Source organism: Panthera onca, chromosome A1 (genome assembly GCF_046562875.1).
Source record: "Panthera onca isolate mPanOnc1 chromosome A1, mPanOnc1 haplotype 2, whole genome shotgun sequence".
NCBI classification, from domain to species: domain Eukaryota; kingdom Metazoa; phylum Chordata; class Mammalia; order Carnivora; family Felidae; genus Panthera; species Panthera onca.
Genome location: NC_138339.1, coordinates 22831977 through 22904065, shown reverse-complemented (window position 1 = coordinate 22904065; position 72089 = coordinate 22831977). Strand labels below are relative to the sequence as shown.

At 34.8% G+C, this 72089-nt stretch overlaps 1 long non-coding RNA gene across 1 annotated transcript; it reads left to right on the top strand.

Moving 5' to 3' along the window:
• Window positions 1-24206: 24206 nt before the first annotated feature.
• LOC144614707 (uncharacterized) lies at window positions 24207-58732 on the top strand. Its single transcript, XR_013552722.2, has 3 exons — window positions 24207-24388; window positions 27484-27612; window positions 58573-58732. It is a non-coding gene; the product is annotated as an uncharacterized LOC144614707 (long non-coding RNA).
• The last annotated feature ends 13357 nt before the right edge of the window (window positions 58733-72089 follow it).

The following is a 72089-nucleotide window of genomic DNA, read 5'->3' as shown; positions in this document are numbered from 1 at the left end:
TTTAAAAACCATCAAATAATGTATAAAATAATGATCTTTATCTTATCCTTATAGTCCTGGAGGAACATAAATTTTAGCATGGTGTCATGAAATAATAATAATAAAAAAGTCCTGTTTTAGCCATCTCGGTAATGAATTATCTAAATGTTTGTAATCAATAGTGGAAGAGGTACTCAACAAAGAGATATCCATACTGGGGGATACTATACACTGTTAAAAGTGATAAAATTAATCTTTGTATTAGTGTATCAGGACTACTAAGACAAGGTACCCAGATTGAGTTGCTTTGAAAACAGAAAACTATTCTCTCACAGTTCTTGGGCCTGGAAGTCAGAGATCAAGGTGTTAGCAGGATCAGTTTCTTCTGAAGCTTCTCTCCTTGGTTTACAGCAGCTGACTTTTCCTTGTGTTTTCGCATGGTCTTCCTTCTCTGTGTGGCTGGGTGCCTTTTTTATAAGGGCCCCAGTCATATTAGATCAGGTTCCACTCCAACGACCTCATTGTAACTTAATGGTCTCTTTAAAGATGCTATTTCCAAATATAGCCACACTCTGCAGGATTGGGGGTTAAGACTTCAACATACTAATTTTGGAGAGATACAACTCAGCCCCAAATAATATGTTAACATGCAATAACCTCTATTAGATAAAGTGTGGAAAATCAAGTTAGTAAAACCTTGCTCAGGGGACACTTGGGTGTCTCAGTAGGTTAAGCATCCAACTCTTGATTTCAGTTCAGGTCATGATCTCAAGGTCATGGGACTGAGCTCCACACCAGTCTCCACACTGAGTGTTGAGCCTGCTTAAGATTTTCCCTCTCCTGCTGCCCCTTTCCTGCTCACGTGCTTCTCTCTCTCTTGTGCACGTGCTCTCTCTCTCTCCTTCTCCAAAAACCAAACAAAAAACAAAAAAACAAAACTACATAGTTATATTCTAAATATATTTAAAAATACTCATTTTAAGTGATAACCAAAGGGATTTTAGTGATTAACATTTTAATTTTATGACTTTTATGTATTTTATGTGAAATTAAAAATCATAAAAATCTACAGATCATATCTTCTGAAATTATTAAAATTTAAAAATATCCTAAGAGAATTAAAAATTGATAACAGAAGAGAGAACAAGAATAAACTCTAGTGAAAATACTGTTAGTATCAAATATAGATTATTCAAAGGCAAATTGTTAAGAATTAAAATTGATAACTATTCTAAATATAAACAAAAATATGGAATGACCATACTCTTCTATGCCTGTTACTTTAAATGGTGTGATGATGAATTGAGTCTATAAACAAATGGTCCCAGAAAAATCCATTTTTAAGTAATAATTTATTCAAATTAAATTCCCTTCTCAACTCTTGTGCTGTAGGAATAGTAATAAACTCAGAATCTTTGCAGTGATAGATTGAATAAGGGCCCCAAAGATATCAATGTGCTAATCTTTGGAATCTATGAATATGCTAATTCACATGGCAAATGAGACTTTGCAAATGTGAACAAACTAGTTGATACACTTATAAACATGATTCCAGACTTCAGGCTTATTCTGAGGATTCCATAGACACAAATCTATAGGAAGGATACAAGAGCTATACATCATCTCATCCTGAATTCTTTGCTCTTCATATTTGTATGTTTAAGAGTCATGGCCTGGACAATGCTTGTTATGCATTGCATCAAGAGTACTTTAAATAAAATAAATTATCTTAAAGTTTGAACTGCTAAAGTTCTCTTCTCTTGTGATCTCATACAGTTATTGAGCCAGGATCCTAGATATCATAACTAGTTGAATTGGGGTGGACACTGAGTCATTGAGGGTTAATATTCGGCACTTCTTAGTTTAGAATTCTTCAACCTTAAATCATGTAGCCAAGCATAGTGCAGTTATGACATTTCAACGATATTTAAGAAATGAGTTTATTGTATTATTGGTGTTGCCTAGCTGGTAAAACAATTTCAGCATCTTCTTGAAATAATAATTTGAAAATGTCTTTCTAATAAATCAATCTAAAACATATCAACATTTTGAGAAACTTTATATTTGTATATTTTTCATCAAAGTAGCCTCTTTAATGAGATGAATGATGGACTGAGCAACCAATTTTATTGTTAATCTTTCATTCTGGCATCCCATTCTATTTATTTCAATTATGATACTTCATGGATATTATGAATTCTTCATATGATATATTAGCTTATGAATTTTTAACAAGATAAATTGTGCTGAAAAGGGGACACTATTATGATGAAAATTCCCTAAGCAAAGGGCAGAAATTCTGACATAAATATAACTTTTTCAAAGGAAATCACTGATATTTTATATTGGTTGGTCATTCTTAAGACAATGTTTTAACTAGCTTTTAAAATAGTAAAACATAATTCAAGGACTCTCAATGCAATTAAATAAAACAGTCCAATATTTATAGAATGTGTTTATCTTTCACAATGACATGAAATTTACCAAGTATTGAAAAAGAATCAAACACCAGTTATTAAAATTACAAGCATTTAAATAAGATAGTAAAAAAAAAAAAAAAAAAACTAATAACATTTTCTCATATAAGTGTCTTTTCTGCCTTGTAGTTACTTCCATTTTCTCAATTTCACCGTTTCATGCATGGAAAATATAAATTCAAAATGAATCAATGCTTTTAAAATGAAAATATTTCCATTAAAGAAACTTGATTGCTTCAAATATGATGCATATTTGTGCATTTAATTAAGTCATTAATTTTTTTTCTGATCCTATTACTTAACATTGTCTCTTTAAGACAAATGGATTAAGAGAATAAAAGTAAATATGAGGTCATTCCAGTAGGAAGTATATAGAAGTATTATTATTTATGAAGGCCATCCTTACTTACACAAGAACAACAGCAAAAAACAAACAGAAGACTCTATCAGAAATTGATTAAAATTACAAAGCAAGTTTATGACAAATCTATTAAAACTGCAAAGCAAATTTGTAATTGCGGTCCATGGCAAAAAGGACCATAATTCCCATCCTGTCTGCATGCCCTTTACAAGGTGACTTTGCAGCTCTCCCCATTGGTAGGTTAGGCCTACATTTTTTGCCTCTTGAGTCATGGTTTGGTCAGATGCTAGATTGGATCAATGAGTTCAGAGCAAATGTGATACATGCAGAGACTTGAAAAGCAGTTGAACATTAAAATAGCTCTTTCTTGCTGCTCTTGGGCTAGCCTGCGGGATGGGGAGAGGTACATGGACAAGCTATACCTATTGCTTGAACTGATATCAAGCCAGCCAACAGAAATATAACTAAGGGTAGGATTGGGTGGCTCAGGCAGTTGAACGTCCGACTTCCGCTGAGGTCATGAGTTTGCGTTCATGTTCACAGGATGGAGCCCCGCATAGGGCTCTGTGCTGACAGCTCAGAGCCTGGAACCTGCTTTGGATTCCATGTCTCCCTCTCTCTCTGCCCCTCCCCTGCTTGCTCTCTGTCTCTGTCTCTCCAAAAATAAATAAAATGGTTAAACATGTAAAAGCAAAAGAAATATAAATAAGGTTATCCTAAAAATAGTCAGCCCTATGAGCTGAACTTGGACGCCAGACAATTTGGACTCCACAAGCACCTTTTGTTGTAACTATTCTGGATTTTGGTCATTCTAGACAGGCTTGTGGTGATATCTCATCACTTCAATTTACACTTCCCTAATGACATGTGGAACATGTTTTCCTATGTTTATATGCCATCTGTGTATCTTTGCTGAGGTGTCTGCTCAGGTCTTTTGCCCGTCTCACAATTTGATAAATTGTGTTTTCATTTTTATTTAGTTCAAAATATTTTTAGTTTTAAAGATTTTTTTTTCTTCGAGTCATGTGTTATTTAGAAGTGTGTTTAACCTCCAAGTTTTTTGGGAGTATTCCAGCTTTTTTTCTGTTATTGATTTCCAGCTTAATTCCACTGTGGTCTGAAAGCATCGATTGTATAATTTCTATACTTGTACATTTGTTAAGGTGTATCTTATAGGCCAGAGGGCAGTCTATTTTGGTGTACATTTCATGTAAACTTGAGAAAAATGTGCATTCTGTTGTTGGATGAAATATTCTTAGATGACAAATATATTAATTTGCTTAAGGGTGTTCTTGAGTTCTGCTATGTCCTTACTAATTTTATGCATTTTTTTAATGTTTATTTTTGAGAGAGAGAGAGAGACAGAGTCAGAGTATGAGCGGGGAAGGGGCATAAAGAAAGGAGACAGAGAATTGGAAGCAGGCTCCAGGCTCTGAGCGGTCAGCACAGAGCCCAATGCAGGGCTCGAACTCACAACCTGTGAGATCATGACCTGAGCCGAAGTCAGATGCCCAACTGACTGAGCCACCCAGGAGCCCCAAATTTTCTGCATTTTTGATAAAGGGGTGTTGAAGATTCCAACTATAAAAGTGTTTTCATCTATTTCCCCTTGTAGTTCTCAGTTTTTGCCTCATGTATTTTGATGTTCTGTGGTTAGGCACATACAGATTAAGAATTCTTAAGGCTTCTTGGGGAATTGACCTCTTTATCATTATGCAATTCCCCTTGTTAATATTGGTATTTTTTCTTGTTTTTATATATGCTCTGTCTATAATTAATATTGCTACTTCCGGGGGGCACCTGGGTGGCTCAGTCAGTTAGGCATCTGAGTCATGATCTCGCGGTTCATGAGTTTGAGCCCCGTGTCGGGCTCTGTGCTGACAGCTCAGCTCCTTGGAGCCTGCTTCATATTCTATGTCTCCCTCTCTCTCTCTACCCCTCCCCCCTTCTCAAAAATAAATACAAACATTAAAAAAATTAAAAGAATATTGCTACATGAAGCTTACTTCTGATTATTGTTAACATGGTATATCTTTCTTCATTCCTTTATCTTGAAAATATATGTCTCTTTATATTTAAGGTGAGTTTTTTATAAATCTCATATAGTGGGGTCTTATTTTTTTATTAACTCTGAGAATCTGTCTCTTTTAATTGGGAGCATTTAGACCATTGATACCTAAAGTGATTATTTATATGGTTGCCTTAATATCTATATATTTGTTACTGTTGTCTATTTTTCCCTTTGTTCTTTTTCCTATTTTTATCTTCCACTTGTTTTCTGACATTTATATACCTATTTGAATATTTTATATAATTCCACTTTCTCTTATTTTTCAGCTTCTCAAATACATATATATATATTTATATACATATATATATGTGTTTATATATATGTATATAAATATATATATATATTTACTTTAGTATTTCCATAGATTTTTCAAAATACTTATATAATTAATTCAAGCACACTTTCAAATAACACTATACTATTTTATGGGTAGTACAAGTAGTTTATAATAAATATTCCTAATTCCTTCTTCCTATCGCTTGTATCATTGTGTGATACATTTTTACTATTATTGTGAATGATTATCTGTTAGATCAATTGCAAATAAAAAAGCTTTTGTTTACCTTCACCTTCCTTCTCTAGTACTTTTCCTTTTTAAAATGTAGATCCAAGTTTCTGATCCATGTCTGGTAACAAACTTGTGCAATTTTTGTCTCAAAAAGTCTTTATCTCTCTTTTAGTTCTGAAGGATAATTTCTCAGGATACAGAGTTCTATATGATGGTTTTATTTTCTCAACACTTTAAGTATTTCACTCTACTCTCATTGCTTGAATGGTTCCTGAGAAGCCCACTGTAATTCTTATCTTTGCTCCTGTATAGGTAAAGTTTGCTTCTCTTCCAAGGTTTTTTCTTTATCTTTGTTTTTCTGAAGTTTGATGATGGATGCATAGGTGTGGGCATTTTTGCTTCCTGGTGTTCTTAGAGATCCCTAGATCTGTGGGTTTGTGCCAAGACATCAATTTGAGAAATTCTGGGTCATTGTTTCAAGTATTATTTCTGTTCTTCTCTCTTACATGTGCTTCTGGAATTCCATTATGTGCAAGTGGTATTTTGTACATGTCCCATGGAGTTTGGATATCTTGCCTCTCTCTCTTTTTTTTTCCTCAGTCTTTTTTCTCTTTGCTCTTCGTTTTTGATGTTTCTATTGAAATCACTTTCAAGTGCAGAGATGCTTTCTGCACTCTAGTCACGTCTAGTCATGTCAGTCTAGTCTAGTCACTTCAGTCACGTCTAGTCACCTAAGGAGCCTATCAAAGTATTGTTTACAGTGAGTCCAGAGTTTTTGATCTCTAGCAGTTCTTTTCTATTTTTTCTTACAATTTTTTTCTCTCTCCTCACATTGTCCATATATTCTTGTATTCTATCTACAGCACTGATTAGAGCCTTAATGTATTATTCATAGTTGTTTTAAATTCCCAGTCTGATAATTACAACATCTCTGCCATATTGGAGTCTGGTTATGATGCTTGCTCTATCCCTTCAAAATGCTTGTTTTGCCTCTTGGTGTGAGTTTTTGAATCAGTAGACTGAGTAAATATTACCCTTGCCAGTGTGGGAGGGCACCATCCACTCTATTGAAGACCTGAATAAAACAAAATGGGGATGGTAGGGTCAACTTTCTCCCTGTGTTTGAGCCATCTATTTTCTCTTGCATTAAGACAATGCCACTCGTGGATCTTGGGCTTTGGACACAGATTGGGAGATTAACACCACTCGCCTTCATTTTCAACTTGATATAGACAACTTTTACGCGAGTCAGTCATAATCTACCTTGACAGACATCTCTCATAAATTCATCTAATAGACAAGCTTCACAGAGAAGTTGCTTTTTGTATGCTTTTATCAATAGAGGTTTCTGAGAATATTATAAATCAATAATTTTGATCTGATGCATAGCTCCTGGCTGGGGCATATAAAATACAGTTGAGAAACCATTCTGTGTGCACAACTACTATTTCTGTTTATTAATGTTTTTATGAAACTGACTGATTTACAGAATAACATAATCAACACTTCAAGTTCACAATTCTCTTTTTAGTGTTATATGTGTGATCAATTACCATATGTTAAAACAGAGTGATTCACAATTAAAAGTGATACAATTGTTTTATATTTTTAAATAGTGGTCCCATGTTTAATCTGAGTGAGGAGGGCTGAGTCAGTGAGAGTGAAATCAGCTGTCATCTTAATCATCACCCTTGGAGTTGATCAATGACTGGCTAGAAATTTGAAGATTATCAGTCACTGAGGACACACTGTACCCTTTGATCACTCTCCCATTTCCAAAAATAGCATCCTGAGTGATTCTCTCCTAGATAGAAGGGTCCATACTTTCATTTTAATAGTATAACATTTATTACATTGTCTCCCCATTGAGAACCTTAAGTACTTCTGCTGTTTTTATGAGTGCCCAAACTAAACATGGGATGATAATGGAAGTGACCATGGGGTAACAAATTTGGATTCATTGGAATTTACTCTCTCAACTCAAATAGAAAACACACACACACACACACACACACACACACAAAGATACACATCACTGAAGTCATTTGTTACTATACTCATATGCATATATTTTATGTTCATGTGAAAGAATAGTTCAGTCAAATATACAGGTCTTATCTTTTTCTCTGTTCCCAGAAATCTTACTTAAAGCTTGTTTTAAAGAGATCTATTGATTGACTGATTGAGTGATATAGAATTCTATCATCAATATTTAGAGAAGGCATGTGTGGTAAAGTAATGACCCCACCACAAAATTTTCACATCCTGATCACGGAACCTTTAAACCGTAGACGTATTACCTTGCATGGTCAAAAAAATTGCGGAGGTGATTAAATTAAAATATTGAGATGTGGAGATTATCTTTGACTATCAGTTGAAGAGTTGACTACCAGGTGAAGATTATCTTTGACTACCATGTGAAGAGAAAGTGAGAGTTGCCATATGAGAAGGGGACAGAAGTAGATGTCAGAGTAAGAGACAGATTTAAAGATGCCAGGGCTAGAGTTGAATATGGAAAAGGGGCAATGAGTCAAGGAATACAGGTGGTCTCCAGAACTGGAAAAGGCAAAGAAACAAATTCTTACCTAAAACCTCCAGAAAAGGACAGTTTTACCAACAGCCTGACATCAGCCCACTGAGACCGATTTTGTACTTTGACTTCCAAAACTGTAAGATAATACTGTATATGTATATTGTTTTAAGGTATTACTAAGTTAGTGGAAATTTGTTTAAAAAAGTAACAGTGAACTACTATAAACATGAAATACAAAATTTTCTGAATCATACATGCTTGACCCATTTAATGTCATAGAACAAATATCGAAGTTCAAAGAAATTGCAACTAAAAATAGATAATTAGCTTGGAAATCAATAATGAAAAGGATAAATAAGTATAATGCTTTGGAAATTTGAAAGCACTCTACTAAATAATTCATGGATCGAAGGAGAAGTAAAATGTATATGTAAAAAAATTAAAACAAAATGTAGTGAAAATAAGTAGAAGGAAATACATAGTCTTAAATTATATACAAAAATATTTTTAAAAACTTTGAAAATATCAAGTTAAGTCTTCAGATTAAGAATTTAGAGAAAGAAGAAAAAAATTTAAAAAATTAAAATAAGTGGAGAATATGCTGAAGATACATTTAAAAAATCAAATAAGAAAGAAAACTATACTAATAAAGGATTTTTTTCCTGGGCAACAAGAAACCTTGTGGAAACTGGATTCAATGAAAGGTGGCAAGAAAAAAAGAATGAAAATATATATATAATACTTTTTTCCCCACTTAACATCACTTCTTGGTCGCTGTCCTAAAGATCTTCCCTTTGCTTTACCTTCACCCAGTTCATGTTCTTTCCCTGGTCATCAGTTTAGCAAAATGAATTTTAGCTAAACATGTTCTAGATTCATGATGGGTCATGCTTAAATGTAAGTGTATCTGGGCAAAACATACCTTCTCCTTCTTTCTCTTTGTTTTCTTTCCTTTTTCCCCTACCTGGAAAACTTCCTCTAAGGAAAATCTTAGTCTTGGTGTACTGAGACCGTGCCAAAAAGGGCATGAATTAATTAACCTTTTTAGCTTAGATTGTCCTCCTCCTATTTAAAGCTCCTAATAGGGCTCAGCCTGTTACCAAGGAAGATGTCTACTGTTACCAAGGAAGATGGCTTGGCCTTTGTAGATCTTGCACATGCCTACAACACTGAACTGTTTCCAAAGTTGGAAAAAAAAATGAAGAAGAAAAGAAGGAAAGAAGGAGGAAAGGAAAGAAGGAAGGGTAGAAGGAAAGAAGGGAAAGAAAACAAAATAAAGGTATAAAAACAATGTCCAAAGTGTTCACGGATAGAAAAAATTGGGAGAAAGTACATATAAACAATATTGTACATGAAAAATATGTCAGGTTGCCAGACAATTATATAAATGTAATAAACCCTGTATTAGGAGAAAAGTCAAGGTGCTGGGGTGTGTTTAGTTTGAAAAAGTATTAAATAATTTAGATAGCATTTAATATACCATGAAACACTATGCTGCTGTTGATCAAAAAAACAGAAATAAATTAAGCCCTTTGTTTTTATCATTCTTTAAGGATTATTCCTACAAATGGAATGCATATAAATATTGGCTAATAAACTTGCAAAACTGCAGACAAACATTTGCTATCAGATATATTAGTTCGTAAAATACCATTTTTCAGGTAATTATAGATGTAGCTGAATAGTAGTCACCTCAAAAGCACATAGGTATTTTAAAACATCTACTTTAAAGATTTGATGCTTTGATACAAATCTGATACTTAGGCATATGCTATGAACCTATAGACATTTTGCAATTCCTCCTTTTTCTTCAAATTATAATTATATCATACAACAGCATATAATAAATAATAAAAAGTAAATACCTACTTTAAGTACTTATTTTCCTTAAAGTTCACTACTTACTTTACTTAAATTTTGTATATAACATGGAATGAAACATATTTCTAAATACAGAATTTAGTGTTCATTCTATAAAATACTGCTATCTACAGTTGTGATCATTTATTCATTTCTTATACTTTTTCATTTTTTCTAATTTTGGGATAGATATATTTGTTCATTTGCACAGCTTATTGTGTTGGAAAAATTAATCACAAGCTATTTCTCTAAGAAAAATACATGCCGCATTTATTCATTTGAAATCTATTTGCTTCTTATTGGTTGTATAAAATCTCAGGGATCTGGAGCTGTGCTCTAACACATTATTTCATACATTTTAATACTTCAGATAGGTCCAAAGTGTAAAGAAGGTGTATATGTACATTTATTCTTTGCACTCCCACTTAAGTCTCCAGACGTCCAGCGAAATATATAGTTAGTGTAAGTAGTATCTTATTTATCTTGAAGTACATCAGTTTGTTGACAGTATAAATGTCTATGTCATATTTAAAAATGCTAAAAATCACAACCCACTTTTGAAATAACTTTTTACCCATGAATGCAGTCATTATTTTATTAAATTCTTGTTTACTCAAAAGCAAGATATTACATAAATCTCACAAACATTATACTTTGTTTGGAATTTGACACTATCAAATGGCCTCTGCAATTTGATCATATCATGGCATCAGGGAAATAAAGCAGGACTTGTACCTGAGAGATGGAGAGAGGGAGAGAGAGAGAGAGAGAGAGAGAGAGAGAGAGGGGCTATCTTATCTCAGTTGCTTCCACTTCAGCTTTTCTGATTTTTATAAGCCTAATTTTTCTCTTTTGCATATTTAGAAAATAAGATTGTTTTTTCTCTTATTTCACTTACAAAAGAAAACAAAAATTAATTAGAGTTTTCCGATTTCTATTATTCACATTGAGTAGTTAACCTCATTCCAAGAGAAACTGCCCATGGTTCACCTACACAGGCTCTATGCAGGTTTTCAAGCTGTGTCTATCCTTCAACAGACAATTGACTAGCGGCTTTAAAGTGACTGTGGATTTGTCATCCGCCAATAGCCACCCATTCATTTTAAATAAAAGAAGCGTCTCTTTGGTCTGCATTGTGATTCTTCTTCCACAGAGATGGCATTTTCAACATACTAGATAGATTGCTCAAGTTGTATCAAAGAGAAACAATTCATCTGTGACAAACCAAGAGCCATAAAAGAGTTAAGACTCACACTACCTGCCTCTAATCCAATAAGAAAGGTTGGGTTTATCTTTCACGGATGAGAACAAAGAAATTAACTGACCCATGAAATGAGAAATGTAACTGAATAACTTCTGGATGTGAAAGGAGAAAAGTTGTTGATGGAGTATCACACAATTTTGAACCCAGAATAATATGGTGCAGGGAGGGAGGTGGGATATCCAAAATGGTTGAGTTGGTCAAGAAAATGTGATATAAGTTTTATATAAGGTAAATATAATTAAAATGTCACTAAGCTTTGGTAAAAATAACCCTCTTTCCAGGACGTATTTTAATTTCCACCCAACTTGCATCTATCTATCTATCTATCTATCTATCTATCCGTCTATCTAATCTATCTATCATCTCTATCATCTATCCCTGAACAAATATATGTGTCTATATGTAGCATTGTGAATATGAAAATGATCATCTTTCAGGATTAAAAAAAATTAATGTTTATTTATATTTGAGGGAGAGAGAGAGCAAACCCATGAGATCATGACCTGAGCTGAAGTTGGAGGCTTAACCACCTGAGCTACCCAGAGTCCCTCGTGGTTTTAAATATGTAAATGTGTCCATGTAAATGTAAATATGTAAATATTCATCTGAATTAAAAGAATAACATTGATAATAACACTAATAGTGTAAACACATCCAATACTTTTAAAGTAGGTAGGCATACCTGTAGTGATTTTACTCATAAAATTTGTTTAGTCTTCAAAAAAGATTTATTCAGTAGAAGCCAGTTTATCCATATGTTACAGTTGAGAAAACTGAGGAATAGAAGGTTTAAATAACTTTTCCCAGGTCACTGAACCAGTAAGCTGGGAAAGAGTTTTTAAACCTTACAAGTCTGAATTCAGAGCATTTGAATTTAACTACTGTGATATATCACACTTCAGTTTGGCTACCATCGATTCTTGAGTTAAAGTGAATAATGGAAACTATTATTTAATCTGCATCTGTTCCAATGGGGGTAAAAATTCAGTCTACAGGATATTCCTGGAAAAATAAATAGCACCAACAAATTCTGAGTAATTGTTGAGGGAAAACAAAACAAAACAAAATGGATAATTGGATAAATAATTCTTAACAATGAAAATCAGTCCTATTTTCAATAAATTTGATGAGTGTGGGATTCATGAATCCAAGTGCTATTCCAATAAACCTGGACACCTCTGATAGTTAGAATTAAATTTCTTATCTTGGAAAGGATCTGGCACCTATAATTTAACTCAGTGATCATAATTTTAACCTCTATTTTTTGTACAAGCTTTCCCTACCAGTTCAAGAACAGTAAGTCTTAGTTTCCGTTCTGAATTTTTGTAGATGCCTCATTCTGTTTGTAAGACTATTATGAAATATTTGTACAGTATAAAGCTATTTTAATTTATAAAATATATTAATGATCTGATGTGTAGTCATGCATCTATCTATATAGCTTTAAAATTTGATTACATTTTATATGTAATGTTTAATTGTATGATATATTGAAATTTTCCATATCATGAAATAGATATTACCAACAAACCTCCCTGTGTAATATTTTAGTCATTAGCATAGCCCCAAAAGCCACTATTTCAATTCTAACACCATAGATTAGGTTTTGGGGGTTTATTTATTTATTTATTTATTTTTCTGCCTATATCACTAGTTTGCATCTTTTCATTAGCTAAATATTCTTTTATAAGATTCAACTTTGTTGTTATGTTGTTTCAGGTAGAAATAATTATATTTTATTGCTGTGTAGTATTCTATTTTATAAATGCATCAACATTTTTAATCATTTTGGTGTTTCTGGGCATTTGAATTGCTTGTCATATTGGGAGTAATACAAATGGTTCTACAACCATTTTTGTCATTTTTTGCTTAACATGTGAACGCATTTTGGAGATTTGTCATATATATATTCAAAGAAGTTAAATTTCTGGGGGCACCTGGGTGGCTCAGTTGGTTAGGTGTCTGACTTCAGCTCAGGTCATGATCTCAGGTTGTGAATTCGAGCCCTGTGTCAGGTTCCAGGCTGACAGCTCAGAGCATGGAATCTGCTTCAGATTCTGTGTCTCCCTCTCTCTCTCTCTCTGCCCCTCCCCCACTCACACTCTCTGTCTCTCAAAAATGAATAAATGTGAAAACTTTTTTTTTTTTAAGTTAAATACACAGTGCTGTATATGTTTAGCTTATAGTAGATACTGGCAAAAAAGATTTCCACACTGGCTGTAAAAATTTATACTCCCAACAGCAGAGTATTAGAATTACAGCTATTGCAAATTCTTACTAGCGCATAGTATTATTGTCTGATTTTTTTCATTAACAGAACATGGATTATCGTAGGTGCCACAATGAAGTTTTAATTACTTTTTTTAGTGACTAATGAAGTTGATTACCTTTTTACGTGTCTATTGATCATTTTGAAATCCTCTTCTTTAGAATGGCATTCTAAGCCTTTTGCCAATTTAGAGTTTGCTCTATTTTGCTACTTGATTTGTAAAAGTTCTTTGTATACCTTATAAAAGGACACTTTATCATATGCATGTACAATCTTCTTTTAGTCTTTTAATAGTGTCATTTAATGAAAAGCAACTCACTTTTATTGTACATATTTAATGTGCACAATTTTTTTTTAACGTTTATTTATTTTTCAGACAGAAACACAGCATGAACGGGGGAGGGGCAGAGAGAGAGGGAAACACAGAATCGGAAGCAGGCTCCAGGCTGTGAGCCATCAGCCCACAGCCCGATGTGGGGCTCGAACCCGCGGACCGCGAGATCGTGACCTGAGCTGAAGTCGGACGCTTAACCGACTGAGCCACCCAGGCGCCCCCACAATTTTTTTATTGTACCTATTTAAGGTGTACAATTTGGTAGGTTAGTACACATATACTTCAAGAAATAATCACTACAATCAAGCTAATTAACATGTTAGTCGCTTTACATGGTTAACCTTTGTTCGTTTATTTTCTGCTGAGAATACTTAGGATCTATTCTCTTAGCAATATGCTCAGGTCATGATCTCACAGTTCGTGGGTTCCAGCCCTGTGTCAGGGTCTCTGCTAACAGTTCAGAGCCTGAAGCCTGCTTCATATTCCATCTCCCTCGTTTTCTGCCCCTCCCCCGCTCACACTCTCTCTCTCTCCCTCAAAAATAAATAAACCTCAAAAAAAAAGAAGAAATAACACTTATTTGTGTTCTATTAAAAATGTTTGCCCAGTCCACTTTAATTTATCAAAGGCAATACTTATGACCCCATGTAGCTATAAAATTTTTATTATGCATTACACAATTTTAGTAGCAGAAAGCAATTTGGTTGTGATATCAAAGTTCTCTAAAAAACATTCATTCATTCCAGAACTAATCTTTTCCCACTCTCAAATTCTTGGTTTTGAGCTAAACATTGTGATATACACTTTACCTTTAAAAAGTTTGAGAAAATATTTCTTCCTCTTGATACAGCATTTTAAATTTATTAAATTTAAGTTTTATTAATTTGCAATATTGCAATAAAAAGTGAAGAAAGCACTCAGATGGAAATTACAAGCAAGATGTTTTCTTTCTATTTTATTTCATTGCTTTAATTTTTTTTAATATTTATTTATTTTTGACAGAGAGAGAGACAGAGCATGAGCAGGGGAGGGGCAGAGAGAGAGGGAGACACAGACCCCGAAGCAGGCTCCAGGCTCTGAGCTGTCAGCACAGAGCCCATCACGGGCTTGAACTCACAGACCACGAGATCACGACCTGAGCCGAAGTCGGACGCTCAACCGACTGAGCCACCCAGGTGCCCCTTCTTTCTATTTTACTTCTTTCATTTTACAGAATGACTGTTTCTACCTTCCATCAGCAACTAAAGTTAGCAAGTTATTTTGATCTACTTCTAAACAAGTTTGAGTGGATGGCTAGTTAGTATATATCAAGGTCCTATGTCCTTTATAGTATACAGTAGTTTACTGATTCTTGAGCAATGCAATTAGAAGCCTGTGTAGTGGGTTTGAAAATGTCCCACAATGATACCGTTTTTAAATCAGAGGGGAATATTCCAAAATCATGTGCTTATAAAATCATATATATAGCCCAATAACACAATATGGCCCCTTAATCTTCTGTTCCTTGCAAGTTTGACTTTAGAGAATCAGTCATTTTTATGAAAACTTGTGTATTTAAATGAATATGTATGCAAGTATATTTATTCTTCAAAAAGTGTCCATAAATATCATCCAATTTTGAGAGTGTATGATTCACCCCATAGAGATTAAGAGCAACTGTCCTTGAATAATCTTCCTTATGAAAATAATGTAAAAAATCATAGCAAGTAAATAAGGCATGCCGCTGGTTGCTGCCTGCCTGTTTATGATCACTGTCCTGCTGGGCTTACTTTATATCCTTCCATTTATACTCTAGGAGTGAGCCATTTTTGAACAGTGATAAATAGAGATACAGAACGGCACTTCTTAATTCTTCCACATTTTAACATTTAAAGTTTGTAAGTTTCTTGTAACTAAAAGCCACTATCCTTGTCCAACGGTAACTGTCATTAAATCCTTTGGAATACATTCAGTCTTAAACAAATTATGAAAACGGAAAATGTTGAATATCCACTAATGTTGGTCAAATGGACATTATTTTCTTTCTTTTACGTATAGTTTCTGATGAATAAGCCTGAGATATGTGGAGACCCAGCAAATGAAGGGAGTGGCTGACTTTATTTATATTCCAAATCTATATAACTAGTTTCCAAATGTTAACACTGAGCAAGTGCATCACAATAGAATAAAATATTGACACTGGAGAAGCTAAGTGAAGATTTATAGACATATTTGCCATTTTAAAAAGTTTTTAAATCTAAAAATATATCAAACTTTAAAAAATACAAATAAAAGAAACACTGTCATTAAATACAATCTTTTGTGAAAAGCCATTGTGCAAAATTAAGATTGTATGACCGAAAATGTGCAAGGGTACAAGAAGGGAAAGGGTTGGGAGTGTTATCAGAACACATTATGAAATTATACCCAAGCAACTTATATGGTCCTTTTCAACTTTCAAGTTAAAGTAGTCTATAGGTGGAAGGAATGTTAAAAGAAAAACAAATAGACAATTTTTCCATGAATGGTGATCATTAGCTTTTGATGACACCTGTAGTATATTTATGGTTTATTTTCATAGCCTTATAAATGTGTGTTAATCCCTACTGAGTATTTTGTGCAAGACAGTCAATAGTGAAATATACCAAACCCATCCCTGCCCAAAGGAGTCTTAGACTAGTGAGAAACCCAGCAAACCATAAAATAAGCAAATAACTAAATGTAAATTTGCATCTATGATAGGTGCTGTAAGAAAGTGTTCATGGATATAAAAGTGTATAAGCAGTTTAGAAGGGATGGAGATTTTCCTGTGATGGAAACTCATAAATTGTCCTTTGAAGAAAATTAATAATGATCTACTGTGTATCTGCAGATAGCTTGCTGATTTGAGCTGGAAATGGATTTTCAAGGTGTCTTGGTCCGCCAAGGACTGGCAGAGAAAGAGAGTAAACAAGAAAATATGCCCATTAAGCAGAACGTTGAGCACTTGATTTCACTGACCCTTTTTCCCCAAGGATAGATGGTCTGAAATAAGATATAAAATGATAATATTTTGGCAATAATTTACAAAAATAGTCTGGGACTAAATAAGAACATATGCAGATAGGCTCTAAGAAGATGTATGTAGATGATGTTCTTGAAAGTGTTTCAGTCTTGAAGTATGTGTGTTTCATTGTCAAGTGAGTGACATGTGTTACAACCTCCAGAGGAAAAGTCTCACTTCTTCAAGGGCAACGGTCCCTCACATCAGCCCACTCACACAGCACTGGATGAAAAGACACTTGACTCACATGGAGGAGAGATAGAGCAAAATCAGGTTCAGCAGTGGATTTGGTCTTTAATGGCCAAGGTCCCATGGCCAAGGCACCTCTGTCATGCTGCAAGCAAAGGACCCTATTCCCTCTTTGCTCGGAATACATGTAGCACTGGCAAGGTGTCATAGAGCGATAAGTCCAGCACAGGCTGTGAGCGCTTTATGTCTCTGTTAGAAAGTGTTACAAACTCAGGGTCCATTCTCACATGGCTGAGCAGATGTCAAAACACTACCTGAGACTGCCTTTCCTGTGACCCATGTAAATGCTTTCCAAATGCCCTACTGCAGAAGAGATTCTTAATAATCTGTCCTATGATATCAATCAACTTTTTCTTTCATGATACAAGGATTTGATTAATGGCCCCATGAACAGTGTGGGAAGAATTCCAGAAAGATCGTATGTGTTCAATATTATGAACTTCCTTTCATAAAGTCTGTTCTAAGTGCCCATCATGGAAACACTCTAAGATACCATAACCTAAAGGAGACAATCACTTCCTTTATAATGGTAATGCTACTAAGTAGATTCCATTATAGGTTACAGAAGTAGGAGATGAGAGGATGAACTATTATCTACTCTGTTGAATAGCATATGTATATCAGCTCTCAGTTTCCCACTTTCAGTAGTTCCTACTTGTAGTCTCACAATCTGTGGTATCCCACATATGAACACAAGGTGGAATTCATAAGAAAAATGTAAAGCAATGTGTCAGTTCCCATTGATTAAGTGGTCACTATTTTAAGTTATACATCGGAAGAACCTGGAACTATACAATGGAACATGGTCTCTTGAAGACTTGATCATAGTACCCCTTGGGAGAAAATGCACCTGGGAGTCTGGGGTATTGTCCTAAAGGGATTTTTATATAATCCTAAGTTAATATTTGTTTCATTTCTTTCATCACCAAAATACACAGATCCTGAAACCGAGGGGAGAACACTACTTATAATTAAATTTAATGATCTACACGTGAATTTTGGCATCTTCCTCATGACTGTGAGCCCTGCTGAGTTAGTAATTTTTAATGCCCAAATTGGAATCTATCAGGTACATCAGAAATTGCTAATTGTACTTGCTGGGTTTTTAAAAATTATTTTTTAATTGTTTTATATTTATTTGTGCCATAGAAGTTCTTCGTGCCAAGAAGATATCATTTAAAAATAGAATATAAAAATGGTTACCCTATGCCTCAAAAATCTAGAAAGTTCACCAGATACACTCTGATAAAATTAAATGAAAGGAACCCATAGTAGGAAATCTCTATTTCTGCATGCAAACCATATCATCATAATGTTTCTCAAAAAATTAAAAATCTCTGTGAACTAAGCTTTAAATCTCAGCTAAAGGAAGTTAAGCTAGGCTGAACTGGACTTGTGTAGGAATACTTATATTTATCAGGGAAAAGAAAAAAATGACATATTCTTCATGATTTTAAGATATTTCACTAAAACTAGGTAAAATGTGATTTCATAATAAGCTAATATGCTAGAAAAAATATGTATAGGCTAGCAAACCTAGAAGTCTTATCAATCTGACAATGATTCTTGTATAGAAAAACAAATTAGTGGTGTGAGAGACTATAGCCAATTCCGCTGTAGAGAAACCTCAAATATCCCTAATGGTATAGCATTGAATATTGTGGGCAGTGGATAGATTGCTTGCAAAACATACTGCGAACTTGCACACTTGTTTAAATAATGCCATTTAAGTGTCATGTACAGTATAATATATTGAAAATTTATGAACCCAGAAGCCAGACAGTATGTATGCATGGAGAAGTTTCAGCGGAATCCTTTTCAGTAATGATATACAGCCTTAATAGCCCCATTGCAGCTCAATGGACTTCAATGATGTCTCAACTGAGGCATTTCCAAACTTGGCCTGAACTGGTACACATGGATTTGGCATGTGAGCGATCTTGCTGGCAGTTTCAGACGATGGTAGAAAAGACTGAGAGAGGGAAAGTCCCCGTGACAGGCAATTGAAAAGTGATGCTGACAGTGAGTGAGTGGAAATAGAAATAATGGTTTGGGTAGCTTTTCTATACAAAGCTTTTCATGAAGACGTGCATGTCAACACACTGTTCTGCCGATTAGTCACTAGAGCTCAACAGGTCCCTGGTGGTAAGAAAGAAGACCATATTCCTCCATAAATAAAGGCTACAGAGCATAATAAAGAAAGAGGTTTGTGCTAATGGCATAGCGCATTAAGACAATTTCAAGACAGCACAAAATGAAATCACTGGTGCCTCCAACTACTTGGATCATGTGAATTTGGGAGGATGAGAATGAGCTAGTAGACATCTCCGAGAAGGAATTAGGATGCCTTGATTTAAAATCATGTACGTATAATTATGGTTTATCCGGAAATACAGGAAGAGTGATGGAGAGATCTGACTCTGTGGAGCTTGGTTATAGGCAATATTCTTGGTCTCATATTTGGATATCTTTTCCAGTTTCTTTCTCTGTTTAAGACTGTATTCATGATGTTAAAATGTTACGCTTTAGTTATTTTTAAGTTTCATCATTTTAATTTATTATATGAACAGTTATACTCAATACTGTATGTGAACCCACTTGCTACTGGTGAGATTACTTCTGAAAAGGATGTTAACTGTTTCTGTAAAGCTATTGGAATATATATCCATATATCCATATACATATATGGATATATATGTACGTACGTGTGTGTGTGTGTGTGTGTATACACACACACACACACACACACACACACACACACACAATTTTTTTAAGTAGACTTCACACCCAGCACAGAGCCGAATGTGGGGTTGGACTCACCACCCTGAGGTCAAGACCTGAGCTGAGATCAAAATCAGACACTTAACCAACTGGGTCACCCAAGTGCCCCTATTTGGATATATATACTACAGTACAAGCCTTAAAATCTCTTGATTTAAGTTAGGCATTTCAAGGGTTTTGCATGAGTTAGCCAGTGTCTCATCTTTGTAACAAGCCCATGAGACAGGAACTATTTTTTATTCCCATTTTATGGATAAGAAAATGGAGACAAAGAAACGTTGAGCCCTAAGCTGACACCCTCAGCTGGTGGAGACAGAGTCCAGGATCACACCCCTCCAGACTAGCTCCTTAGTCTAAATTTACCCTGCATGCTACACAGCTTCATGAGTTTAACACAATATATGCACTTGTACAGTTCATCTTAGGGGTGCCTGGGCGGCTCAGTTAAGCATCTAACTTGAGCTCAGGTCATGATCTCATAGTTCATGGATTTGAGCCCCGCATTGGGCTCTGTTTTTGTAACTCGGAGCCTGGATCCTGCTTCAGATTCTGTGTCTCCCTCTCTCTCTGTTCCTTTCCTGCTCGCACTTTGTCTCTCTCTGTCTCTCTCTCTCTCAAAAATAAATAAAATAAACATTAAAAAAAGAAGTTTATCTTGCAGAGAGGTGTGTTATGAATATTAATTACATGGGAAATATTTATGATTGATATTCACTATAATCACATATATTAAAATGAATAGGAAAAAAATCCCTGGAAATATACTACCTATGGCTGCTGCTCGATGACAGGATTATGGTAGGTTTTATTCTTTATACATTTGTGCACTTCCTGAGTCTTCTCCTCCAATAAACATATATTATTTTATTAGGAGCAAAGCAAAAATAAAAATGCTTTTATCCATTGCTTTATGGCTTACTTCAGTCTAGCTAAAATATTAATTACCTTCAATGGCTGCACAGAGAAAGACAGTAACATTTGAAACCTTCTATTATTTTCGTAAGGTAGTTTTGTAACACCAAGAACAAAATGCCTCATGTCGATAGGTTCTTAATAAATGACAGTGAAAGGGCTAATTTTCCTGCAGTAGATAACTGTGGCCAGCTGCAGGCTAAGTGATGATTTTCATGAAGAACTTGACTGCAGAAGCCAGACTTGCCTGGTAGATGGAAGCATTATACACACACAGATACCCTGTTCGTGGGTGACTCTGATCAACCAATTAAGAAACTGTTCTCTTGAAGTTATTTTTTGTAGTATGATAATTTAGGTTTTTATCAAATAACAAATGCACTGTTTTTCCTTCCGTGCTTTACTCCCCTGATAATCTTGCCATTTTAATTCAGAAACATAGAATTTACAAGCACATTATATTTTGTGCGATTTTTCAGATTCTTGTAGATATTCGAGCCAGTCGTCTATTGTATGACTTCATGAATGAAACACGCTTGAGGGTAACTTAAAAAGATTAATTGTAACCAAATTTCAGTTGGCTTGTTCAAAACTGGATCCAACATACTCATCAAATTTCAGTCGGATAGTTCACTCAGTGTGTGTCTTATTAACAATCTAAAGACATTTCTAGTCCTTTAGAAATTTTACCTTTAGAAACATACCACTAGAAATTTTACTGAAATTTGCATGATATGTAGTAATCAATCTGTCTTAATTTTAATTTTACTCTAAATAATTAAATAGTGTGTTTAAGCATAAAGATAATTATAATGAAATAAGATTCATGTCTTTCAAATTACAGTTATAAAAATCCCTGCAATGGTTATTAAGTTGTAAACTAAACTAAGCCTAATCATTCTTTGGCTAAGGAAATAAAGGATGGCAATACATTCTAAAAGTACCCTCTACCTTGAGAGACTTAGAGTTTTATTTTGTTAAAAAAAACATTTAGGGGCGCCTGGGTGGCGCAGTCGGTTAAGCGTCCCACTTCAGCCAGGTCACGATCTCGCGGTCTGTGAGTTCGAGCCCCGCGTCAGGCTCTGGGCTGATGGCTCGGAGCCTAGAGCCTGTTTCCGATTCTGTGTCTCCCTCTCTCTCTGCTCCTCCCCCATTCATGCTCTGTCTCTCTCTGTCCCAAAAATAAAATAAAAAACGTTGAAAAAAAAATTAAAAAAAAAAAAAAAACATTTAATGTTTATTTATTTTTGAGACACACACACACACACACACACACACGCATAGCGTGAGCAGAGGAGGGGCAGAGAGAGAGGGAGACAAAGAATCCGAAGCCGACTCCGGGCTCCAGGCTCTGAGCTGTCAGCTCAGACCCTGACACAGGGTTCAAACCCACAAACGGTGAGATCATGACCTGAGTGGAAGTCTGACGCTTAACAGACTGAGCCACCCAAGCGCTCCGAAAGACTTAGAATTTTAACAAATATTTAATATACATTAAGAATCTTGCTGGAGTCATTAGAATACCTTTATGTATTATTTATTTTCCTTTGACTCTATGTTTTATTTTGTCTTCTAGAACTTACTGAGGTTCCTGACACATCAAGGGTCTTTTGCATCACAGCCTCACCTCCGTGAGAAGATACTCTATTGTTTGAATTTCTCTTACCACAAGTTCCAGTTGACATTTTCTTACATTCCCCAAGAACATACATTTTGAACTTTGAAAAAAAAATGACAAATCACTTAGCAATGGCATTTGAACATGACTGTCTTTTCCCCTCACGTTCTTGAAAATATTAGGTAGAATTAAATGGCAATCTTTAGCCGTCTCCTGGAAGAAAAATAAAGTCAGTACTACAATTTTTTTTTTACCATTTCTTGCAATTCATTTATTCATTCAACCAAAAAAGTATTGAGTACCTACAATGTGTCAGTCAGAATTCTTTTCTTTTTAAATTTTTAAAATTTTATTTAAATCCAAGTTAGTTAACATATAGTGTAATAATGATTTCAGGAGTAGAATTTAGTGATGCATCACTTGCAAATAACACCCAGTGCTCGTCCCAACAAGCGCCCTCCTTCTGTCAGTCAGAATTCTAAGCCTTAAAGATAAAGCAGGATCCAAAATAGGCAAATCTTTTACATGAATTGGTTCTTTGAAAATTACATGTTGTTTTCAAATTGTTGTTTCTCTATTTTACACATAGATTTATTTAAAAATTGCATTGTCATTACTTACATACATTTTTTTTAAAAAGTTTCTGACCTTGACCTCCTTATGGAGGTTTTTCTTTTACTTGCATATTTTAAAATGCCTAGAAAAACCCTGGAAAGAAATGTCAGTAAGTAATTATAATATTATTATCTCAATCAATTATATATTTATTGCTACTTTATTAAGAACTGGATTTGTATATTCTGTCTCTCTCTCAAAAATAAATAAAGATTAAAATTTTTTTTTTAAAAAAAGGATGCCTGGGTAGTTCAGTAGGTCAAGCTTCCAACTTTTTCTCAGGTCATGTTGTACTTGTTCCTGAGTTCGAACTCCTCATCAGGTTCTGTGTAGTCTGGAGCCTGTTTTTTGGATTCTGTGTCTCCCATTCTCTCTGTTCCTCCCCCACCCCCCCCTCAAAAATAAATAAAACTAAAGAATTGGATTTGTGTTTTATCAAAATCCATTTAATATTTCGAAATCCAGTAAAATACATGTTTTGTAAGGTACTGAATATTAAGCTATGCTTTCATTTTTATTCTTTTTTTTTTTTTTTTTAAGAGCGAGAGAATGTCAGCAGTGGTGGGGCAGAGGGGGGGGAGAGAGAAAGAATCCCAAGCAGGTTCTGTGCTGTCAATGCAGAGCCCCCCCCACCCCCCCCCAGATGGGGCTTGATTCCACCGTGAGATCATCACCTGAGCGGAAATCAAGAGTCGGTCGCTTAACTGACTGAGCCACTCAGGAGCTTCTATGCTTTCTTTCTTTCTTTTCTTTTTTCTTTTCTTTCTTTCTTTTTTTTTTTTTTTGCCCTAAATCCCTCTCAGTACTACTGATTGGGCCAACATATTCACCAATTAAATATTCATTGCAGGCTTACTCTTTCTCTTTTTTTTGCATTATACTTTAGCCTATAATTTGAGAACATTTTTTAAGAAGAAAAATTCTTACAAAATATTTCAATTTGGAGGGATGAATTTGCTAGCTATTGCTTTATAAAAGCTATCTTAAATGTCAGTAGCCTAAAATGACCTCCAGGAATTGCTAACATTTCTACACAAGTTTTCTTCCAAGTTAGCAATTAAGTGTAGGTCAAGTGAGTGGTCCGGTCCATCTGGTAGGGCCTCTCTGTTAGAAGGAGAGCTGGTCTAGAATGGTCTCCATTCAGACTGCTGGATCCTTCTCCACATAATCGCACATAGAAGATTTCCAACTTACCTATGGCTTTGAATGAAAAACTTTTTTTTTTTAAACTGAGTTTGGGCATGTTTGTTATACAGCAATAGCTACCTGATTCAGGAATTGTTCAGCGGGGGATGATGTCATAACAGAAACCTAGAATATATGGCATTGACTCCCTGACTTTCAATGGGCAGAGGTTGAAACATGCAAAGTCCATCATTAGTGAAGTCTGCAAAAGTGTGAAGATGTAATTGGAGGCTGGTAAAATGGAAACCTGTGATATGTAATAGCACAGCAGCTGGTGAAACTTTTAACAGGAAATTTTAATGATCGAAGCTGTATCGTAAACATCTGAGTTTGACTCAGAGGATCTCCAGGTAGAATACTGAAAACATCAGCTAATTGCTCTTAACTGTGTATGACTGCAAGAAAGAGAGGGGCTGAAAAAAGTGGCCAGTGTGTACTTTAAATAGGAAAGAAATGTAAAGAGGTAAGGTCTTGTTAGGTTAGGAAATAGTTTCTCATTTGCAGCCTCTCAATCCCTCTTCAAGGTTAGAAGATTTTTCTTAACATTTCCTTAGAAGAGCACTTAACATAATACCTTGTGTGTATAATTATAGGACCTCAGTTAGTAATTCTCAAAGAAATTAATGTGATGAGTCCAGATTTCCATTTTTTAAATACAAAAGATTAAAGCAGGATGGGTGCATGAGAAAGTTTTTTGAAGTTTCTTCAAACAGATAAGACATAATTAGAGCTAGTGACTGCAAAGATACCTTGGTTTTTTCATTTTGGATTTATCTCCTCTAAAGCTTCATTCATTCAAGCATTCATTCATTCATTCATTCATTTGTTTTCAATACACACTTCTGAGGATATTCTGGTACAGAGTGGTCAGGATAGAAAAATATGTAAACTTTACAATTTTTCATTCAGCATCGTGCATTCTAAAAGAGAGAGACAATCATGCCAGAAGTGCTCAGACAGGAAATTGAGTAAGGTTTAACTGTGCTTCTGAGGGACAGAGCAGAGTTAAATCAAATTCTTATTACCGTTGTTGAATACCCCAAAGAGGCTCGGTGGTAAGGTGAAATGCCATGTGAATTTTCTCTTAAAATTTTTATTTAGTTTTGCCTTGTAATCCGTAAATGTACAGGTTAGTTTTGCTATGAAATATAATGTTTTAACTCTAAGGATATTGTAACTTGAAGAAACAACACTGCATAAAAACATGCAGAAAATAATCTTATCTTGGAAATTAACATTTAAGAATTATCATCTATCTTCAGTATTGTAATATGCAGTAGAATACAGAAAGCAGAAGCCAGAGCATAACAGTAAAAAAAAAAAAAAGTAACAAAATGCATTGGTTGTTTATTACATGCTAACCAGTTTTCAACGTTTACATACGTTAAGCGATGATCCTCCAAAAAAGATATGAATTAGTTATATTATTACCATTTATAAATGAGAAAACTGAAGGAGAGAGTGGAAAAGCAGAGTAAGAAGTAGAGCCTCGAGGGGCGCCTGGGTGGCTCAGTCGCTTGAGCTTCCGACTTCGGCTCAGGTCATGATCTCACCGTCCGGGAGTTCGAGCCCCGCGTCGGACTCTGTGCTGACAGCTCAGAGCCTGGAGCCTGTTTCAGATTCTGTGTCTCCCTCTCTCTCTAACCCTCCCCCGTTCATGCTCTGTCTCTCTCTGTCTCAAAAATAAAATAAAACATTAAAAAAAATTAAAAAAAAAAGTAGAACCTCGATCAAAATGCAGTCTAATTATGGAGAAGATATTAAGTTCTACTTCTTTTGTTTTTTATGAATCCACTCAGTATACTTGTCCTATATGCAATAAAAACCCTTTAAAGAATATTTTGTTTACCTGTTTTAAAATTTCTCCTTTAACTAGTTATCAGTTTCTCTGAACTTTCTTCTACTACATTGTTTGTTTAATAATTATTGTTTTAATTTTATTTTATTGCATTTTTATATATTCTACTTCTCTTTTGATATACCCCAACTTATTACACTTTTTGCTTATCTTTCCTCATTTTATTTTTTTTAATATTTTTAAATGTCTATTTATTTCTTTTGAGAGAGAGAGAGTGTGTGTACGTGTGCAGGAGCAGGGAAAGGGCAGAGAGAGACAGGGAGAGACACAATCACAAGCAGGATCTGCACAAAACAGCTCAGAGCCTGACATGGGCCTGGATCTCAGAACCCTGAGATCATGACCTGAACTGAAAGCAAGACTCTTGCTTAACCAACTGTCCCCCCAGAGACCTCATCTCTCCCCATTTAAAAATGTTTTGTTTGTTTTTTCGTTTGTTTGTTTAATTCCAGTGTCTACATCATCACTGGTTCTCTGTAGGTAAATTACTTTACCCCTTTGATTTTCTGATAATAATTTAGAGGTCGCACAGCAAACATTCCTTCAAGGCAATTCTTACTTGTTTGCTGGTTTGTTTCTTACTTACAGCCATTTATTATTAATGTTTGCGGCATAAGAAGTAGTAAAATCATTAACATTTTGTTTCTTGGGGTACTTGGGTGGCAAAGTCAGTTAAGCGTCTGACTTCAGCTCAGGTCATGATTTCATGGTTCATGAGATCGAACCCCTCATGATTTCATGGTTCATGAGATCGAGCCCCACATTGGGCTCTCTGCTATCAGCACAGAGCCCACTTTGGATCCTCTGTCTCCTTCTTTCTCTGCTGATCCCCTGCTCACTCTCTCTCTCTCTCTCTCTCAAAAATCAATAAACATTAATTTTTTTTTTCTCATAAAACAGTATTGGCCACATTCAATGCATTTTTATTTGCAATGTCCTCACAGTAACAGAGCAGATTTTCTAGCCCAAGAGCCAGTTTCAAACAGGGTTTAACTTCATGCTCTACTTTCTGCCTATTTCTCTGAAACAAGTACAAAATCCATCACCACTTGAGAATGTCAATAAATAATTGGCTTATATTGAAAATCAAAATTTCAAAAAGGGTTGTTAAAAATGATAAAAGGTTGTTACAGTAATAATTTTTGGAATAGACAGATTGCAAAAATGGATAATTACTTTGATAATACATTTGACTTTTAATGTGAAAGAAGGAAATATACATACTAATGATAATTTGAAAAAATAATACAAAAGAGATATGGTCTAACTGATTAAAATATTGTGGCTAATAAATATAAATAAACACAAGAAGGACTAATGAATTAATACAATAAATTTATAGAAGAAATTAGTGATATGTGTAATTTCTGAAAATTAGACAGTAAGTATGAAAATGCTTATTATTATTACATATGTTACTATGATGCTATTGGATCATCTGGTAACGTGCAGCTTTAATTTAAAGTAGTTAAATTAGAAGTTAACCTTAAAATTCTATTCTTTTTTCTTTTATTTTCCTTTTTTTTTATTTTTATTTTTATTTATTTATTTATTTATTTATTTATTTATTTTTTTTTTTTGAGAAAGAGAGGGTGAGCAGAGGAGGGACAGAGGGAGAGTGTCACCCAGAATGGAGTGGACAACATGGAGCTCGATCTCACACCATGAGATTATGATCCGGACCAAAATCAAGAGTTGGATGTTTGAGCCACCGAGGTACCCTTAGAATTGTTTTGTTTGCTTGTTTGTTTGTTTGTTTGTTTTGGCAGGATTCACACCTAGTGCAGAACCCAACACAGGGCTTGAACTCATAACTCCGAGATTAAGACCTGAGCTGAAATCAAGTATCAGATGCTTAACCAACTGAGCCACCCAGGCACCTCACGAATTGTATTCTTAATGTAAAACTTAGGTAGACAGTTTCCATGGAAGTTTCCTATAAAATCTATAACAGATTGTTTCAAAACAGAATAGCGTTGTTTCTTTATTCCATATGTAAACTGTAGAGGTATAAGTAACATTTATTTAGAGTTTAATGAAATCCAGCACCAAAATATTGAAATAGCAAAATGGTATTATTTAAATTCTAGTTGAAATAAAGATGTAACTAAATCAATGTCATAATTTACAAATGTCTTTGTTGCATTTACATTTCAGTGAGCATAGAGTTGCCAGATATCAACGTGTGTTTCATATGAATGCATTAAATGTTCCCCCTTATATAAATTAAAAAGAAAATAATATAGAAAAACATTACTGGTAGCGTTAAATTAAAACACTAGTTGAATATTTAAGGATATAATAAGGCATTAATATGTAAAATGAGATAAATTATGTTAACATGAAAAGAACAGTTGCTATGCAAGCATACTATAGAATATTTATATACCATAAGAACCAGTGGAAAAAAAGATTAATTATTTATAATACTATAAAGCTATAATGGGTTCAAAAATATAATGGACTATAATACTGTAATCAGTTATTGTGAAATTAAATGTCAGCAAAAACCATTAGATTGTAGCTTAATTTTCCTAGGTGATAATTCAAACACAAATTACCATTTTGCATATTAAACCTACATAAATAACACTGTAGTTATTGCTCTGAAAAATTATATGTTACTACTGAATAGATTCAATAGTAAATTACCTACTTATTATTACTGCACAAAACTAATCTACCATACAAATACTCAACTCTATGAACATAGAAGTTGAAAGCCAAAAAAGTACTTTTAAAGTCAACCTTGAGTGCATTTTCCAAATGTGGAATATATATGATTATAACATATGATATCACTTACTTATTTACTGTGAGAACCTGATTTGTACTTTTGTCTCTTTATGAAATAAAGGAAAAGATACACTCACTGCCTTGAAACTCTGCATTGAGACTTCTCTCAGCCTCTTGTTTAACAACTTCTTGTCCTGGTTTCCTTTGTTTCTTTTTCAAGAAGAAAAAACAATGGGAAAAGAAACACAGCAAATACTATCCAAGAAAAACTGCAAATGATGTGAATGCCCAGCAGTCGACTAAAACAAGGAAAATATCCACATGGCTAGCAAATATAACTGTTCATTGTAATCATTAGTAACTGGAAAAGGAAATTAAGGTTGTACATATACATAATTTGTATGTGTTAAATATATATGTATGTGTACGCATATAAGTGAATGAGTATCAACCTTTAATAATTAAACTAGTAGATTTTTTTTTTCATTTTTTAAATGAAACATGGAATTTGAACTCACAACCGTGAGATCAACAGTCACATGCTCTACCAACTGAGCAGCAAGCCAGGAACCCCTAGAATTTTAAAATGAAAAAAAAAACCCTAAGGAAAGTAATATATTTATTTGCATTATATATTATTATAAATATTTGAGAAAGTAATCTCCCCATGCCTGTTGAAATTAAATATATAGACCAACTGACCTAATAACTCTCTATTGAAACTCTTTTTTTAAAACTCTTCTTTATAGAAATATCAATACAATAAAATAAATGCATATATTGTAAAAATAATATACATATATATTAGCTTGTTAGGGCTGCCAAAACAAAGTACCACAGACTGGATAGCTTAAAAAATTTCGATGTATTTTCTCACCAGTTTGGAGTGTATAAGGTTGAGATAAAAGCAAAGGCATGGTTGGGGCACCTGGGTGGCTCGGTGGGTTGAGCATCTGACTTTGGCTCAGGTCATGATCTCACAGTTCGTGGGTTCGAGCCCTGCATCAGGCTCTGTGCTGACAGCTCAGAGCCTGGAGCTTGCTTTGGATTCTGTGTCTCCCTCTCTCTCTGCCCCTCCCCTGCTCATGCTCTGTCTCTCTCTGTCTCAAAAATAAATAAAACATTAAAAAATTTTTTAATAAAAATATATATATAAAAAAAAGCATAAGCATGGTTGGATGGTTGGTTTCTTCTGAGTCCTCTTTCCTTGGCTTGTAGTTGTCCATCTTTTCCTTGCATCTTCATATGATTTTCCCCGTGCATGCCTACATCCTAATCTCTTCTTCTAAGGACCCCTGCCATAGTGTATTAATTACTAAATTAAAAAGCCAACTCCAGAGGTGCCTGTGTGGCTCAATCGGTTGGTCATCCAAATCTTGATGTGGGCTCAGGTCAGGATCCCAGGGATATATAATTATATATATTATATATATAATTTTTTATATATTTATTATATATAATAAATATTATATATATATATATATATATATCCAAATACAGGAAAATTCTGAGTGACTGTGGTTTGGAACTTCATCATATACATTTTGGAAGACACAATTCTGTCTATAACAACATGAATGCTTACTATACTGTTATTTTTAGTAGTAAAACTAATGTAATATTCTTCATTGCCATCGGTAGAGATTCATTGGGTAAAATGATAGCTCGTCTATACTACAAAATACTATGCAAAATTAAAAATATGAATATTATTCATCCACATTAACCTGTTTAGATATTTAGGATGTATTGTCAGGAATAAAATGTAATGAAATAATTTTCCTAGGGGGAAACGTTTCTTTATTTTGCTTGTTAGAAGAATTATGTTTTTTTTAATGTATTAGGTATATTTAAATGACAAAAACATACATCTTTTCCCATTAGTTTATTTTTTTCTTAAGTTTCATGAAAAAGAAAAGGAACCAACTTCTTAACGATTTAATTAACTTACCTTTCTAACAAGAATAACTAAAATGCTCCAGTGGGCATGTCAGGTAACAAAAACAACAAAAAAAGACTATTGTTTTGACTATACAAATGATTTGACATTTTAATAATACTTCTGATAAACACGGCAGTAAAGCAAAAAATACTTTAAAAGTTTTTAGGAATTTATTACTTTTAGGTTGCAAACTAAATCTCAAATTTAGTGTAGGATTTACCATATTTACTCATGATTGTTTTGGTTTATATTAACTTTGTAGACAAATTTACAAGTTATTTTATCTCAGATGCTAAACTAATACACCATTTCCATAAGAAAAAAATGGTAATAAACATCAAATTCTTCAAGAAATTAGTGTATAGAAATAAAACAAAAACAATGTATAAAACTTAGTTGTAAAATTTAAAATTAATGTACATTTTTAATTAAAATTTTAGAAAACAAAATAATTGAACGTTATTTTATCTGTTTGATTTTCTGATTCTTTTGGGATGTGAATATGTATAATTCATACTCTATATAGTTAAATTAATGATTCACTTTAATATTTAAAGTGAAGCTCTCCTTGCCAAATGAAAAAAAAAAAAATTAAATGCTATTTTAGGAGTATTTCCCAAAGATGTCTCTGTCATGATTGACTGACTGATTAGCTGTAATTACTCAATGACTAAGAGTAGGAGCAAATTTCTCTTAATTTGTATGAAAATGCTCCATTTCCTTTCCACAGCATGTTGGAACATGACTGCTCAAATGTTAATACCGTTATCACACTTCTTAAACCTGTAATCATAATGTCAACCAAAACTTTATAAACTGAAATTCTGAGGTTTGAAACCATGAGTGCCCTTACACAGTTTAAGGACCTTTGGGAATAGGGGTTGATTTTGGCGGGGAGGGGATGTCTCACTAACCAACACAAAGAAGACACTTCTGACTGCTGTTTGCAATTTTACCAAAGTGTTCTGCCAAGGTAAATAGAAATCAGAATAAATTTATAATAGTATTACTTTTGAAACAAACTGAGTTGAAATTGCACAGCAAAACACAGTAGTTCTGAAATCTTGGAAAACATAATTAAAAATAAACTTGTGGCTGGTGATGTAGGGTATATTTTTGGAAAGGAAATGTTTATTAAATGATTAAAAAAAGTTGATTCCTTCATTTCAATGAAACTGTATCCAAATATAGCTCATTTATTTTTATCCAAATATTTAAAAGTTTAGGGATATAACAAATCATATTACATAATCATGCTTTCTATATATTCAAAAGATAAAGAGGAAAGGATGGGAAACATACTTCCTAAAGAATTGTATCTTTTTGTGTATATTAGTAATACTTGTATTTTGGCATTTTTAAAGGCTATAATTTTCATGAAACTATACTGGTAAACTTTCAGCAAAACCTATGTTTTTAACATAAAGCTAGAAAAAAAAATACACAAGGATAATATAGTTGTCACAAACTGTAAACCTAGGTCTGTGTCTTAATCATATCCTAGATGTAATTTATTCTTTATGGTCAAATAGATAATGTAACCCTACAAAATTCCTGCTATTACAATAATTAATCTAAAAAGAACTAAAGAAATACAGAGGATTTTTACCAAATACAACTTGCCTCGAATTACTTATAGTAATTTTATTATACAAAGATACGGTCCAGAGATAGAAATTGATAAAAGAATGAGAACGATAATTATGAAAGCAGAAGAAAATATAAGGGAATTAAAGTTGACAAAACTTGGATCTAGCAAAGTCTTTATCGACTTGTTGAAAAAACAAAAAAGATCTATTTGAATTAGATGGCTGGAAAGTCTCATTCGGAAGCAGTCAGAGCACGAGAACTTCAGCCATTTCAGGAGGGTGAGATTTGATTCTAAGGAGATGGTGAAATCACCAGGCCCAAGAAATGAAGAATATTCTGTCCCTCAGCAACCTGCCTGACTTTGTCTACAAAAATCAATAGACTCAGTCTTAAATTCTCTAATCAGAAGATAGGAGAAAAAATAAAAAGTTTAAGAACACTGAATACTAGAGTATCCCCCCCGGCAAAAGTAACACATCTACTCATGTCCTCACCTTATAGAGTGTCCACCATTCGATAAGCACTGTCCATGCTGCAAAGGACAATGATAGCCAGGTAGCTGAGGAAAGTAGGAAAGCCTCTACCACAAAAGGCAAAGAAAACCAGTGGCAGCAACAACAAAAAAGGATTGAAGAAACCTCAGTAAATGCCTGGAGAAAACAATCTAAATCAAGACAAAATAAACGTAAAAAGAAGTCTGGGTATGCTTTAAGATAAGGCAAGTTGTTCACAAGAGAGAAGAAATTGCAATACTAAGTTTAAAAGCATTAACATATAACCTTTAGAGAACAAAGGAGGTTAATCGCTGGCAGTAGAAACTGAAAAAAGAAGAAAACAAGATAATATAGCTGAAAGCCGAAACTGGAAAAAAAAAACAAAATGATTGGAAAAATTTCTAGATTGTAGGCAAAAATATCAAAAGAGGACATTATTATGATATTGTGAAGTTTTAGTACGTAAAACAATAAAACACAGTACTCAGATCTCACACATAAATGAAATTTTGATACATGATGGATATGGCATTTCAAATGAGTAACGTTGAGACAATACATAGCACACCTGGTATTTATTTTTCAAAATATAAACCTTTTATATATATTAAAATTATAAATATAAAAAATATTTGCAAGGGGCGCCTGGGTGGCTCAGTCGGTGAAGCGTCCGACTTCAGCTCAGGTCCCGATCTCATGGTTTGAGTTCAAGCCCCGCATTAAGCTCTGTGCTGACAGCTCGGAGCCCGGAGCCTGCTTCAGATTCTGTGTCTCCTTCTCTCTCTGCCCCTCCCCCGCTTGTGCTCTGTCTCTCTCTCTCTGTCTCTCAAAAATAAATAAATGTAAAAAAAAAAAATTACAAAAATATTTGCAAGAAAATATAAGACTATTATGTAGGGAATACTTTTATGACATTAGGCCTGACAGATTTCTTTAAAAAGAAGCAAACTTCAGAGGCAGCTGGGTGGCTTAGTCGCTCGAGTGTCTGACTCTTGATTTCATATCAGGTCTGATACCAGGGTTATGGGACTGAACCACGTGTTGAGCTCTGTACTGATCATGAGGCCTGCTGAAGATTTTCTCTCTCTTTCTCCCCATCCCCCTTGCTCATGCTGTCTTAAAATAAATACACACATACATACATACATACATACATAATAAAAAGAAGCAAACTTCAAAATCTTGTAAAAATCTTTTATAGTCTTGTTCTGAACAATTTATTTGAAAAGATTAAAAATGCATACACACACCACAGTAAAGGAAATAATTATATATTAAAATTTAAAATAAAAGAAGTTATTTTCAGTGATTTTTTTAAAAATTTTTTTTAACGTTTATTTATTTTTGAGACAGAAAGAGACAGAGCATGAACGGGGGAGGGTCAGAAAGAGGGAGACACAGAATTTGAAACAGGCTCCAGGCTCTGAGCTGTCAGCACAGAGCCCGACATGGGGCTCAAACTCACCGACCGCGAGATAGTGACCTGAGCCGAAGTCGTTCGCTCAACCGACTGAGCCACCCAGGCACCCCAACAGTGATTTTTTTTTTTTACAGTTTTATTTATTTATTCTGAGAGACAGAGAGTTGGAGTTGGGTAGGGGCAGAGAGTGAGGGAAACAGAATCCCAAGCAGTCTCCACACTGTCAGTGCAGAGCCTTGACAAGGGGCTCAATCTCATGAACCAAACCATGAGGTCATGACCTAAGCTGAAATCAACAGTCGGACACTGACTACCCAGGCACCCCCAGTGAGATTTCAAATTAGAAGAAAATTTTATCATATGCAATATGTGTGAAAGTTAACATTTTGTAGCACAGAGTTTTGACGAAGATACTTAATGTAGAATCTTGTATACTTTTAAGGGATATGAATTATACCTATCACCATTTAATAAAGCAATTTAGCAATATTGACTAAAGTTGACAATAAATATTCTACAGCACAGCTATTCCAGTCATTGTTATAAAACTCCAAAGATAGGGGCACCTTGGTGGCTCCGTCGGTTAAGCACTGACTTGGGCTCAGGTCATGATCTCTCGATCATGAATTCAAGCCCTGCGTCAGGCTCTGTGCTGACAGCTTGGAGCCTGGAGCCTGCTTCAGATTCTGTGTCTCCCTCTCTCTCTCTGCCCCTCCCCACTTACACTCTGTCTCTCAAAAGTGAATAAAGGTTACAATTAAAAAAAAAGATAGATCTATTCTGTTGGCAAACTTGAGGTATTTCACATCCGTATAATAATAACAGGAAATATTAGTCGAGGTTCCAACATGAGGCAGGTGACAACTTAAATTACAATAATTCAGGAAAGTTTTAATAAAAGTACTATTCACAAAGTGTGAGGAGGTGTAGGTGGAGGAAAGGGATAAGTAAGTCACATGTACTTAGTTGTAACTGGAGGGAACAGGGGGAGTAGCAGTTATCAAAAACCAAAAAGCAAACACATAAAGAAGGAAGCCTTGAGATCAGCAATCATCTTTGATTGAAAATCAAAGGTAGTAAGGGTTAAAATTGGTGAAAAAGGAAATAATGAATTTAAAGCATATTTTGCATGATTCCCACTTCATGAATTTTGAATTTGTCTTCTTCAACCACCCAATCCCCTTTGCATTTATAGTCTTCTACCACCTAGACAGGTGTTTTGTTTGTTCCTGGAGAGGTGACCCAAAAAATCATTATGCAGGGTATGATTCTTCAGTATCTTTCTTTTTATTATGCTGCCAGAATTTTTCATTAGTAGAACTATTAACCATAAAATCCTCAGTGACTCCCTTCAATTCCAAATATGATTATTTTTCCCTAAATTATGTAGCTACAATCCTGTTTCTTCCTGATAATCCAGATCAATCACAATAGTCAATAAAGTCAGCTCCTTTTCTGCCTGTTGGTTCCGGGGCATAGGAATTCTAAAATGACTAGGGGAATAACCTAGCTTCCAACTTGTCAAAACTACGGCCATCTTTCCTATTGAAGCCTTTTTCCAATGGGGGCTAAAATCTCCAAACCAATGGAGTTAAAGATTGTGGGAATCAGCAAAAATTGTTTCCTGTGGGATTGTTAAATGTACCTGTATGTTAGGACACTCTCACTCTCCTCACTACCTTGGTTTCTTAATTTGTGTATTCAGACTGTAAGAAACACTGAATTTTACCTTATGATTTAAGCCATATTACTGGATGGCACTTCGGTTTCTCAGCATATTGTCTTCCAGAGTAATATCATAAATGAGGTCTCAATAAGCTTATCAACCATCAACTCAACTGGCTTCTGGGTGGTGACCAGTGAATTCTATAGGAGGGAATCCATTGCTATATATATTGATGTAAAAAATATGCCCATAGATTACTAGTAATGCTGTGTAGGATACCCTGTTAATAGAAATGACATTCTGGAAACTTATTGTAGCTGGTGCTGGCAGCAACACTGCATATGTTTATCTAAATGCAAAAAATGAACTGTCCTCCCCTTTGATGGGAGGGTTTCAATACAATCAGCCTGAAAACTCGTGGACTCCAAAGAATAATGTCATTAGGGGCTCAGTGTGCGCTCCTGAATATTAGAATTTTAGGCATCGAGCAGTACTTTAACCAGAACAGCTTTGGTTTGAGAAAGACCATGGGTTATTAAGACTGTTAATAATTTAATTTCTTAACATCATAGCTGTTTATAAGCCTTTAAAGGCATTATTAGAGTGTCGAGGTAAAGAGGTTGACTGTCATCCATAGGAGAGGCCACCTTGCCCCTTATCACTGAGAATTTCTACTACCTTAGATGCTCACTGTTTGCCTTCACTTTCAATTCAAGTGTTTTTACACTCAGTGCCTGTTCTAGGAAGCCATCTTTGTTACCAGTTGTCCGACGTTACTATTTTTAAGTTCTTGACCAGCTTTCAACTGGTTCTGGAATATCATGGAGGTTCATGTGATAACCTTGGCTGCATATCTTCCTCCTGCGTTGAATGAAGACATTCGAAGGTTGACAGACAACTAGTAAACTAATTTAATCAGTATAATTTGTAAACTGGTCCCTGAAAGGCCATTTAGATTGGTAGGTGGCGGGTTTAATAAGCAAGAGAACTTATCCATGAGGCTTGTTATGGGCAGCTTCAATATGAGTAGATCTCTGCACCCACCCACCAGAATTTGAGAAGTTTCTGTAGAGGTCTTGACTGGGTTCTGTCATGTATACTGTCCAGATGGTCTCAACAACACCTTTCTCTCTCAAGACTGAACCCTTGAAAATGGCTTCAACTGTGAGAACAGGGTAAAACGTACATTCAAGGGGAAGGGTTAGGAGCCTCCAATAGCCTGGGTCCACCTTTCACTTAAGTAAAGGTTCTGCCTATCCGTCCTAGACTTTCTCCTTCTGTACATATCAAGCAGCACCTTCATAGACTGCCTATCTCAAACATTTCTGGAGACTCGTCTCTGATGGACCACTGCTATTTGGCTTCTGAGATTCCATTTTTCTCACTGAGATCTGGGAATCCATAAATGACATGTATTGTTCTCCAAGAATCCTCATCCCTCCCCCCATCCTGCTAATTTTAAATGTCTTTTTGAAAGTAGAGCCTCTAACTCCTCTGTGGGTGGTACCTGCACATAATAGATCTGCTAATATTCCTAGATAGGAATGAGGTGGGGGGCAAAATCAGAGTAAAGAGAGAAGTTAAAATATTAGCACTACTTGAATTTTTAGAGTCTGACTCTCTCTGGGTCTCTGGGTCTTCTATTCATAAATTTCCACGGGTAACAGTACAGAGAAAAACTGTTTATTTTTTGGCTATTCTCAACCAAAATGTAAATATCCCTGAAATATACTATATGGGTTCCTAAAACGTGGTTCAAGGACCACGAAAATTATTTAAAGCACTTATTAGAACCAGAGGGTCCTGGACCTTTCCCAGGGACAACTGAATCAAATTCCCTAGGAAAGATGTCTGATAATCTTCATTTTCACAAAAAATTTTAGATGATAGTGATATATACCAAAATGTGACATGCATTTGTAGAGAGACAGCACAGGCAGAGTTCAGAATTGCATTAACTATCTATCCAAAACTGATTCTCCTGGTTCATCAGGGGAAGGAAGAATGGAAAAAGAGAAAGAAGATGTCATATTATTTGTATAACTTCCTTTTCCATGGGTCATAAGTAATTTCCAGACGCTTACACTACTAACCCTTTTTTCCCCTCTTATACCATATTTCCTCAATTTTAATCTCTAACCAGCATAGTGGTTGGAAGACACTTGTTAAGTTCTCTCTCAATATGGACGTAGAACCCCTTTAAAAATGGCATTTGACAGCTAATTTAAAATGAGGCTGACTTTAGCCTCTACTACAAAGCTATAATCATCAAGACAGCATGGTATTGGCACAAAAACAGACACATAGACCAATGGAATAGAATAGAAACTCCAGAATTGGACCCACAAAAGTATGGCCAACTAATCTTGGACAAAGCAGGAAAGTATAGCCAATGGAAAAAAGACAGTCTCTTTAACAAATGGTGCTGGGAGAACTGGACAGCAACATGCAGGAGAATGAAACTGGACCACTTTCTTACACCATTCACAAAAATAAACTCAAAATGGATAAAGGACCTGAATGTGAGACAGGAAACCATCAAAACCCTAGAGGAGAAAGCAGGAAAAAACCTCTCTAACCTCAGCCGCAGCAATTTCTTACTTGACACATCCCCAAAGGCAAGGGAATTAAAAGCAAAAGTGAACTATTGGGACCTCATGAAGATAAAAAGCTTCTGCACAGCAAAGGAAACAACCAACAAAACTAAAAGGTAACCAATGGAATGGGAAAAGATATTTGCAAATGACATATCAGACAAAGGGCTAGTATCCAAAATCTATAAAGGACTCACCGAACTCCACACCCGAAAAACAAATGACCCAGTGAAGAAATGGGCAGAAGACATGAATAGACGCTTCTCTAAAGAAGACATCCAGATGGCCAACAGACACATGAAAAGATGCTCAACGTCACTTCTCATCAGGGAAATACAAATCAAAACCACACTTAGATATCACCTCATGCCAGTCAGAGTGGCTAAAATGAACAAATCAGGAGACTATGGATGCTGGGGAGGATGTAGAGAAATGGGAACCCTCTTGCACTGTTGGTGGGAATGCAAACTGGTGCAGCCACTCTGGAAAACAGTGTGGAGGTTCCTCAAAAAATTAAAAATAGATCTACCCTCTGACCCAGAAATAGCACTGCTAGGAATTTACCCAAGGGATACAGAAGTGCTAATGCATAGGTGCACTTGTACCCCAATGTTTATAGCAGCACTCTCAACAATAGCCAAATTATGGAAAGAGCCTAAATGTCCATCAACTGATGAATGGATAAAGAAATTGTGGTTTATAGACACAATGGAATACTATTTGGTAATGATAAAAAATGAAATATGGCCTTTTGTAGCAACGTGGATGGAACTGGAGAGTGTTATGCTAAGTGAAATAAGTCATACAGAGAAAGACAGATACCATATGTTTTCACTCTTATGTGGATCCTGAGAAACTTAACAGAAGACCATGGGGGACGGGAAGGAAAAAAAAATAGAGAGGGAGGGAACTAAACCATAAGAGACTCTTAAAAACTGAGACTAAATTGAGGGTTAATGGGTGGGTGGGAGGGAGGGAAGGGTGGGTGATGGGCACTGAGGAGGGCACCTGTTGGGATGAGCACTGGGTGTTGTACGGAAACCAATTTGACAATAAATTTCATAATAAAAAATACAAAAAAAAATAAAGTGAGGCTGGACCGAAAATAACTGCCTATTGGAATAGGAGTGTTATGTGTCAGATATAGGATGAAATCAGGGGGTAGAGGTTGAGATTGAGCTCACTCTGGTTATGGCAGGATATAGCCGTGCTGGGACATATCCTCAGCACTCAACTTCTGTTAACTGCTTCCTACTGCAAATGCCTGCCTGTCTGCCCGAGCGTTTGCACCAGAGGTGATAGGGAATTGATGACTCAGAAAGCAACCCTCAACCAATGACAGTGGAATTCATGGATAAATAAACAAGCTTCCTCACCCAATAGATAATCACTGGGGAACATTCCATAGGGTCTTTCAAGGGTGTCCTGTGGGTGGATGTCCAGTGCGCTCCAGAAGTTACTTGCTTTTAACCTACTAGATTTCAACTTGCTGTTCTCCCCTAGCTTACTACCTCCCTCCCTTAAGCATTCTTCCTGCAATCTCCTTAGAATGGACTTCCACTCAAATCTTTGTCTTTTTCCAGGGTAGCACAATTTAAGACAAGGAAATACTAACTTTATGAGATTGGTTATTTTTTCTTTTTTGGAAAGGATTTAGGGAGTTTATGTTTACTATTAGCATTTAAAGCAGTTTAGCCTTTTCCCACCAAATTTAGGATTACAGATTTCTGGCTCAACAGAAGTTTGAGAGGAATCGAGTCAGCATGGGTGAGAATTCGTTGATGAGGTCGGAGGTATGGCAGAAATCATGGCAAGTGAAGGAGCTGATTTGAGGGATTAATTTAGAATTAGGGTTTAAGTTAGATTTAATCTGGGGAAGCTTTATTCCCATGTTTTTCCTGGGTAACACTCAATTCCAGAAGACTATTAATATATATTCACAGATAATGAGAAGTTAAGTCACTAAAATTTTATGTCTGGTAAATTTGGTGTTCCAATTTAAAATTAGCAAGCATTTTTTAAATAAAACAAAACTCAAGGAATACAGCAACCATGAATTTTTGAAAAAAAGATTAACATTGGATCTTGAATATTTAAACCTTGTCAACTTAATGGGGGAACAAAAAAAAATTGGTAATTAAAACCTCATGACAATTTATCACTGGTGAATATTACAGCTAGTCCTGTATATAACAAAGACTAAGCACATTTAAAGAGCAAAATTGAAATAACTGAAACTTGAGCAGTGAAAAAGTAGGGGATAGATGGAGTGGGGAGAGTGTAAATATGCTGACTTCAGGTTTTTTCCCTGAAATCCAAAAGTGGTGTATAATAAACAGAATTGTAATTATTAGAAAAATCAATGAAAGGCAGTGCCTACTTTTTCTCATATTAATCATTGTAACTATCATGTTATAAATTATAACTATCATATTTTTATGCATTATGACTATCATAAAGGAACATTTATTTGGGTTGCTTTAGTTTTATCTCAGTTTCTTTCAAATTCAGTACATTTTAGCATATTTTGTTAATCATAGCTTAAATAGTAGGTACTCAGGTTTAAACTCGTGTCATTCTATTTTTACAGATAGATCTGGAATCTTTTGCCAAAATAAAGAAAATTAATTCTGTGTGGTAGTATTTCTGGGCCTTTTTCCTTGCTTCTGTTTTATGATTTGTTTTTCCCTTTTGTATGTCTACATTGCTCAATTTCTTGCAAATGAGTGGGTATCCTTTTAAAAACCCACAGCACAGGGGTGCCTGGGTGGCTCAGTCGGTTAAGTGTCCAACTTCAGCTCAGGTCATGATCTTACAGACTGTGGGTTCAAGCCCAGTGTCAGGCTCTTTGCTGGTAGCTCAGAGCCTCAAACCTGCTTCTGATTCTGTGTGTGTCTCTCTCTCTGCCACCCCCCACTTGTCCTCTTTCTCTCTCTCTTTCTCAAAAATAAATAAACATTAAAAAAGTTAAAAAAAAATAAAAACACACAGCATCATTGCTGCTTTGAATATTTGTGAAAATCAACAAGAAGCTTTAATGTGTAACTCTGTGGACATTTTTTACCAGAGAGTAAGATAATGTTACAAATGGTGTTTGTTTCTCTATTTTCTGCTGTCATAAAGTCATCTGAAATGCATATGAATTTATAGACTCAATCGCACATTAATTTATTTTCCTGACACTCTCTAGTTGTTCAAAATCATGTGTCATATTTTAGCTGCAGTGTTTTATTAATATGCTTTTATCTACTTTCAGTCATTCACGCGTTTACTGGAAATTTGTGACCCGGACAATCACTCTCTGTTTTAATTGTTTAATGTGTGTTTCACCGTCTGGACATAGCCACCATTGATTTATTATTCATTTGTTTTTAAGGGTTTTTTTTTAATTAAAGTATAATAGCTACTGTTTATTTAATTGGACCTTATGTAGAAGAGATCACCATCTGTAACTAGAAACAGAATTCTGCCCCTTTCATTACAACTGGATAATCTTCATTTGTGGACTTTACAAAGTTGTGTCCAACATTGTTAAAAGTCTCATCTACTCCGCAGAATGAGTGAAAAGTCTGTCTCTACTGTGGAAATGCTAACACTCCTCCCCTCTGCCACCAATCACCTAACTTCCTACCTCTGGAAGAAGAACGCATCTCAGGTATACTCACCTCCCACCATAACCCACTCAGCGTAGCCACGTAACACTCTCCTCAGCTCACTGTCTCCATCATGCATACTGCCCGCCTTAATTCCTGCTGTCCATTACCCAACCCCCCAACACTCACCCTTAAAATCTACCATCTACTTTTATTTTCCAGACATATTTCTTATCCCCTGGCCGTACATTTGCTTTCTCACAGGTGAGTTTATACACAGCCCCTCCTGAGCTCTGTCAAGAAGGCTTCAGCCAAGAGGTAGTGCTTTATGGTTCTTCGATGATTCTTTATAAGTGTAGCATTCACCTACCTTGCATTTAGGGTGCCTTTGTGACCCTCGGTTAACTAGACACATCCAAATGAATCAATTCCAAGTTGTTCATAGAGTAAAGTATAGGTTAGCTCCGGTGATCTAAGCTAAGAAGGCAATACTTTCCTTTTGTTACTTTTATACTTATTACATTGGCATGGACCACTATTTAAATGCCAGGATTTTTGCCCCCTCCTCCAGCAAATTTTGTGTTGTGGACCAGAAAGCCAATTAATAATTACTCAAAAAGTTTCAAAAACATTTGTATATGCTAATGGTTTCCACAAATGAAGAAGGTTTAATACGATGTTTAAGAAGAAGGTGTTAAAGAAGAAGATGTTAAGAAGAAGGTTTAATACGATGTATATATACCTATATATAGATATATACATATACATATATTTTACAGATGCAATGTATATTAACTATCTTTATTGCTAATGCTCAAGGGCAGATTAATTATATCTTTTGTGTTTTATAATTGTGCTTGCACTCTGACTTCATAATGTCTTCCGTTACTTAATTAAATACCGCTTTTAGTAAATTCTATCACCTGGAAATATATTTTCCTACAGTTGCTCTATTTATGAGGCAATTTTATTTCCCATAAGTGTTATAGTAATAGAGTTCACCTCATTGAAATTTAAACTATTAATTTTATTCTGAGACAAAGTAATTATTTTCCCCATAAGTTGTGAACCATCATCATAAATCGCACTGCAATTAGAATGTATACCTTTTACTCCAGTAAGAATTTCTGTTGATAGATGGAGACTCTGAGTATGTGTTTGTTGATACTTTGCACTTTGAACCAATTTTGATTAAATTTTTACGGAACTTTTTGCACCACACAATCGCTGGAAGCCTACTGCAGTGTTTCATGTTTCAATTAATTTCATAAACCTGTAAAATATGAGTGAAGAAGGAAAGCTCATATTTTTTATTAGATTTTGAGTCATGTATAAGAATAATTTTTGAAGGTGGCCTATTCAGGGGAAAAAATGGGAAAATATATTAAAAAGTTATTTCTTTTTTCTGAAAAATAATAAAGACAATTATAATTAAACCTTTCACATTATTTCACTTTGGTCTTAGAAAGTGGCCTTACTCTTCTAAAACAAAATATTCTTTGTCATGGAAAGGTTAAGTCTTAAATTATGGATAAGGGATAAATTAGGTATTAGTTATCTACTGGTACAAAGCAAACTGCCCCCACAATTAGTGGATTAAAACCACAAGTGTGTATTTTTGCACCGAGATCCTGAAGATTGGGAATCCAGGGATAGCTGAGCTGTAACTTTCAACTCAGAGTCAATGTAAGATTGCAGTCAAAGCTTCAGCTGGAACTGGATCGTCTAAAGGCACACTTACCCTTTGTCTGGTGCTCGCTACCGGCCAGTGGTCAGTGCCTCAGTTTCCTACCATCTGGTTTTTCCTTACATAAGACTACCCTTAGTGTTCTAAGGAGATAGCAATTGCTCTCCCCAAAAGTGAGTGAGGAAAGAGAAGTGGAGAGAGAGAGAGAGAGAGAGAGAGAGAGAGAGAGGGGAATAAGATGGAAATTTTAGTGTTTGTAACCTAATCTGAGAAGTGTCTTATCATCAGTTTTAAAATATATTATGTGTGTGTGTGCGCGCACACACACACACACACACACACACAGTGAAGTTATATTAGGGCATAGAGAGCAGACACTTAACACAGACGAAGCAAAGATATGGGAGCAACACATGGCAACACGCCATTTGGCCTCCATTTTGCTCTGTTTGTATAATGAAATTATTTTATTGGTCACCCCTGGGCTAGATACAGTAACAGAATATGCGCTCTGTTTGAATGTGACATTTGTCATCCACGGATTAATTTATTAAATCGTCTCAGCTGGTGAAGCAAGCCTTCTTTCTTCAGTAGTTTTTATTTTGTTTCATTTTTTAAAAATTTTTTAACGTTTATTTATTACTGAGAGAGAGAGAGAGAGAGCATAAGCAGGGGAAGGGCAGAGAGAGGGAGAGACACAGAATCCAAAGCAGGCTCCAGGCTTTGAGCTGTCAGCACAGAGCCCAATGCGGGGCTCAAACTCACAAACTGCGAGATCATGACCTGAGCTGAAGTCGGACGCTTAACCGACTGAGCCACCCAGGTGCCCCAATTTTGTTTCATTTTTTTTTTTAAGTTTATTTATTTTTGGGACAGAGAGAGACAGAGCATGGATGGGGGAGGGTCAGAGAGAGAAGGAGACACAGAATCTGAAACAGGCTCCAGGCTCTGAGCTGTCAGCACAGAGCCCGACGCGGGGCTCGAACTCACGGACCGCGAGATCATGACCTGAGCCGAAGTCGGCCGCTCAACCGACTGAGCCACCCAGGCGCCCCTCATTTTTAATATTTTTCATTGTGGGTAAGATGTATATGGCATATAATTTTAACTATTTTTAGTACCATTCGGTGATATTAATTATATTCACAGTATTGTGAAACCATTATCAGTTTCTATTTAAAAAACTTTTTCATTATCCTTAGCGGAAATACTGTAACCTTTAAGCAACCTCTCCCCCGTTTGTTGTTCCCTCACTCCCTGGCAAATGGTGATCTGCTTTCTGTCTCAACTTGCCATTCTAAATGTTCCATGCAGTATACATTCCATATAATTTTGTCCTTTTGTGTCTAATTTATTTTACTTAGCATACAAGATTTTTGAGTTTCATCCATGTTACATCTGAACTTCATATTTTTTATTGCTGAACGATATTTCATTGCATGAATATTATACCACATATTCTTCATTCATTCATTCATTCATTCATCTGATGAAAAGTCTATCTTCGTTTCATTGTATTGTCTTTGGTTAAGGATCGGTTGGCTCTGTTTAAGCAGGTCTATTTGGGGGGACTTCCTGTGATCTGTTTTGATCTGTTCTATGGATCTGTTCTGTCTATTGCTAATACTGTGGCAGTATTCTCGCACAGAGAGTCTTCACACCAAGGTTTTTCTCTCCAGGAAGCAACTTTATTCCTGCTGGCCCCACTCAGTTGGGTTTGTACCCAGAGAACTGAGCCCCAAATGCCACCTGGAATGTTTTTTTATGTATTTTCTACTTCTTTGTCTCCCACGTATGGTAACACACAAAGATGCAGTCTGATTAAGTGGTCTCATGTTACAAGGTCGTGAGGGATGTTGTCTCCTAGGAGTATAGCTAGGTTGCTTTGAGGTTTTCTCTTTTTTTTTTTTTCTTTTCTTTTCTTAGGGAGGGGACCCCACCACAATACCACAATGTTTTGATTGCTGTAGCTTACTACAGCTTGAAGTTGGATAGTGTTACTTACCACATCTTGAAGTTGGATAGTGTTAGTCCTCCAACTTTTGTTCTGTTCCTTCAGTATTGTGTTGGCTATTCTGGATTTCTTGCTCTTGATATAAACTTTTATTTTTCAACATCTACAAAATAATTTGCTGGAATTTTGATGGGGATTGCATCAAATCCATAGATCAATAGATCAATTTGACAATATTGAATTTTCCTACTCATGGGCATAGAACACTTTGCCTAAATTAATTCTTCTTCGGTTCTTTTCATCATAATTTTGTAGTTTTTCTCATATACATCTTATGCATATTTTGTTAGATTAATTCCTAAGCACCTCATTATGGGGTGCACATGGCATTGTGTTGCTTAATTTCTAATTTCACTTGTTCATTGCGGGCACAGAGAGAAACAAATGACTTTTTATATTAACTGTGTTTCTTGCAACCTTCTCAAGTCTTTCCAAGTATTTGTCTTGCTCTGGGTGCGAAGAGAGCCCTCTAAGATTCCCCTTATAAACATATTCTTTCAGATGTCTTAATGTCTTAAATTCTTCCCAGCTTTTGCTCCCAGGTATAAGCAGTCTATCGCATGTTTCGGTTGTAATCTTTTGCCAAATGAGTCTGAAGTTGGTTAGGTTGGCTTGCAGTGTCGAAGAGCAATGACCACTTCTTTTTTGGCCTGAATTCTGAATTGGAGGAAACAGATGTATTAACATTTTTGGTCACTCTTACAAATGTCCCCCAAGTAGGTTATAACAGATATACAAAATAATTTGCAAACTGCCTCTGCTGTAATCCCTCCAGAACCTGGGACCAGAGCCCCACTCTCTGGGAATGTGCTCTTCCCACTTTATGAGTGTTGCCACATGCAGGATGGGCAGGGCAAGGGAAAGTCAAAACTCTGCAAAGTCTTTCCACAATTTTGAAGTTGCCCTTTTGCTTGATTCAGTCTTTCCTTGGTTGCTGTAAACCTTTGGCTGTTTTCCAGATTTCTGACTGAGTTGATTCTGACAGCTTCTGCATGTTTTCCAATGTTTCTGTTGGGGTGGAATGAGAGCTTGGAGGTAACAACTATACTGTTTTGCTGGAGACACTCATAATATTATTTTGCCATATGTTTCCAGTTGCACAGACTGATCTTGATATAACGTTGAAAGGGACTATGCAAGGGTGTGAATACCACGAGGAAGGGAAGATCGGGGACCAACGCGGAAGCTGTCTATAACAAGTTAACTTTCATTTTTTTGGTGTGAGTTTGAGAGGGATAGAGAGAAATAAAATCGAGGTAAGCCAATTAATAATTTTAGGACATTATTTGTCTCATTCTGGATTTCAGGATCTTGGCTCACAAAATTAGAAATAAGTCATTCAGTTCAGATATATGCATACATGCAAGCTTGCATATGTTTGGGTGCACTTGGTAAAAAGATAGAGAACAACTTTTAATTAAAAAATGTACAAAGACGGCTTCCTCAGTCAACATCTCAGCAGGAAACGTGACATATTGAAAGCATTAACAAAAAGCAGATATTGAAATAACCTTTTTACAAAGTTTGGATAGGGTTAGGCAAACAAAGACGACTAAACACTGAGTTAAACGCAACAGCAGGGTGACGATGCCACACCCAGTGTGAGGTGAAAAATGACAGGATTTTGTGATGAGAAATTGGAGGTTTCCGGAGCCAGGAGTGACAATTTGAGAGGGCCGATGGCTTTTGGAAAAGGATACAGCCACTGACAAACCACAGCACAGCAGACAAATGAGACAATAATGTCTCCAAATCACCACCTTCCAGTCTTCGGACCTTCAGGCTGCACTTTCCATCAGCCAAAGCTAAGCGAAAGTCAGGGAAAATGAGCCAGGTTGACGTTATATATAAAGTTCAGCTTTCCGGGACATAGTTCAAACTGGAGGATGATAGGTTTGAGCGGGTAAATGGAGAATATCTCGCATAATTCGCCTTTCATACATACAGTACAACACAATATAGTTTTACTAAGATGAGATCATGAAAAACGAGTGAAAGGAGAGTAGAATGAGTGAAAAGAAACCAGGTGAGGGCTACATGGGAAAAAATATGGCTTAAATGCTTGTGAGCTAAAGGTAGGTAATTTATCTGCTTCTTCCAGCCAATGCAAAGATCAAATTTTGGTCAGTTAAATGAGTGATGGTATCATAAACGAACGGAGAATTTCCCGAAGTGTAGGAGTGCTATTCCCAGTACGGTGGCCAAGGAGACCTTCCTACTGTTGGTCCTCACGCGGCAAACTGCAATTTATGGAACACAGCAAACTTACAGAAAAAAGACATAGAAAAGTTTAACAAAGCTATATTTTATAGTATCACATAATCATTGCTGCCAAAAGTGCTTCAGTACTACCATTCTAAGCACACTGAAAGAAAGGACTTTCTATTTGCAACCTCAGCTGTTCTGATGTGATCCAGGGATAGATTATGTAGAATGGATAAACTGCATACCCCAAAGGTTATATCAAAAAGGTTATAATTTGAGCAGAGCACCAAGGAATTGGCACTTATATTTCCTGATGGGTATTTGGAGTGTGGCTAAACTACATTGCAGGTTGCATTAAAGGCCATATGATATTTCTTGTAAACCCTCTAGGCACCTATGTTCCCTATTATTCTTTTTCATGAACCCTCTTCCTTTGCCCAGCTCTTAAAATTTAGTGCGGTCCTGGGATTTCATTCTGCCCATTTCTCTTTTCTATGTATGCATGCCATATATGAACAATATCATTCATTTTCATATTTCCAAAGTTCTATGTGGTGATGATCCCCAAATGTTTACCCCCGTCCTAATTTTCCTTGTGAGCTTTAAACCCCAAAGTTCTGCTTCCTGACTGGATATCTCCATTTGGACCTTTCAGGGTTATTTTAAATTCAAAACGGATCTAGAATTCTGCACAAGTCGTGTTCCTTGGATTGCTCTCAAATGATCAATCTTGAAACCCGTATCATTATTTTCCAGCCTACTAAGGTCATACTTAACAGAATTCTCATAATAGACCCATAGTGCTTTACAGTAAGCACAGCTAAGATTATGGTTACTGACTGTGAGACACCATGAGACAAATAGGTCTTTGGTTCCTCAGAGATATACTGGCTACCAGTCTAAAAAGTTTTGTTTGTTTGTTTGTTTTCTTTATTGGTCTGAATGGTCCTAGGAGTTCTGAGGATCTTGATAGTCTTGTGCAGCTTTATTTCCTTCTCTCTCATATATGTTTTTTTCCCTATATTTTCTTTCTAACTCCTGGCAAAAAAAAAAAAAAATATCTCCCCTACCTACCCCCCTCCCCGGCCATCACACACCAGAGGTAACTATCTTGACTTAAAGCAGCTGGGTGAGGGTTGAGTTTTGCTTGGTGTTGGAAATTGGTTCCACTCACACTAATTTTGTAATCAGAGCCTTGGGTTTCTTACCTACTTCTCATTTCTGGGCCCCAAATTTTGGAGTGGACATCTTGAGCATACTGATTTGATTTGTAGAGACTATGGGATTAAACAGTTCTCTTCTCAGTATCAATAACCAGCTTGGTGTTTCTGTGTCCCTTTTTCTTACCTCCTTAATCTAGGACAATTTTTCTCAACCTCGAATACATACCCGAATTGTCTGTTGAGCTTTTGGTTACTAATAGGCAGACATATAAGAACTGTTGATAGAAACTGTTTCCTTTCACCTGGACAGCTCTTTCCCAGAAATTTACTTGCCTCTTTTCTTAGCTCCTTCTGGAATTTGCCCAAAAATCACTTTCTCATTGAGGACTCGTTTACCCACCTCTGTGTAAAATAGTGTGTTTTCCAGTACCTTTTGGGTACCCTCTATATCCTTTTCTTTCCAAATCTTTCCCATAGCTCTTTGCCACCTGACAATCTTTCACTTCTTTCCCCACACGCTACCCTTTACCCCATACAATTAGAATGTAGGATCCATGAGAGGATAAAGTTGGATATTTCACGTTTGTTGTTCTCTTACCAGTCCATTTCTTCTTTTAAGTTGAAAATAGTGCTTGGCATGTACATACACTCACTAAATATTGCTGGGAAAAAAAAGTAAATGGTTCCATATGTATCTCAGCGTATCACCCATTTGGTGACCTCTAGGGCTCAGCTGAGCCTCAGTGACTTCCAGGATGGTAAGGCCTGGCCCATGGCACTGGATCCATGTGACTTCTGTCTCCTTATTCTACCTGGAGGTTCTTTTACTAGGTGTAAAAAAAAAAAAAAAAAAAAAAGATTTCCTCTCCTTTTTACTTCTTAAATCATAATGCCTATAGTCAAGAGTGTTCTTTCTTCTTCTAGGTTTTCTTAAGGGCTTGAGTATTTGGAAGTTAATAGCCAGAAAGTGTTAACTACTTCTTTTTTCTTTTCTTTTCATTTTTTTTTTTTGACTCTGTCTATAATACTACTAAGAAAAAAATTCAAAAATATCATATCAAATTGATGGAAAATCCAGGAAAGTCACTCTCATAAAGATAAATACATATTATTTCACAATATTACCTGGCCATACATTTGTGTAATATTAAAACCACATAAATTGTTCCTCACATTGATATAAAACATTAAATGTGTTTAATAACAGACTGTATTGCTAAAGTCCCAGCTATGACTCATAGGTTATCAACATGTGAATTTCAAATTGAACTTTATATAGAGATAACTAGTATACAATTGAACATTATTTAAAAATCTTAAATTAATAAAACAGAAGATGATGTGTCAAGAGAAAAAAATTGTGTCATGCAGTCTGATAAGCTAATATATGCAGAAAGACCAGGCCTTCTGGTATACAGATGGTAAAAGATCACAGAACACCATCAAAATAGGTCAGTAATACGTTATTCCTTCCTGTGTGGGAGAAATTCTAAGACCCTAACAGAAAGTAACCTGTGCTACTCCCAGGGTGCCTGTTGGACTTTGGTTGGAATGCTGGGAAAATTGTGTTCTCCATGTGTCTATACAGAATGGCCATTCTGTAAGTTTACTGAGGTAATTATGTTCTAGAATCTATTTATTCAAATTTTAGGCCTTCAGATATGGATTCACATGTTTATAATATTTAGATATTTTATGTTGTAATTGCTCGAGTGAGGGGCCAATAATAATAATGTATAAAAATGTCAGTAATAATTTTTACTAATTTCTGGGTATTCATTCCAAGATTAGTTTTATATATCATGTCTCCTTTATTATGAGTTTGTCTATTATTCATTTATTCACTCATTTAATGATTTTATATAGTCATCTCACATCATATATAATGGAATTTGTAGATAGTAACATAAATTATGCTAAGTTTTCAGTCAGGACAACTAGTAGGAGTAAAATCTTCTCCTATAAATTAGGACATTTAGCAATAGTTTGAATAGACTTTAAAAGTATTGTCAGCTCATTCTTAGGTTTATAGTTTGTTTTCCGACAACTAGAAAAATTATATACAACCATGAAAATGAAAAATATATAACCTAAACATTGCATTTATTAGCTTTAATGTTATACATAATACTATATACTAATATGGAAAATAATTAAGACCTAAATATATATATATATATTTTTTCGAGACAGAATAAAATGTCTATATCATGTTAAATTAGTTATAATAATGTTATATAGTGTTAATCTAGAGATCCAAGATATTAGGTATAAAATAAAGTTGTCTAATCAGATTCTGGAAACAAGATTTATTGAAGGGATGGGGAAAGAATTCGGGAGCAAACATCACCCCCCCTATTTCAAACTCCAATTCTAAGCTTACCATATCATTTGTGGTAAGATCCTATGGACTACTGCAATGATTCTAAATGATAATATAAACAAAAAATCCTAGAAAATTTTTGTAAAGACAGATTTAGATGCTTCACCTCCAGATGTACTAATGCAACAGGCCCAGGAATCTGCATTTAGAATGAATAAAGATGTGTAATAGATGCTTGATATATTTAAACTTATCTAACAAGGTAGAAAAAAATAGTAAAATAACAAACTATATCTAAATGTCATCAAATGGCAGAAACCACAAATTATGAGAAAACATTATTCAGATTTACATACCCACATATATGCTTATAAATATATATTATAATGCATGTTTTATTTATATGTGATAAGTCTGAATATTTACAGACATATGCATATATATCAGGATTAATTCATTTGGAAATATTATAGAGTGCAATAAGCCTGTGGATACTACTCTACTCATATTTTTAAACTTAATATTATTTTTAATAGAAGGGAAATAAGACAAAATTAAAAAGAATCCTAAACTTCATATATATGTTATATATATATATATCAAATGATAATAAAGAATTACTAAGGACTCAGAGTTGTGGTTGGAATCTGCCTTTTTAACAAGAACCTCATATAATTTTGATACAGTTTTTAGACTATACATTAAGAAAGGATGTAGCAGATGTGTTCGTTGACTGAAAGCAAAGAACCTCTCTTAACATCTTCATGAAACAAACTTAAGCCCCAAATAAAGAAACTATAATTTAATATCATAGCCTAATTTTATTTCTAAATTCCAGTAAAATTAAGCCAAAGGATACAAACATCTAATTATAAGATGAATAAGTTCTGATGATCTAATGTACAGCATAGTGATTACAGTTAATAATACTGTATCATATATTTGAAAGTTGCTAAGAGAGTACATCTTAAGTGTCACTTTAGTACATCTTAAGTGACAAAAAATTGTCATTATGTGACATGGTGGAGGTATTAGCTAATGCTATGCTGGTGATCATTTTGTAATATATAAGTGCATCAAGTCAACACATTTTACACCTTAAACTTACACAGTGTTATACGTGTCAATTGTATCTCAATAAAGCCGGTAAATTTCTAATACAATTATATAGTCATTAAAAAGAAATCATGTTTCCCTTATTTTGGATTTAATTCAGACTGAATATGTACTGTGTTTTCTACAATGTCAACATTTGTTTTTCATGTTGTCAGATTAAATTAGAAATAAATTGCAAAATAAACTTTTACACTTACTTAAATTATCTAAGCATTTTAGCTTGACCAAATAAGCTCAATTAGGATGCAATTACAAATAAACCATACTGACTTAGAAGAAATAGACTTGATTTTTTAGAGCAGTTGATTTTATATTTTTTTTAATGTTTATTTATTTTTGAGAGAGATAAAGAGACAGAGCATGAGCAGGAGAGGGGCAGAGCGAGAGGGAGACACAGAATCCGAAGCAGGAGGCCAGGCTCTGAGTTGTCAGCACAGAGCCCAACATGGAGCTCGAACTCACGAACTGTGAGATCATGACCTGAGTCGAAGTCTAACTTAACAGATTGAGCCACTGAGCTGTCCCCCAGAGCAGTTTTAAGTAGATAACCAAATTGGGCAGAAAGTACAAAGTTCTTATGCACTCCCTTTCTCCACCCTACACTCAGTCTTTCCCCATATCTACATCCTTCACTACAGTGATACGTTTGTTAAAATTGATTAATCTACTTTGACACATCAGTATCACCCTAAATCCAAAGTTTGTATTAAGATTCACACATGGTATTTTATGTTTTATGGGTTTGAAAAAATGTTTAACGGGTGTACCCAATTGCAAAGTCATACAGAACAGTTTCACTGCCCCCCGAATCCTCTGTGCTCTGTGAATTCATCCCTTCCTCCCCAGATCCCTTGACAGATACTGATTATTTTAAGTTTTCCATAATTTTTCCATCTCCAGAATATCATGCTGTTGAAATCATACAGAATGCAGCCTTCTCAGATAGCATTCTTTTGCTTCGTATAAATACACATTTGCTTGATAACACATTTCTTTTTAGTACTGAATAATATCCCATTGAATAGGTGTATCAGGGTTTTGTTTTGTTTTTAATCTATTCCACTATTTGAAGGGCATCTCCGTTGCTGTCAATCTTGGTCAACTGTGAAAAAAGCACTACATATTCATATAAATAATTATGAATACAGCTATAAACATCTGTGTGCAGGTTATTTTGCATAGACCTAACTTCCGTTCGTTTGGGTAAATACACGGGAGCACCATTATTGGATCATATGGAAGAGGATGTTTAGTTTTGTAAGAAACAACTGTCTTACAAAGTGGGTGAACCACGTTGCATTCCCACCAGCAATGAATGAGAGCTCCTATTGTTGCACATTCCTGCCAACCTTGAGTAATGTCACGTTATAAATGTGGCCTTTTTAATACGCACATAGCAGTATCTCACGGTTGTTTTAATTTCCATTTCCCTAATGACGTATGATGTGGAACATTCTTTCATATGTGCATTTGCCATCTATATATCTTCTTTGGTGACCTATCTGTTCAGCTCTTTGGCCTATTTTTAAATCAGATAGATTCCTTCCTTATTGTTGAGTTTTAAGAAATTTTTTGTCTATTTTGGATAACAGTCCTTTATCAGACATGTTTTTTTGCAAATATTTTCTCCAAGTCACCAGCTTGTTGTCTTATTCTCTGGACAGGGTCTTTCACAGAACAGAAGTTTTTAATTTTAATGAATTGTGGCTTATCAATTGTTTCTTTCATGGAACATGCTTTTGATGTTTTATCTAAAAAATCCATTGCAGTACTCAAGGTCATCTAGAATTTCTCCTGTACTATCTCCTAGGATGTTTATAGTTTTGAGTCTTTTTTTTAATGTTTGTTATTTTTGAGAGAGAGAGACAGAGAATGAGTGGGGGAGCAGCAGGGAAAGAGGGATACACAGAATCCGAAGCAAGTTCCAGGCTCTGAGCTGTCAACAAAGAGCCCAATGTGGACTGGAACTCACGAACTGTGAGGTCAAGACCTGAGCCAAAGTCGGACCCTTAATCAACTGAGCCACTCAGACACCCCTATAGTTTTGATTCTTAAAATTTAGATCAATGACCCATTTTGGGTTAATTTCTGTGAAGGATATAACATCTGTGCCTTGATTGATTTTATTTTTTCTTTTTGCATGTGGATGTCCCATTGTTCCAGTGCCATATTTTGAAAAGAGTATCTTTCCTCCATTGTATTTCCTTTGCTCTTTGTCAAAGATTAGTTGCCTATATTTATGCAGTCTACTTCTGGGCTCTGGGTTCCATCCCAGTTATCCGTTTGTCTATGTTGTCACTAATACATTACTGTCTTGATTACTCTAGCTTTAAGGTAAGTCTTAAAAGTCTGATAATGTCAGTGCTCTACCTTTGTTCATGTATTTTTATGTCACAGTTGGCTATTTTGGGTCTTCTGCCTCTCCATATAAAGTTTAAAATCACTTTGTCAGGGAGTAAGTTGCCAGGATATTGGTTGGGATTGCATTGAATCTACAGATTGAGTAACATCTACTTTTTAAAATAAATATGACAAGACTTCCTCTTTTGTACTTATGTAATACTGCTATTTTTGTAATTTCAAAAGTAATGAAGTTTCCTTGAAATTATTTTTCATATATACATAAAAAAGAATATTAAATTAACTATAATTTTATGACCATGCTATGAAACAAGTCAGGAAATCAGTCCACTGTTTTTAGAATAGTCAGCACAGCATGTATTCACACTTAAGTGACTTTTGAAAATGAAGAAAGAAGTATTCTATTTGCACACCATACCTTTTCTATTGATAATATATTAGAGAGCCCAATTTTATGATAAAGACTAATAGATAAAATAGATTACATAACTATGCTCAGTAAAATTGTAAAGTACCTCAAAGCACGTTTAGTCTTTGAAAAAGATTAAAGGGATTTTTGCATTCCTCAAAGCAGCTGATAGTAATGTGTTAATTCATACGTAAACTTACTTTAGCACATTAGATTTTTCATCATTATATATTCACAAAAGACGTTGGTGTTATAAGTAAAAATGAAGACACAAAATACACACTTTTACCTGTACTGAGCGGGAAACAGCACTGTAAGTCAAAATCACCCTAACCAATTTTTGTACGCATTTTAAATATGGTACACGCAAGCATGAGAAGACAATGTCTAGCCTCAACCATAGCATTCAATTAGTTTCATATAATTTTTTATTGTTTCTTTATTTCTTAAACAAAAAAGTCATCAAACATCACTATTTCTTTCTCACTGTCACATCCTCATCCCAGGTGTTATGAACCTGAGTAATTACTGAAAAGAGACATTGGGGGTGTTTTACTTTGCCCTGCTAAATCTTGTTCTTAAATTGAGCATTAGGTCCATAATCAAAAAGATTTTTAAAACATTGGGCAGACCATAATATCAATTTTCTTTCTTCACACCCATCAAAAACTAGTAGGAAAAAAAATGGAGAATAAAATAGCATTCATCCTAACTTACCCCAACATTATTGAAATTATAATGATTTAAAAGAGCATGAAAATTAAGCAAAAAGATGTGCATTGAGCCACAATATATGCGTTTACTTGTGACTGTAGACAAATTACCAACATTCCTGAAAGAAAGCCTAAGAAATGGTGGTAATAGCTTTTATCTTATTAATTATATTATCAGAAACCATAGAACAATCAATACCTGCCTCTATATTTCTGGATGTCATTAGACGTTCCCATTGGTTGGGACACCTCAGTGGTTCAGTCGGTTAAGTGTCCAACTCTTGGTTTCAGCTCAGGTCATGATCTATAATTCATGAGTTCAAGCCCTGCATGGGGCTCTTTCTCTCTCTCCCTCTCTCTCTGCCCCTCCCCTGCTTGTGCTCACTCTGCTCTCTCAAAATAAATAAATAAAGTTGAAAATAAAAAATTAAAATAAATAAAAGCTCCCATTGGTCAACATATAAACTTGATATTTTTAAAGTCATATATTCTTACTTTTGTCTCACACTATTCTCACCCTGAATTATAAAGATGAAATAAAATTCAAGAGTATATAATGAAGTCGACAAAATCTTTTTTTATAAAGAATAGTATATTTTTGAAAATCCATCCTGAAAATATAACTTTTTCTACCTCTCATATGGAACAAACAAAAATACCATCTCACCCCCCACGTGGGGTTCAGTTTAGGCTTCTTAAAATCAGTGCAATTTCATGAGCTCATGATATGATCTCCCCATTTTCTATAATATGTGTATTGTACTTAATCAAAAAATAATACATTCTTCACATTTATTATAAACATATCTGAAATATACATTTGTTTATTCATTTATTTATTCAATAAATACTTATTAAAAACTGGTTATGGGCTAATCACTGTGCTATACCCTGGTGGTACAGAAGAGATCATGACAGTGTCTATCCTGCCCTGCCTGTATAGAATTCACAGTCACATTAGTTAAATAAGTATTTAACCAAAGAAATCAACCCAATTGCATTAAATGCCACTTACCAGGGTATTAGATAAGGGATAAAATGGCATGTCTGAAGGAATAAGAAAGACATTTCTGACAAACTGACACTGAGAGTGACTTACAAACATCAGCCAAAATGTGCCATAAGCAAGAAGGAAGATAATGAATCATGAAAAAAAATAATGAAATTTACATAAAAGCATACACTACTTTTATATATTTTTAAAAACTGTTTTCTGGATCATAGCATTTTTCTGTTTATTTTCCAATCAGATTATATAAAAATTTATGGGTTTATATTATTGTTTTCCACAAAGGCTGTTGAATCCCTGAGTCCTTTCCTTATGTTCCAGATCTCCCTAAACATATACTATGGCAAATATACCTGTAGTGCATGGAGGAAACCTCCCCAAAGATACAGATTCCTGTTTGAGAAGCCTCCAAACTGTCCAAATGAATATAATATGAATTCTCAAAGATTAAATCAAGGAAGCCAACTGAAAAAGCAAAAGCTTGCTATGACCTGTAGGGGAAAAATATATTGTGTGAATAATTCCTTTACCTAGTCAACCATTTAATGTATTCCTGATATAACATGTAGTAATAATAGCAAAAAGAAAAAAAAAAAGAAGTTATTGGAGTATAACAATTCAGTTTAACCACTTAACCTGTACGCAAAGTGTCCCTGAAGATTTTTTTTTTTTTTTTTTTTTTTTTTTTTTTTTTTTTTTTTACTCAATAAGATTACATCACTGAATAGTCAGTATGGTTCATGGGTTAAGAACGTGGATTTTTCTAACCAGACATATTTCTGGGCTTTGCTGCATTCCATTTGAACAATGTGACCCCGAACAAGTTACTTTAATCAAAATGATCTTTGTCAGTAAGTTGAGAAAAATATTAGATCCTACAACTGAAATAGGCTTTGTAAAAGTGAAATGTAAATCAATTAGCATAGTGCCTAGCACAAAAGTGTTCAATATATGCAAGATGGAAAATTCATTTTGTATAAAAAAAATCACTGAAAATGCTGTGTACAATTTCACAGGTGCACTAACATAGTTTAACTTACCATTCCTTCATTGTTAAACATTTCGGATGTTTGCTTTCATGGTAGATGTGAAAAATACGTAATAAATGTCATTTACGGATCTTCAGGCATCAATGCTTTGTACGGTTATATTTGTGGTTATTTACTATGAGTAGTTTATGCAGTATAGTATGTGGTATTCCGAAGCTTCTCATACATACTGAAAATGTATCAATAAGCCACATGATTGCAGCTCAGCCTGCCATTAACAATGGTGAGCGAAATTTACTTCACCATTTCTGTCATAACCCTGAATATTCATGTGCTTTGTGTCCAATTTAGCCTCTCTCGTTTGATAGATAAAAATGATATCGCGTCATTTTCATTTAAACATTTTGAACAGTAATAAAGTTGAACAGTTTCCCAAAAGTCATATTTGAAATTTGAGAAGACATTTAAAAAATAGCATGTTGTTTTTATGCTCTCTGTAGATGAAGTTCGGAAGACGCAGTTCTCGTGTTGTACCACTTGACTGCCACCTTTAAAAATTAATTACTTTTTGTTTATACTTCTTCTTCTTAGATTACAATAAATCGTGCCATTCATGCAAGTTCTTACCGAGACTTAATTGCTTCTTTGAAAGGTTTGGCAGATCCATCAAGCCAGTTCATTAATGCACAGATGATTCCTTAACATTAAGAAAGACACATTGGAACATCACAAATGTCAAGTCAGTTATTACGCACAAAAAGCAGAAAATGGCAACCATCGAAAGGTGAGCCCTAATTCAGTCGGGACCAAAAATAAAACTGCAGTGATCGCTCAGTGTAATAATGGAGTAATGTTAGATTATTTTAAGGTCATGCAAGGAGAATCTTTCATTTGTCAACTGTGTTCCTTTATGGAGGGATTTTTTTCAGTGCCTCGTGGTTCTGTTCACAAGTCAGTCTGAAAGGAACAGTGGATTTTACCACCGCAATTCATTTCTTGCCCCAACACATATTGGGTAAAGCATTTTTTTTCCCAAGCCCATGTAGGTGTGTGCCCTTCCTTTTATTTTTTTAGAACTCAAAGAATGAAATTTCAAATATTGTTATATATTTTAAGAATAGACAAAATGCACTAAAAGTAATGATAAAAGAATAAAGATAGAGGTTTAGAAATTCAGACTTACCTCTGAGTCTGAATTCTGAATGGGCTGAACATTTTCATAATACTTCATTCAACACTAAAAATCTCCAATTACTTCTCATGTGTTTAAACACTTACTTATGCATTGATGTGTACATTTATCTGTTTCATCTGCCTTTAACTGAATAAGTAATGAATTAGAATTATATGCCAATGGTTAATCAAGACGTGCCTCCTCTTAACAACTTTGGAAAAGATAACTTTTGTGATACCATTACAAAGTTATTAATTTAATTATGTCTATAAACACTTGAGTGAGGATGGTAGAAAGAAAACTAATCAAAATATCTATAACCTGTGTGCCAGAGATAGGCAAAAGAGGCAAAAATCCATATTTCTTCAGGGTTAAATTTTAGTGAGAATAGAAAGTCAACAAAATAAATATGTAAATGGTAAACCGAGAGATGCATTCTCCGGAGAAAAGAAATGAAAATGGCAGATAGGAATTGAGACTTTGAAGTGAGTGCAATTTTATAAGGAGTAGTATAGAAACTCCTCCCCAAGAGTGTGATCCTTGGACGAAGCCATAAAATTTCTAGTGAAAAATTATTCCAGAGGGATGAACACATTCAAAGAAACTGTGACCTTAGAATTCTCATATTTTTGGGGGGGTGGGGGGGGAGCGCCTGGGTGGCTCAGTTGGTTAAACGTCTGACTTCGGCTCAGGTCATGATCTCACAGTTTGAGTTTGAGCCCCACGTCAGGCTCTGTGCTGACAGCTCAGAGCCTGGAGTCTGCTTTGGATTCTGTGTCTCCTCTCTCTGCCCCTCCCTGCTCACGCTCTGTCTCTCAAAAAATGAATAAACGTTAAAAAAATGTAAAAAAATATAATTATTTTTTCCTATGAAAAGAGGTAGACCAATTTTACTGGAGTACAATGAATAATTGCCAGAAAAATAAGACATAAGATGAGAAGTTAATGGGAAAGAAACGTCAGTTTTAATTAAACCCATAGTTTGGTGTGGCAAGCAAATATTTTCATTGATTCCAATTTTTCACAATTTTTTATTCCAATAATGTTTAAACAGTGGAAGTAGTAAAATTAAGTTACTTTCATTTATAAGCAATAAAATTATAAACTCAAAACAAGTTTATAAGTAAGACACAGGCAATATTGAAAATTCTATAATTCCAATTGGCAATACAAATTCAATGTGAAAAATGCTTTTCGCTAAAGTTAAATGTTGAACAGTGAGGTGTAGTGAAATGATTTTTCTAGTGGAAGAATCAATTGTTTTTATATCAATTGTTTATATTAGCTCTTTTTCTGAATATGGTGAAAAATATTTACACTATCACTTTTTGTCTTTGTTACCTTATTTTTTGAAGAGTGAAGTCACATTCATCATATATAAATCATTTGGATGAGTTAATTTAATGTCATAAAATGAGATACTGAAGTTCAAAGTAGTATTTAAATGTTTCCCAATAATTATTTGTAACTGACTTTCATAATAATAAAAAAAAATGCAGTTCAAGTTCAAATATGCAAAACCAGAATCTGAGTAATGCTTAGACTCTTCATGTGACTTTGTCACTCATTATACCATTTACATACTTTTGACCTTGTCCTAAATATGCTGGTATGTAATGGCTTAAGGTGACATAATTTTTAGAATATTTGTTCTTAAATTGTGGTAAAAATGTCCTTTGTGCAGCCACTCCTTATCTCATCGATATCTATCGTGTTTAAAAGTAATCATAAATTCAAAAGCAAACACACCTGTGGGCACTAAATTCATTTACTTTGCCTTGTTATTATAATAGCCATTTGGATGACTTAGAATGTAGTATAGTGATTTTGTTAGATTAGGATTGAAACCAAACAAAAACCTGTTTTTTTAAAGTCTCAATGAACTAAAACATCCCAAGAAATATGTCACTTACAGAGTCCTCTAGCGACCCTACAAGTTTGTGGATTCTTATTCGAGAAAACATGTGGTCTGTTCTCTTAGCTAGAGTTGGATGTTTTTCCTTTAGACTTGAAATAAAAGGTACTGGGCTGAAAGTCTTACACCATCAAGCACTCTCCAGTCAAGTTGTCAAATTGTCTTCAATATATTTTCCTTGATAAGATAATAGCAAAAAAGAAATAAAGCCCATTTTTTGAATCAACCTTCCAGGGAATAAGATAAAAAGAGAGATCGAACGAAGATTAAACCAATCGTACATAACATAAAGTGTTGGCCTTTGAACTCCTAGTCCAGCAGCTGTTTTTCAAGAAGTAATCTGTAACATTTGCAACACTAAAATCCTCACCATGGTGACTAAATTAAAATCCACATAGACCCTTCCAGCTCTTACCATTGGATAGTTAAAGTAGCAGCAGAAGCACAAGGGAATCTGACACTTCATTAGGCAGCAGTTAGACAAAAACACAGGTAGACTAAAAAGCCACAAGTTTCTTTGGACTTCTAAAAAAGGTGAAATCATGACATCTAGAATTATGCCCAGTAGTACAACTCAAAAGTTAATTTATCAGTACCTGAATAAAACATGACTTAATATAAAACAGCTCAAATACAACATCAAACCTAAAAAATTCAGAATAGTTAATAAACATAACACTATAAGATTAATTTTAATAAAATTTTTGTGAATTATGCAGCTACTTGCAATGCAATTAATATGTTAAAAAATTGATCTATGTTTTGTCATGATTAGAACCACGGTGGTGGTCACAATATGCACTACACCTTTTGATTCTGTGATGGGAACCTGTAGGATTGGATGACTGATGGTTGGCCCTTGCTGGTTGATGTTGCTCACGTGATCTGCTTAGGTCAATGAAATTTGAGAAGGGATGTGGTTCTGAATGGAAGTTTTAATAGCCAGTACATAATATGCCATCCTCTTTCCCTCTGCCATTATAACCAGCAATATTCTAGATAGTAACTGCTTTTTCACCCTGGGCCCCAGAATGCAGAAGATGGGAAGCAGAGCTCTCAGCCTGCCCAAAATGAACGTGGAGCACAGAAAAGAAATAAACCTCCATTGTTTTACACTTCTGATTGTGTATTCATTTGTGTCTTGCCAAAGCACATTCCCAAGGCTGCTGATTGGATGCAACCAGTATTTGTGAAGCATCTTTTACAACTATTTTCATTCTAAATATTTCCAAGACTTTGCACTTTGTTACTTTTGAAGTAGCCAACCATAAAATTAGAACATCAAGTTCAAATCATGTCTATTTTATCAAATAAGTTATGTAGTATATAATTGCATGTGAAATACATAAAAACTTTCTGTTTTTGTTTTGGTTTTCATCTAAAAAAATGTACTCTATTTTTTATTTCATATGCTTGCTAGATTCCTCTTTGGAAAAGCAGATCACATAAGTAACATGATTCTATGGTAGTGGTTTTCTGATTTATAACTGTTTAAATTAAAAGACAGCTTACATATATGAAATATAGATCAAAATGAACAAAGGCCTAATCATTGTTTAATTTGGTGTTTGTAGCCCGAGATATGGTAAGATCTATTATTATTACTACTTATTATTAATTTCCCTAGAATAAACAATGTTGCATCAAAAATTTGTATCAAACCATTTTCTATCTCAATAGAATTACGGAATTATGGAATAACGAGATTACATTCTTCATTAAATTTTGAAAACAAGAGAAAGGTTGGAATAAGTGGGACCTACAATAAGAGCAGTATGGAGAGCACATAAATGTAAATTAAAATCGTATGTAGAAATTAATATCCAGAAACAATTATAATCAAAGTCTTCATATCTATATCTTTATAAATGATTACAGATTTATTTGGTGATAAGGATCCCCATGATTATAAAACAAGTCAGAAGACCATCATTCTTCATCTGTCTGTGAATACCACACACAAATATATACTGTTTAGAAGCAAGAATAACAGAACACAACAGAATCTGGGGTACAACTTCATTCACTTGAGTTGAAATGAACTGAAAAATGTGCTTCACAGACTGTCACTGAATATCATTACTGCCTGGGTAGAAGAGAGGAGGAGTTTTTCCAATCTCATCGTCTTTCTCTAACTTAGAAATGTAGAATGTAAGCCAACAGAAAAGAAAGTAATTAATTACAAGATTTACACATCCTCAAATTAGGGATGTTTAGCCAACCTTTCCATTTAACTTTACGCAACACAGGAGGGCTGTATGGATGTGACAGAAGCATACAGACCCTTCCTAGAGGAAGAGTACTGATGCTTACAGCCTAAGAAGTACTTCAGAGTGAAAATTATAATTCTGCAACATAGAGTTTTTATTAAAAAAAAAAAAAAAACTAAAGAGATTTTAAATTCACTGAAAGAATGGTGCACATTACAGATACCTGGAAAACTAAACATGGATTTCTTGGCCCACTTTTGACCTAAAGAATAACTTTTTGGGGCGCCTGGGTGTCTCAGTCGGTTGGGCGTCTGACTTCTGCTCGGTCATGATCTCGCCATTTCCGGGTTTGAGTCCCGCGTCAGGCTCTGTGCTGGCAGCTCAGAGCCTGGAGCCTGTTTCGGATTCTGTGTCTCCCTCTCTGTCTGTCCCTCCCCTACTAGCACTCTGTCTCACTCTCTCCCAAAAATAAATAAACATTAAGAAAAAAAAGAATAACTTTTCTATTGTAAACCAAAGGAATGTAATTTTAATAAATGCGTCAAGTGATTCTGATATGCCCAGCAGATCACACCTTCACTGGACTAGAACTCACATCCGTGCATGGAGAAAACTTTCAATATAGTTAGAAAAGAAGCTTTCCTGGCTTTAGCTGTGCAACAAACTCACCTGAAGCTTTACATATAAGAGGAGGAAAAAGTGAACATAAGAGTTGCAGGAAGACAAATGAGATACACAACCTAGATACTGCCAAGGTTTTGCAAGAAAAAAGAAAAAAAATGGAACAGAAGTTATCATTGACAAAATACTTCCTGGTTAAAAAATTACTTCCTGGTTTATCAGACTTATTTGTGAAAAGTCACTATATTAAAAATAGAAGGTCTCATTTAGGGCTTACTATACATCGATCAAGATATTTTCAAGTTACTTGAATTCAAGAATTTTATAATTCCACATATATTAAAAAAGGCCTTTTAAGAGGCAAGATTCCAGGAGTGTTCTTGGTGTTTTTATATACCGTGAGACTGGATGTAACTTGTGACAGAATGATTCAAGTTGCTGAAAAAGTGGTTTCTGAAATTTATCTCCTCTACTTTGGGAATGAATAGCCGGATTTATCAAAATGCAAATTGTTAAGTCTGTTCTTATCATTGTTTATGGATACAAATTTATAAGAAGCTCTGACATTGCAATGCAAAGCCCTGGATTTAATATGTATAATAACAAGTAAGTAATTGGTCAACAGAGGTAAGGGGTTCTCTTGAGTCATAAAGTCGGTCATCTCGTGATTCTATTTCAGTTTTGTGTAGGCAAAGAATTGTGAGTTCACACAATCCTGATAAAGGGAGTATATAAGAACATAATCATTTGCCCTATTGCAGTGCTGAATGAGTCTGTTGAATAAACACCCAACTAAAAAATAACCACCGTGATCTGATAGAAAGCTTTGATGTAGAGAGACTTGTGAGAAACAATCTTCTGATAAAAACATAAGGACAATGAACCCTGGCCTTGAGGTGGTATTCACTCACATCTCAATATAATTCATTGTGTTTTAGGATGTTTTATTTTACAGGATAAAAGTAAAAGTCTTGTGAACATGTGCAGTCATTAAGAAGAGGCTGCTTGTTATTTTGGCGGAAGCTGTTTGATCTTTGTCCTCTCATTAACCTCTTTTCATATTTACTTTCTTGTGCTGCAACTGATGGTTTTATAATTTATTTTCCACTCCCTTTTATCTGGCCACTTGAGTAAAAATTAGGTCAGGGAAGACAGTTAAGCTTTTGATGTTGCTATAATAGGATAGAGTTTGACAGGTGAAAAAACCAAGGGAGGTCTAATTCAAATTCATAGTGTATCTGACTAAAGCAAAATATAGGTCTCGCAAAGAAGAATTCAAACTACTAACTAAATATCTTGGCAATGCATATGTTAGGCTATGATTGAAAATGCAAATGTCCTGAAGGAATTAGTTCATCAGTATGTACTTGTTTTGCATACTGGTCAATCCATTTGATCCAATTTGTACAATAAATTTTTGAGAAATAACATTAAAATGATACAAGTCCAAAAATACACCAGAATTTAAATGGACTTAAAGAGTGCAAGATTCTTAAAATCATCTTCTTTCTAGTCAATGATAGGAGTTATGACATATATATCTGAATAATTATTTTCATTTTTCCCTAATTTATGGCATATATACCAATGAGATGTATTAGTTTTAGCTGTAAAAAGTGATGCGTACATTTCACAGTTTAACAATAGAGCAACGATATTATTTTTCTCCACAAATCTATTGGTCACTGGGCACCATTGGCAATCAGACTTAGTTTTGAAGGACCTCAGTTGGGTGCATTCATGTGTGTGTGGTAACACGATGGGTTAGTTAGGACTGTCTTGTCTTCCGTGGATTCACTCACATATCTTAGTGGTTGCTTAGTTGTTAGGTAGCGGGATCAAGTAGCTGGGTGTTGCATTTCTTACCCAATGATTCTAGCAGGCTAGCTTGGATTACTATTCCTGAAGCAATAAAGTTCCAAGAAGTCTAGCAGAAGTGTTCAAAGTTTCTCAATGCCCAACTTCAGAATTGGCACACTGCCATATCAGCCATATTCTAAAGGTCAAAGTAAGTCATAAGACCAGAGCATATGCAAGGGATAGGGAAAATAATCTTCTCTTGATGAGAGGAATTTCAAAGGTAAATTACAAGGAAGCGTGGATACAAGGAGGGCAATCATTGTTTAATTATACGTATGGACATGTTTTGTGCATTTGTATAAGTGTGAGCATGTGTGACATCATTTTTTGGAAATAAGGAGATAAGTGTGTAAGATGGGATGGCAACAAAGCCTTCTCCTCTTTTGTTAGTATACAACTTTGAGCTTTGATTATTAATGTCCCAGTATGTACAGGCAGAATCTAAAGGCCATGATGTCCAAAATTCACGAACAAAAAATATTAACAGAGATCGGTCAAGATAAAGATCTACCATCATAGAAATCATCAGTCTGGGGATTTCAATATCTCTAAATGGTGGATATTTTGAGAAAGCAGAAGATAAGCTAAAGGGTATGACATTTTGATATTTGTTATAATTTGGAAATTTATGAGACTTCATTCAAGTCTCACTCAGAGTCAGGCTTCAGCAGTAGGTAGAAAGAGTATAAAAACTGCACCATTTCTCCAACCTTCTTGTATGCACGTGTTTTACAACGTGACCCTTCAAGCTTCCACTTTAAAGCAGTGGAGTCTATTTTTCTACCCATTGAATCTGGACTGGCCTTGTGACACTTTCAGTCCAGTAGGATAACACGTGTTATACAATGTCAATACTGAGTCCAGCACTCAAAAGGTTACGCACACTTGCCCTCTCAGGACATCTGCCCCCTCTGAGTGAACAGCGAGCTGGCCTGCTGGAAGATGGGAGGTCACTGGGATCTGAGCCAGGTCTCCCCAGCTTTCCCACGTGAGGTCCAAAACTAATGGAAGAGCCACGCTAATATTAGCACAGCTGACCGCTGATGCATAAAGAATCCCAGTCAGGTCATAGAATTGCGAGTTAAGTAAGTGGTGTTTTAAGGAACTAGTTTTGGGGTAGATTTTACGAGCAGCAGTAGGTAACGGATGCAGTAAGGGACATTGATTCACTCCAAATTATCTTCAAAAGTTATACCAATCAAATCATCTCTTTATATCCTCTAGGGTCTACAAGATGGAGTGATAAAATATTATGATAAAATGAATAAAAACACAGTCTCTTAATTATATGTTTATAGATGGGAAATTTTTAAGAAACAGAGCCTAAAGGAATATTTTTACAGAAGGGATTGCTAATGAGCTGACACACATTAATTAAATAAAAATGGCCAAGCCGTGCGTGACTTTGTGAGGAATATAATGAAAATATACTTGATGATTCTATTTTCTGGCACATACATAAAAGATATGTAAAATATGGTTGTCAAATTAATTTTATGCAAGGCAGTATGTCTTCTGAATTCTTACCAATATTAATTAAGACCTCTAACATTAATTATATTTTAATTACAATAAACTTGTGATCCTTACATCACTGTTTAGGACTTGGGAAGAGTTCTTTGTAAAATATAGGTTTTGTTATAGAACATGGTTCTTTTTGTTATTAAAATAAGCAACTTATTGGAATTTTTTACAAAATGATGAGAATTACCTTGTGACACAGATTTAACATAATATTTTGGTTGTTTTTAAACAGGGAAAACATACTATAGATACTAACAAACCATTTAAGAAAAGAGGATATCAAATTTGAATAATTTTTGTTAAAATATGTATTATTGATATATACCTAGTCTTACCTTGTATTTCAAGGAAAAGTCTATTTCTAACCATTTACAACTTATACTAGGGTTCTCACACTCAGTTGTAGCTGACTAGAAGTGAGGAAAAGGCCATGTTAGGGAATAGTAACCATCTATGGGCAAATCTTAGTTTTAAGGATTGACTTGAATATATTAGGCACATTTGAATTTGTCTGTACCTTTGAATCCTAATCAATCATTTGATATTGTTACCTCTCTCCAGGATTCCTTCCAACTCATAAATATTTCATATGTATCTTTTTCCAGCTTTGGCAGAGAGAATTTAGGTAATCCGAGATGTGTCGCATAGTATAAGCACTTATGTGAATTCACAAACTCCTCTCAATTTATGCCAAAACAACACCAAATACGGTGGGTCTGGCTAAGAGCCAATGTATACTATTCACAGTTCTGTCACTGACATCGCTCCCTTGGCCTTTCTGAATGACAGTCCCCTTGTTCCTTGTACCATGGGAAATTTAATAAAAGCCAGTCACATCTAATTTTCCCTCTTGGAAAATTTGTTAGGAACATTGAACAAGATGGTGTCTATAAAGAGCCAGGAAGAAAATAGTGAATGAAATCATGTTCAAGTGACTTACATAATGTGGGAAAGATAAGAAAATTTATGGGGTTAATATTTATATGTCAAACTTATTTTATTAGTGCACATACAGAGCAATACATAGAACTCCTTTAAGCAAAGGTCACACACAGATAATTGGCTCGTATCTTAATATCAGTTTCACTAAATATGTTTTTATATCTTCTATTATTCAGTATTTTTCTTAGATACAAGCATGCCTCTGTCTTTTTTTACTGGAACAGGAAAGTTTACAATTATAAAATAAGGGTAAAATAACTAAAAACAGCAGAACTGTTGGTAATTTTAAAGTGGTTTCAGATATGTAGGACTAAAGTAACTATGAGATGGAACTCAGATATAACCAAGTTTAGGGACCTAAGCACCATTAGAAGTCATTGCTGCCTCATTTCTGGCTTCTATCTATATATTGGTTCCTTATTTTCATCTGAATTTCCTAGTGCAGACACAATTTTATACATGTATACATGTATACATTGCAGACACAATTATATACATGTATACAATGTATACATTGTATACAAAAATATCATACACCTCACATATTTAAAACTTCCAACCAAGAAGGCAGGTCTTTTCGTGTATACCGTCTTTCCTGGGTACACACCTATTTCTGTGTAGTCACCATGCCTTGGCTCTAGCAGGCAGAAAATGTTGTAATGAATTTGTCCATTCCAAAAAACATGATTAAAATGGAAGGGGTGGCCAGTTTCCCCCAAAAAGGATTAGTCGAAATAATAAATTTATTCAATGAATATGAATACAACAAGGGTGGGAAAAATAGCAAATTATAAATAAATATTCAAAAATTAATTCAGAAACAGCTCACACTTGTCATATCAATCTGATTTTTATTTGAACCATAGAGTTGTTCATGAAATAGTTAAATCTCCTTAAGTTAAGTAGGCTACAGTGAAAACTCACTGAATGGAGAATCAGGGAATCTGATTTCTAGTTTTAATTCTTTACGAACATTTTTGGCTAACGATAAAGTCTTTGCGTATCTTGGAGCTGGGCACCTTCACTTCTCAAGTGGAGACTTTGATTTGATCAAATATTCTGAACAAAGTGGGAACGGAGGGCTATTATCTCCTCTGCCTTATCTCTCTTCACATTTTCCCACATCTTGCGTTGCCTTCAAAGAGCATCATCTGGTGTTCAGGACCAGATTGAAAAGCGTCAGGTGATACAATCTATAGATATAAGAATATTACCAAATCCTCTTTACTATTGCATCAAACTATTGTAATGATAGAATTAGAGAACTACGGAAGATCAAGTAAAATGGAAAACTTAAAACAATTGAATGCATATTTATTATACAATTTATGACACCAACAATGTTTTCTATTAAAGAAAAAAAGCCAAATATGTAAGAAAATTCCCCATATATTTCCCTTTTTATGTAGTGATATCTACTAAGAAGCCGTTTCCTTTGTTGTTGTTGTTGTTCTTTTTTAACACATAGCAGCTTTGTTGAGAAAGTCACGGACTATACAATTTATTCATTTAAAGAGTACAATTCAATGGATTTTAGTATATTCAGGCTTGGGTAACCATTACCAGTATCAATTTTAGATAATCTATCCTCTTAAAATCACTTAGCAATCACTTATCATTAACCTTCCCCAGCCTCCCAACCCTCGGAAACCACTAATCGACCTTCTATCTCTATAAATTTGTCTATTCTGGGCATTTTATATAAATTAAATCATGTAATGTGTGGCTGGCTTCTTTCACATTTTTAGTTCAGGTTTTAGTGACGGGCTTTGTTTACTTAGCATAATGTTTCTGGTTCATCCACGTTTTATCACACATTAATACTTCATTTCTTGGGGCGCCTGGGTGGCTCAGTCGGTTGAGCGTCCGACTTCGGCTCAGGTCATGATCTCACGGTCCGTGAGTTCGAGCCCCGCGTCGGGCTCTGGGCTGATGGCTCAGAGCCTGGAGCCTGCTTCCGATTCTGTGTCTCCCTCTCTCTCTGCCCCTCCCCTGTTCATGCTCTGTCTCTCTCTGTCTCAAAAAAAAAAAAAAAATAAATGTTAAAAAAAAAAATTAAAAAAAAAATACTTCATTTCTTTATGTTGTCAAATAATACTCCACTTTATAGAATAGATATACAATGTATTTATTAATCAATAGATGGACATTGGGTTGCTTCCACTTTTTGACTACTATGAATATATTGTTATGCACTTTTGCGTTTTCATTTCTTTTGTGTATATACCGTGGAGTGCAACTACTGGGTCATACCATAACCCTATTTTTGATATTTTGAGGCACTGTCAAGATGCATTTTAAGTGGCTGCACCACTTTATATTCTAAGCAGCAATATATAAATGTTCATATTTTTCCACATCCTCGTCAACACTTGTTATAATCTTTCTTGTTGATTATAGTTATCTTATTGGGCATGAAATGGGATCGCATGACTGGTGCTATTTAAAAAAAAAATTAATGTTTATTTATTTTTGAGAGAGAGACTGAATGTGAGTGGGGGAGGGGCAGAGAGAGGGAGACACAGAATCTGAGGCAGGTCCAGGCTCTGAGCTGTCAGGACATAGCCCATCGCGGGGCTCGAACTCACCAACCGTGAGATCATGACCTGAGGGGAATTGGGACGCTTAACTGACTGATACTCCAGGCACCCCAACTTGTGCTTTTGATTTACGTTTCCTGTTGAATAATGATATTGAACAGTTTTGCATGTGTTTATTGTTTTTTTGTGTAATTTTTTGGGTAACATGTATATTCAAATTGTCCACTTTTGAACTACATGATCAGTTTTTAAAAAATAATTGAGTTGTAATAGTTCTTAATATATTCTAGATAAAAACTCCTTATCAGTATATGATCTGAAACATCTTCTCTCCTGTTGTGTGCTATTGTTTCACTTTCTTAAAGGTATGTCTTCAGTCACAAAATTTTTAAATTTGATGATGTCCTGTTCATCTATTTTTTTCTTTTGTTATATTTTTGGTGTCATATCTAGGAAGATTTGCTTCAGTCAAGGTCATGGGAATTACTCCTATATTTTTGTCTAAGGGTTTGATAGTTTTAGCTCTGACTTAATATTAAGTCTTCTGATCCATGGTCATAGGATGGTAACCACTTACGCAGGTCTTTAATTTCCTTTATAACTGATTTTGCCATTCTCAGAGTATACATTTGCACTTTAAAAAAAGTATGCCAAACTATATTATTGTAATACTATTAGAACATGAATTCTTTATATAATTTGATTTTAAGATAATTTATTGATAGTTTATGTAAATAATGTTTATTTTTATACATTAGTCTTGTACTCTATAAGCTTCCTTTACTTATTAGTTCTAATGTTGTTTTTAGTGTATTCTTTGGATATATATATATTTTTTTTTTCTCAACATACAGATGAGTTTGCTTCTTCTTTAATCTGAATGGATTTTATTTAATTTTCTTGCATAAATGCCTTAATTAGAACTTCTTGTAAAACAATGAATGAAAGTAGTGAATAGATATTCCTTTCTTTTTTTGACCTTAGGAAGAAAGCACTTGGTCTTTTACCATTAAGTATGATGTTAGTTGTGAGTGTTTTGTAAATACTCTCTACCAATCTGAGGTTTATCCTAGACTATGTTTTTTATATGATATGGTTTTCAATTTTTATCATAAATTGTCAATATTTTCCCAATTTTTTATATGACATTTAATTTTACTTGCAGTTTTCATTAAAGTACAGAAATCAAGACATTTTATTTTCTGTTTAAAACTAAAAATAAACGTACTGCTTATATTTTTCCATTTGTATAGATGATCTTGACATTTGGATTTAATTTTATTATATTTATCAATTACATGATTTTAAACTGGATTTTTATATTAGCTTATATTAGCTGGATTTAAATTGGATTTTTATATTCACATTCAAATAACTGGTTCT